General features: G+C 30.2%; 5 protein-coding genes across 5 annotated transcripts; 4 read left to right on the top strand and 1 right to left on the bottom strand.

Annotated features, from left to right (window-relative positions):
* The first annotated feature begins 3,974 nt into the window (after positions 1-3,974).
* Positions 3,975-4,708, top strand: LOC115707340 (cysteine proteinase inhibitor 1). The gene has a single exon (XM_030635270.2). The coding sequence runs from the start codon at positions 4,235-4,237 to the stop codon at positions 4,580-4,582; it is 348 nt and encodes a 115-aa protein (XP_030491130.2). The 5' UTR covers positions 3,975-4,234; the 3' UTR covers positions 4,583-4,708.
* A 34,810-nt stretch (positions 4,709-39,518) lies between these two features.
* On the top strand, positions 39,519-44,106 carry LOC115707335 (putative MO25-like protein At5g47540). The gene is made up of 11 exons (XM_030635262.2): positions 39,519-40,078; positions 40,508-40,669; positions 40,875-40,993; positions 41,504-41,578; positions 41,776-41,869; positions 42,195-42,254; positions 42,550-42,618; positions 42,755-42,853; positions 43,341-43,385; positions 43,483-43,585; positions 43,715-44,106. Exons 1-11 carry the CDS (start codon positions 39,959-39,961, stop codon positions 43,780-43,782), a joined length of 1,014 nt encoding a protein of 337 aa, XP_030491122.1. The 5' UTR covers positions 39,519-39,958; the 3' UTR covers positions 43,783-44,106.
* A 793-nt stretch (positions 44,107-44,899) lies between these two features.
* On the top strand, positions 44,900-48,744 carry LOC115707333 (inositol-phosphate phosphatase). Its single transcript, XM_030635261.2, has 12 exons — positions 44,900-45,271; positions 45,393-45,448; positions 45,527-45,577; positions 46,672-46,752; positions 46,879-46,982; positions 47,075-47,159; positions 47,360-47,414; positions 47,504-47,547; positions 47,678-47,746; positions 47,837-47,937; positions 48,077-48,133; positions 48,421-48,744. Exons 1-12 carry the CDS (start codon positions 45,259-45,261, stop codon positions 48,509-48,511), a joined length of 807 nt encoding a protein of 268 aa, XP_030491121.1. The 5' UTR covers positions 44,900-45,258; the 3' UTR covers positions 48,512-48,744.
* A 281-nt stretch (positions 48,745-49,025) lies between these two features.
* LOC115707332 (cytochrome b561 and DOMON domain-containing protein At5g47530) lies at positions 49,026-51,585 on the bottom strand. Its single transcript, XM_030635260.2, has 3 exons — positions 50,424-51,585; positions 49,803-50,057; positions 49,026-49,708 (listed from the first exon to the last, which is right to left on the bottom strand). The coding sequence occupies exons 1-3, from the start codon at positions 51,045-51,047 to the stop codon at positions 49,400-49,402; spliced, it is 1,188 nt and encodes a 395-aa protein (XP_030491120.2). The 5' UTR covers positions 51,048-51,585; the 3' UTR covers positions 49,026-49,399.
* A 17,379-nt stretch (positions 51,586-68,964) lies between these two features.
* On the top strand, positions 68,965-71,284 carry LOC115707329 (U-box domain-containing protein 4). The gene is made up of 2 exons (XM_030635259.2): positions 68,965-70,500; positions 70,734-71,284. Exons 1-2 carry the CDS (start codon positions 69,205-69,207, stop codon positions 70,800-70,802), a joined length of 1,365 nt encoding a protein of 454 aa, XP_030491119.1. The 5' UTR covers positions 68,965-69,204; the 3' UTR covers positions 70,803-71,284.
* Positions 71,285-72,089: the final 805 nt, after the last annotated feature.

Below are 72,089 nucleotides of genomic sequence, written 5' to 3'. Positions count from 1 at the left end.
TATATTGTTAAACTCTTTAAAAAGAATTAAGTTCATAATCCACTCTTATGATTCAGTGCTAGTAACTAGGATTACTATAATCCCCCTCACGAATTTTTTCTCTTAATTCAAAGTAAATGTATATATGTAGGATAGGCTAGTTTTAGGTGCAATTTATAAAATATTTTAGAGGTGTGTTTTAATTGTTTATATTTATTTTGTACGGAATTACACTTGTGTTTTAATTTATTTTAGGTTTAAATGGTAAAATTCATAATATAAATTGAAAATGAAAAAAAAAAAATGTTAAATGAGATGAATATGATGAATTATCATGAATTTGGAGTTCCAAGATATAAGTGGTGAAAAATTATAAGTTTTGGATGCTCAACACGATTTGTTTGTGGTCGAAAATCAAGCCTGAGGCTTCAAGTGAATTTTTTACTATGATATGCTTTCACTTTCAGGAAAAATTTTGTGAATAAAAGTTTTAGATCTCTCTTTCAGATTTTCAAAATATTTAGAATCGTCTAATTCTTAAAAATATTAAAAGAATTATGGCCAAAATATTATCACTCGTTGCACTAGGAAGCTCACTACCAAAAATCGAGCTACAAGAGCCATGACCCGCTTCTTTTAATTGCGAAAAAATTAGGATTTTATCTTTTTTAGCTATATAAAAGCTATTTTTCAACACTTTTTCAAAAAACAATTAAGGAAGGACGAAATCTGAAATAGAAAGTGACTCACTAATTAATATATGAAAACCAATAATTTTGAAAAATATTGTGCCAATAATTTTGAAAAATATTGTGTATATATATTCCAAGCAAAATTATATAAATATATGGACGTATATAGACGTCCTTCCACCTTGCCAAAAAAAAAAAAATCATTCCAAAAAATATAGGGTAAATACTATTTTGAACTTTATATTTTGTAAAAATTATTAGTTAGACTCTCTATTTTATTAAATGATAAAATAGATGTTATTTTGTAAAATAGTAAAATAAGACTCTGAGCTCAATTTTTAACAATTTTATTTTTTTAAAATAACTAATTTTAAGACAATTTCTAATACGAATAAATACAGAAAATGTAACCAATTTTATCATAATATTTCTAGTCCGATTATTATTAAATTTTATTTTGACAAAAAATCCGCTCGGAGTCCTATTTATATAATTTTAGAAAATACAAGATCCATTTTGTCATTTAACAAAATAGAAGGTCCAATTTATAACTTTTACAAAATACAGAATCTAAAATAGTATTTACCCAAAAATTTATATATATATATATATGATCACATTTAAACATTTAAAGATGTTATATAATTTATACCTTTAACTAATATGGTATGTTTTAATTATTATTATTATTATTATTATTATTTCAATAAAATTATGGTATTTGCTAGCTAATATAAAAAAAAAAAAAAATCACTAAACATTGCAAGAAAAGAATAAAATTCATTAAATATTCCCTTGCAAAATTTAATATGGTAGATAATAATCAAATGTTAAAAATCCATTATTCAAACATTCCCTCTCCAAAAAGAAAAAAATCCACTAAACATCTCCTTCCCGAAAAGAATAAAATCCATAAGAATTTTATTTTATTATTTCTTTTGTTTTTTGGAAAAAATATCTTTGTCTTGAATACTAATAAATACAATATTAGGAATGTGTTTTACCTGCACTATTTTATTTATAGTGCATCTGATTTGTACTAATAGCACATTTACTACACAGTATTCAGAATTAGAATAAAATAATAGAAAATATAACAAAATAAATAAAAATAATCTGAATCAATATTTGTAATATGTTATTTACTAAAACTGCTTAGAAATAGAATAATAGTGATTTATCTTTTTTACTTAATCAAAAAACGTAATTGAAATGCTTAAATTAAGTAAATTATTTTTTTGAGTTGAACTATAGTATATGACAGCTATTTTGTAAGACATATTTTAAAGGATAAAATTGTTATTATAAATTTAATATTAAAAAAATAAATAAAATTTATTACTCTTACTACATAACATTGTAAAAAAATTACATTTTTATGTGTAAGGAATTTTTTTTTTTTTACATTTTTACGATTTTTCATAGAAATAACATGAAAATAACAATAAAACTACATAAAAGTAACATGAAAATAACATCAAAATAATAACAAAAAATAACATACATATAACAAAAAATCAACAACAAATTAACAAGATAACAACATAAAAGACCGTATTTTCTGTAAATAAAAAAAAACCGTAAAGATGTTTAAAATTCGCGAAACCGTATTTTTGTAATTTTTTTGTTATTTTTGTGTATTTGTGAAACTATCCCAAATTAATATATCTAATATTAATTTTTATAAAAGTATATTTAATGGAGAATATTTTTGAGGAAATAATAATAATAAAAGAGAATATCTCACAGTAAAAGTAGTTTGACTAAAATCTAAATCTTGTATATTTTATAAAAAAATTAATCATACAATATTATTGTTATAAGTTATTAATGATTAAATAATCATAATATTACCACTACTAATGAAATACGAACTTAAATAATGAAGGCACATATCATATTAGAAAGTTCAGAGAAAACAATGAACACGCATCAGTCATAAAATAAAATGAAAATCATGATATCTTTTTGTTACTTAAATTTGTATTTGATATGTTTCTATGATTTTTACCCATTTACAAAATTCTGTATAGTTTTGAGAAAATTAATATTTTAATTTGTAAAAAATATGAATTTTCAAAAATTTATTTTTACAAAACAAGTATATTGCTAAAATATTTTATATATTTTCGTGTATATAAGATAAGAATAATTTATTATTTTAAAATATTGTTATTTTTTTTAGTTATTAGATTTTTTTTTAGTTTTCGTTTTCTTATTACACTTTTACAATTTTTCATTTATGTCGTAAAGTTTTATCTAATTTTTTTTTTAATAAGTTATTTTATTTTTTTAACATTGCTAGTATTTTTTATTTTTTCTGTGTTATTTTGTACGGTGATATTATTATGTTATGTTAGTTTTTTATGTAAAATTTTATCTTTTGGAGTTGATAAAAATTTAACGAGTTTGAACAAGATCTCTCTTCAAGTTTTCAAGTTGGAGATAAGTTTCTATCTTTTTTTATTTTATCTATTACATTATTATTATTATTATTATTATGTTATAATTATTATTTTTTTTTTCTTTGGTTTTGTAGGGAGATTCACAGATTAGCAGAAGCTAAATTTATGTAGTTTTAGTGGTTGCACTGGATTGATCTCTTACATTGGGCTACCTAATAAATTTTTGAGTCTAGTTGATTATTTTCTGGGAGATCCTTCTTCTTTGTTTTAAAGTAGGATCTTTCCTAGATTTTTTTTGCTAGTTTGCTATCCAGTTTTCCTGAGGCATCTCTGATTCATGTTTATTGTACACATGAATTAGCAGTTCGTGCACTCAGGGTGTATGATAAACTAGTTTGGATAGATGATTTTTCATCTTTTCTCTATGTATAAACTTTTGAGTATTTTCAATGAAAGTTCATTGTAAAAAAAAATAAGAATAATTTATATATATATATTAAATATATTTTTTTAAAACAATGAATATATCATTGAACAAAAAAGAAAAAATCTAAGAATCCCAGAGCCAATATATATTAAATATTAAGATACATATTTTTAAAAAGTTCTCATGAATAAGTAGATATCATGTAAACCAAGTGCTCCAGTAGCCCATCTAGGCCCACAGCCCATAGTTACATATCGTGTGACAAAAGGTACACGTTTACAAGTCCACCAGACCAAGAAAACTGGGCTCCACTCCACATTAAAACACGTAGTCACGTACACGGTACACTTCTACTGCTACACCTCTCAACTACAAATACCATGGGTAAAAGGGTAAACCACAAACACTTTCCTTTTGTTGTTTTTTAACAATTTTACTTAAAAGGAAGTCACCGAATTTATCTACTAGACTATTCGTGGATTCTAGGTTCAAATGTAATATCCAAAAATTTCAAGGGTAAAATAATTACAAGACCTACCCCAGTGATCTGTCCTATCCTATCCTCTTTTCTTCCACAACCCGTTACCCACGTCCCACCACCCGCTATAAATACCCACTTCTATCCCATTACCCTTCAAAAACCTCAAACACACACTCACAAAACAAAACAAACAACAACAATCCCCCAATTCTTTCATTTCATTCATTTTTTCTTACCCTAAAAAATCACCATGCGTTCTTACACTATCTTCTTCCTCTTGGGTCTCCTCGTCCCTCTCGTGGTCTCAACCGGAAGGCATACCACCGGTGCCCTCACCGGCGCCTGGAGCCCTATAGAGGACCTTAAAGACCCTCACGTGAAAGAGATTGCAGAGTACGCTGTGTCGGAGTACAACAAGCAATCGAAGTCAGATCTGAAATTGAGCAGCGTGGTCAAAGGCGAGTCTCAGGTCGTCGCTGGCACCAATTACAAGCTTGTTCTTGCGGTCAAGAATGGACCTGCGAAAAAGTACGAAGCCATCGTTTGGGAAAAACCATGGCAACATTTCAGAAATTTGACCTCGTTTAAGGCGGTTTAATTTTATAATTATCGCTAATGTGTGAAATTTTGTGTTATTTTCTCTTATACCAGCTTTATATATGTATCTATATATATGGCGTGTGTAATACCTTTTGATAATAAAAATTTAGTTTTGATTTCTTGATATTGAACCGACCATGGTCTTCTTCTTCGTTTACTTAATGTATGGTTTTGTGTAGTGAAGAAGCGTAATAGTCTTCACGTGACAACAGAGGTTGCCTATTAGTCTTCGTATACAACAAAAACTAGATTGTCAAGGAAATTTTGAATCTAAGAAAGAGTGAATCAGTCCAAATGCTGTTTTTGGTTGTACACCGAATTAATAATTGAAAACTTCCATAAAAATTCAATGTTTAATAAGGGAAATTCCTCTTTTCGGAAACCGTGTGAATGAGATAAGCAAATTATAAAATTTTAGAAATCTGACCTGGATTTTTATTTTTTTGGTAGTTGGATATCTGGACTTGGAATGGAAGAATTGAATTTGGACAATTTTATATAATTATATGAATTAATGTCACTCGTTTATTAATATTTGTTTGTTTAATATCAAAATATATTTTTGACACCAGATTCTTTCATTCTAATATAAGTTTTAACTTTATATATCCTTCATGATGGTAAATAATAATGACTATTAGTATTTGGACATATCTGAATTTTGAAATATTCTTTAAGTGCCCATTCCATTAGTATTAAATAAATATGACACATTAGATTCATATTATGAAAATTAGTTATTAATTTATATAAGCCAGTTAGTTTAGTGGTGTGGGAGGAATGTGAAAAAGGGAAAGCATAAATTCCAACCTAAAATTTTTAAATTATTAAACTATTAATTAATTATAAAATACTATTATACTAGACGCAAATAAAAATATTAAAGTTACTAGTAGAGTAGTCTCTAATCATAAAAACACCATTTGACAATGATACTAGAGGTTAGTCATAAATAGAGGTGGATATCCGATCTAATCCAATCTTTTTTTCCTCATCCGATTCAATCCAATTAGTAATTGGATTTGGAAAATCATCATCCAATCCAATTTAATTACTAATTAGATTAGATCGATTTTTTAATTGGATATCCAATTACATACCTAAATTTTAATATTAGCTTAAAAATATAAAGAAAAATACGTAAAAAACTAAGTATTACTTTTTATTTAAGTTTAATATTTCATAAATATACTATTCTTACAAGTGTATTACAGCTAGAAGTTTTAAATAATTAAAACAATAACATTTCTAAGTAATAAAATAAAACAAAATATCATGAAAATAAATATACTAAACAATCAAGTGTTATTAATTCAACATACAAAAAAATTTAATAAATATTTATTATATTTTTCAATATTTTTTATTATATAAATAATTTTTTAATATATATAAATGTAATTGGATTAGATCGGTTTTTAATTGGATTTTGAGATTGACATCCAATAACCGATCCAATCCAATTAGAATCTAACTTTTAGCATCCAATTCAATCCAATTGTAATTAGATATCTAACTTTTTGTAATTGGATTGGATTGGATCGGTTCGGTTCAATTGGATTGGATTGGATGATACCCACCCCTAGTCATAAATTTATATCATTTTGAGTATCTTTGGCAATTAGTAGAAACAGAAAATAAATAATGACTCAAGTTATAAGGCGTGACTTGTTAGTAGTCTTAGGTATCTTTAAATTAAGAATTGGGTTTAAAATAAAACATAAAAGTCGTAAATCTTTTTCTTAGCTTTTTAAAATATTCTAAATCTTCTCAATCTTTTCCTGTCCCTTCTCTCCTCACAACAAAGAGCTATTAGCTTTTTAATAGAGATCAAATGGTTGATTCTCATTTATTTTAATTCAAATTTTGGGTGGTGAATCCTTATAAGGTGTTCTACCAATCTCTCAATTCCTATTTGGCAATTGTTCTCTCTAAGGTGCTCTTATAATATCCCACTTGGTGAGACCCAAATTTTTTCTTTGTGTATCCATCTTTTGAGATAATGATGATGATGATTTTATTGGTGATCCAAGATTGTTTAATCTTGATGTTGTTGTGAGCCTCTAGTTTTATTAAAGAAGAACTTTGTAATCCCATCATTAAACTTTAGTGATAGTTGATGATTTGAGCAAACTACGGTGCCGTGATTTTTTCTCGTATTGAGTTTCTACCTAAAATTTTAGTGTGCCACTTTTATGCTTGATTTGTGTACTTTATATTGCTTGTGGTGCTTTAGTTAATATTTAATATTACTTATTTTTGGTATTTGATAAGTATCTTATTTTTAAATATAAAGAGAAAAAATATTGTGATTAATTACAAATAATTTCCTCAACATGAAAAAATTACATTCTTAAAACTTTATTTTTTTTTTTGGTAGTTTTATGATCAGTTATTATAAACTGAAGGGAGTTTGCCCTTCCGTATTTTTTTCATTTTTATTTTATGTTCTTAATAACTTATTCCACTTGTCTATTAGTAGTAATTAGTAATTTTTAGTTTTATAGCTTAATTTCATTTAATTATTTATGTAGTTTTGTTTATCAGTTATCCTTATACTTTATATTATGGTAACTACAAATGTTAGTGTGTTTTTTTTCTCTTTTCTTCTTAAAGGTTTCTTTCTGGTGGTGGTTAAGAAGAGTGTGTAGTTGGCATTTAGATGTTATAGACTCAAATGTAATTCATGCATACACTATAACTCATATAGCATTAAGAATTTTAAATTAAGATGTGTAACAACTTTTTACACACTTAATATTAATTGGTGAAAATTGTGGAGGTTACTCATAGTAACAAGTAACTCCCCTAAATATTATAAAATAATAACAATTAATATTATCATATGTTACATATTATTAATTAGCTTATTACACATATTTAATCTTATATATTATATTATTATAAATAATATAACACCAAGATTATTGAGAAAAAAAAATTGTCTATTATTCAAAGCAGAAATAGCTGTTAGGCAATTTATTTCAGCTATATGAGCATTAAATCCTAAGGAATCTATGAGTTGTGAATTTAAATTTCAAATGGTGATATCTTAAACACTATATAAAGAGGTCTAAGTGCTCATATTGAGATGAGAAGTTTTCTATCAAAAAAGTAATTTGCAAGAAACCCTAAAAGGCTTGATAATTCCTAAAATTATTTCCTAGAGAGTTTACTAAGTGCTTAGAGATAGGGGAAATAAGTTTTTGGACAAAGGTATATATATAATATACCTTGTTCAAGTCATATGGTAATTCCCACTAATCTACCCTCAAGATTGTAAGTGAGTATTTATATATATATATATTCTTCTTTTGTTATATATAATATGGATGATTTCTTAATGGGTAATACCCATTAATGGGTATCAAAAAAATTGATGAGGTGGCAATTTAGTGACTTGCTAGAGTAGGTTACCAACAAGTTTTTTTTTTATTTTTTATAAAAAAAAGTATATTTCCTTTTTAATTATAGAGAATGATGATTTTGAGAAATTATTTTTAGAAATTAACTTATGTTACTTAATAAAAAATAAAAATATTTAATCACAAATTATAAAATTATAAAATTATTATTACAACAAAAAATCATACTTTTAGTCACAACAAAACTTGTGACTAAAAGTAAAAAAGTTGTAACTAATTATAAATTGTCATTTCTACGTTGTGACTAAAAAGTTCATGGCTAAAAGTATTAGTAACAAAAATAACAATTTGTTGTGACTAAATGTATTTTTAGTCACAATACTTGTTGTGACTAAAACTAAATTAGTGACAACTTATAATTAAATACTATGTTTAGTCACAAGTAACTTTTTTGTTGCGACTAAAAGTCACATTTAGTTACAATTTTTTTTTATTGTGACTAAAAAGTTGTCACTAAAGATGGTCTTTTTTGTAGTGATATTGTATTTGTGATTTCGTTGTTGGCTAAAAATTGAGTCAGCAAACATCATATTTTATGAGAGAGAAAAAAGTTAGCTACTAATGTCAAACTCTATGAAACCAAATAAGAAAAGTTAAATAAAAAAGTAAAAGACATGTGTTGCTATTACAAATATCCAATGTACGATGATCCAAATTTTATAGCACTACCACTTTATTTTATTCCTCTCTTTTGTACTTTTTAATATATAGATAAATTCTCTTTTTTATAGTTTACCTAATGCAATAATTAATATAGATTAACAAATAATGATGTAAGACTAACCACTCCAAAAATTACAAACTCTTAAAATTTTCATTTAATACAAGAATTACTTAATTATAAAAATAAGTAAGAAAAAAAAATTGTTTTCCTATCTTATAAAACAAAATTAATTATAATATTATTATAGAAACTTAAATTTCTAAAATTTAAACTAAAAAATTATAAGAAAAATATGTTATTACAATATAGGCTAAATAATTAATTATAATTAATATTTTTTTATATTGATAAATTATTATGTATTTTATAATATATGTTATGCCTTTTCAAAAAAAAAAAATATATTTTAGAATGGAAATATTTGTTGTAGTGAAGTTTAAAGGTGTAATTAAGTTTTTAAATTACCATAATTAAATTGTAAAGTATTAATGTATTAATGTATATATGGAATGAGCACAAAAATAGAAAGAATAGATATAAAAAATGACTTCCATGTCATTAGGTAATAGGTTAAAATAAAAAATATTTAATTTAAAATTTTAATTAATAGCTATAAATATCAACCATTAGATTTGATCCAATGGCTAATAATAAAATATCCATTCATGGGTAATACCCATTAAGAGCATGCCCATATATATATATGTATTATATTATATGTGTTGTATTCTTCTTTTTCTACTTATATATTTGCAATATATAATAATGTATATATGCGTTGTAACATATACATATAATCAATTTTTTATTTTAGTCTTTATATTATTTTACAATAGATTTGTAATATTAATATATCTTAATTATCTTCTATAAAATCTCTAACATTATGTTTACTAATAGGTAATGGGAATCAATAGTAAGGTAATCATTCCCTTACATTTGTTTACTTGCATTATTAAAATTAGGAAATGGAGAAGTTGATTAAATAAGGGAGAAAAGAAAGGGAGAACTTCTCCCACCAATTTTGTAAGGAATGTCATTAAGGGTAATGGATTTTTATTATTTTTATTTTATTATTTAATATTAAATATATAATGACAATTTTGTCCTTTAAAATATGTCTTGCAAAATAACTACCATATAATATAGTTTAACTCAAAAGGACAATTTAGTCAATTTAAGCATTCCGATTACGTTTCCTAATAAAGTAAACAAGATAAATCATAACTATTCCATTTCTAAAAAAATTTAGTAAACAACATATTACAAATATTGATTCCGATTATTTTTCATTTATTCCATTATATTTCTCCATTAATTTATTCCGATTCGGATTACTGTATAGTAAACGAAATGATTTAGCAAGTTTGTTGTCCAAAATTCTAAGGATATGTCTAATTCATGTGTGCTAGACGGTTAATATGACTTCACATAGATTAAGAGTGTATGCTTTTCATATAAATGAACAATTTATTTAGTTATATAATTTTTCTTATTGTCTTTGAGATATTTAATTTATTGGTTCATTAAGTTGTCAAATACATTATGATTTTATTCAATGATATATTCATTGTTTTTTTTTAAAAAAAAAAATAATAAATAACCATACAACAAACATCCAATTATTACTAATTCACTACGAGAAGAATAAGACTAGTGACGTTTTGCAAATCTCGTAGCCACCACAAAATTATATTGTATTCCTGCTTAAGAAGTGAGATATGGACTTATGATTTACATGATAAATAATGTTAAAAATCTATATTTAGTATATTAACATGTTTGGATTCAAACAAAAAATTGTGTTACTTTTCAACGGCCAGCGCGGTTATATATAACACGTATACGTCGTACGTGTTCACTAGATATTACACTAGTGAATATTCATGAAGAAATGTTGATGTAATGCAGCATATCAAAAGAAGCAATAATGTTGATCATGAAACTAATTAATGGGCTTCTCTATATATAGATAGAGATATGTATTGTTGCATATTATTCACGACCACTACCCTACTTTATTACGAGTCACAAGCAACACTTAACTAAACACCATACTATTATATATGGATAAACATATATAGTGCGAAGCGAAAGATGATGATTTGAACATTTTTGTCGGGGAAGACTGAATTAACAATGCATGCCATCGACACAATTCCACTAAAAGTTATTACGTATGGAAAGACAATATCAATCCCACATGTCAATTTTCAAATACTCTTGTTATTTTTTGGTTATCCAGCTATGCATCCATAACAAACATCTCAATATCTAGCTTATCTTAGAAACTTTATAGTGGAAACATTCATTCACAAAATTAATATAGAGAAGTTTCTAGAAGATATTGTCGTTTTTAGAAATATATATATACATACCTAATAAAATTAGGTACATGTGTGTGGGCACTACTACAAAATAGGCTATTCCCAACGGTTTAGAAGAGGGTTAATTATGGGAACCGTTGGAAAAGGTAAGTGTAAGTTTTTCCCATCGGTTTAGCACTGTAGCAAAAAAACTGTTGGGATAGTTATTGCCAACATTGAATAACCGTTGGCAATACTAAATAGATTTTTTTTTAAAAAAAAAATAGTTTATTCCGACGGTTTTTAACTGTTGCGAATAGTAAGTATTCCCAACGGTTTATAACTGTGGAGAATAGTTAGTATACCCAACTGTTGGGAAAAGATTTATTTTATATCTAATTAATAATTTATTCAAAAAAAGAAAAAAAATTGGGTTGAAACTATTGGGACAGGTGGTTCGAATATTGGACCAAGCTGAAAATTCAGACTAATACCCAAAATCTCATCTCTCTCTCTCTCTCTCGACAATAACCCTAAGTTTCAGACCTCACCACAACGATTTTGTCCGACGATTCACGATCTTGGGAGACGATTCACAAATCTCATCTCCTTTCTTCTCAGATTCTGACGGCAGCTCCTCACCACGAGCTTGAGAGACGATTGACAAGTCTCTCCGCTTCTCCCGCGTGTCTTCCTCCACCAGCGGCCTCCCTTCTCTTTTTCGTTGTCGATGTCAACAACGGAAAAAAAACCAGCAGCAAATAGGCGACGCGGTACCTCTCTCTCTCTCTCTCTCTCTCTCTCTCTCTCTCTCTCTCTCTCCCTGTCGGATTCAATGGCACCTCGTCGTTGAGCTTCAATTTCGGTGATATCCCTCTCTCTATTTATGGGTTTCATGAATGCTTTGCACACATATATATATAATTGTTCATTACTGTATAATTACACGCCAGACTTGGGTTTAGAACATATTCCTATGGAATTTTAGTTCAGAACATACACTCATAATGTGTTTCTTATCTTGTCAATAGCTGTGAGTGAAGGTACTATGGTTCAATTTGTTATGTTTCTTCTTTGTTTATTAGACTTTGAAAAATAAATAAATGTATGACACATAATCAAATAAATTTCTTAAATAATTATAAGAGAGATGTTATACCATACTCATACAAATCTCTTCTCCCTTCCACGCTCAACAGCTCTTCCCACCCTCTGAGCTCTGTTATTTCTCCTTTCGCTTGAGACAAAAATGCAGGTTTCAAACTCATACTCATGGTTTCTCTTTGTTATTTCTTTACTTTTTCTAATTGCAAGGTCACATCCATGGTTTCTCTATGATTCTTTTTCTTATTCAACCATTTGTCTACAACATTTCAGATTTGAGGTAATCTAACCTCTTCTTTATTTGTGAAAATTTTCGGTAACATTTGAATCTTTTGTTTAATTCAGATTTTTGTATATTCATGTGATTGTATATATGTGTTCAGTTCAATAATGGCGTAAATTTTATTTTATATTGTGTTTGTCTCATCTGTTTGTTTTAAAAATTGATGTTGAAATTAATATCAATATGTATGCCTATATCTATCTTTCTTTTATAATATTTATAATTTAGATTAGTTATTTGCGTTTAACATCATAAGTTTATATTAGAAGTTGGGTTTAGTTACAGTGCAAACTTTGTTATAAATCTTTTGAGAAAATAGATTAAGTCTGAGAATATCTGTGTTGTTGGGAGTATAGCTTATTATATTAGTGCACCTTCAAGGTAACTAATTTTAGATTTTCTCTCTTAATTGTTTTAAATAATTGATTGATTTGGAATTAATTTAATAAACGTACATTACTGCATTGAAGATTTTGATTCATTTACTGTGCAACTTGGAAGATATGGCTGCTAATCCTTTCCATTCATTGTACAGAAGTGTAGTTGTTGTGGTACTGCAGCAAGATTAGGAAGATATGTTGCATGTTCGGAGGTGTTGCCGTGTGTCCCCTCCAAGTGCTTGGTTTTGATTCAAGAAAAGTGTGTCGTCTGCTCAAGCAATTATCAAGTTGATCAAATGGATTCAGCGAAGAAGAGGATTAGAAAGTGAAGAAGCAGGTGTATATATTGGTAACTACTGCTCTTATATATAGAATCTGGTATACTAGGAATGATAAGTATTGGATATTAGAATATTTTATTTATGGAAATTATTTTCTAATTAAGGAAATGATTTTCTATGTAAGGAAATAAATAAATAATTGATTTTCTGTTAAATGAATGTTTTATATTCATTGAATCTGGACAAAATCAATTATGTAATATTCTATATATGGTCAGATTTCTATATTCATTACCTGATTTGATTTCCTGAATTAATTGTCAAAATATTCTGACAATTAATGTGGCGCAGATACTGATGGAGTATCTCACCTATAAATATAGGGTCTCGGTCCCCGAGCTCCTCACTCATTCTGTTCATAACAGCAAATTCCATCTAAAGAGAGTTGAGAGAGCGAGGAAGCCCGATTACCCATGGTAGTCAATTTCCTTTGCAGATCAAAGCTTATGTGGGTTTGAAGCTCAAGATTCAATGGCTGGAGGTATTTCGATCCTTATTCATAGTGTATATATGTTTGATTAATTCCGCACTTAATACTTAAACATATACATTTCAGTTTATATATATAAATGTCTAACAGTTGGTATCAGAGCGGTTTTTATCTCTGCCTTGATTTTAGTTTGAGTTTCATATATATATATATACTCGTATATACAGTGTTTATATATATATATATTTAATTCAGTGTTGATATATATATTTATTTTCGTTTGTGTATATATTTATATATTCATATTCATTCAATCCCAATTATATATATACATATATATTTTCATACATATATACTTGTTTATTCATTCAGTTCATATATATATTCATATACATATATATATATATATATTTTTTTTTCTTCATTTCATTACGTATATATGTTGTATATATATATTATTTATATATCTAAATGCTATATACAAATATATACATATATATACATTTCATCTTTATATATATACATACAGTATTTTTATTTTTCTGTATATATATGTATATATATTTATATATATATTGTATATGTATTAATACATTCATATATTAATATAGATTGTTCTAAGCATGAAAATCCACTTTGAAAAAACAAAGAAATCTCAAAATTATTTTTCAGAAAATTTTGGTGATTTTTAAAGTCTTTGTTTTATGTATTTTCGATGCATAAAATCTATATGAATGTCTTAATTTTTGCATTTAGATTCATTTGGAATTGATTTCATGATTTTTGGAAGTTTAAGGAAATTTTATCATGTTGTTTATGGCAGTGTATTTTTCAAAAAAAAAAAAAAAAGGGAAAAAAAATTTCGATTTTTTTTATTTATATATTTTTTATTTATTTGGAAATATAAATTATTCTCCTATTGTTAATTTAGTCAATAAATTACATTCATTAATTTCCATTTTTAATTTAATACATATATTTAGAATTAATATGTTATTTAGTATAAACTGAAAATGGAAATTTGTTTTAATATGGTAATTAATTACATGATTTATTTAGGCATGTAATAATTGTGCAATTTGTATAATTGTGCATTTAATTATTTATTACCAAATTTATGTAATTTATTGTTTAAATTAATAAAATTTGAAAAATCTGCCATTAAGTATAGTCTTTAATTTTGCATTTAATTCATTCCATATAATTAATTGTACTAATTTGTATAATTACCTTATTTATACAAATTAATTATTAGTATAAATATTTAAGATATTATATGGTCATAAATGCATAATTAATTATATATTATGAAATTAAGCATTTAATTTATTATCATACAATAATTGTATTAATTTGTATTTATTTGGCAAATTTATGTTTAATGCAATTAATTTAGATTTGTATGATTTAAATGCTATACATAAATTCCTTTTATAGTGCTAGATATATTTAGAAATATTCAAACATTAAGATAGGTTGAATATTTTATATAGCACATTAAGTTTCATAAAACTTCATAAAATATTCATAAAACTTCCTAAAATGAATAAAATATGAATAAAATGTAAGTAATTTTGTGGTTTGACATAAGAAAACATGAATTTGGGACAAATGCTCATATCTAGAACGGTTTTTAATGATCTTCGGACGACCACACTAGGAGCATTAATCTCAGTGATTGTCTACTATGTTAATAACGAAATTACTTTTAGGTAGAGCCCAATACCTAATGTCAAAGTGAAAATATAATTTTATATAATTAGGGAGTAGCCACAGCATCCTTATTAATATAAAATTATATATTAATTAAAATTCACCTTAATGGACATAACTTGTAATTAATTATATAGGTATAATAATTTTACCCCACAGGGATTTTATTATATTTGTATAATTAATTAGGATAATATGTTAAATTAAATTCTCTTAATTTACCCCACAGGGAGTTATGGGGATTTAATTTAATAGTGTTATCACAAATTTAATTAAAGATAGATAATAAACCTTCATTTTCCAAAACTAATTGTTTAATTAAATCTATCATAAAGTTCATCTAATTTTATTAAATTTAAAATTTAGCCCACAGCAATTTTGGATTTAGTAAAATTTTAATCTTCAGGTTATACTTTGGTGTCTAGTGAACCACATAATTTTAAATAATTAGGGAGTAGCCACAGCATCCTTAATTATATAAAATTATATATATTAAGTGGATTAAGATCACATAATGGACATGAATTATGTGAACATAATAATCTTACCCTACAGGGATTTTATTATATTCACATGATTAATATGTTAAATTAAATTCTCTTAATTTATCCCACAGGAAATTATGTAGATTTAATTTAATAATTTTATCATAAAGTATAAAATTTTGAAACATTTATAAATAATTAAGTGTTTCATACCTTTCATTAAGATAGAAATATTAAACTTTAAGTTTTTCATAAATTGTGTAAATCTATCATAATCTACATCTAAATCTAATCTTATTAAATTAAAAATTTAGCCCACAGGCAATTTTTGTTTAATAAGATTTCATATTTAAGCATGTTTATTCATTGGTAAAAACATGATTCATTTAAACCTCAAAACTATATATGTAATTTTATTACATCACTATTCATAAATTTCTTCCATACTAGTAGAAAATTTCTTCCATAACAGTAGAAATTTTCAAAATTTATTCTGATAATTTCATCTAGCATATACAGTTTTTACTGTATAATTAAGAAAAATAAATCACACTTTATTATCACCAATAAATTTTAATTTATTGTGTATGAATTCATTCTAATATAGTTAATGTGATTATTAACACATAGTGGATTATTTTAAATTGTTATTCCACATTCATAATTTCTTGCAAGGTTTACAAATAAACCTAAGAAAGTCAGTAACTGTGAGCAAATCTTATCCACAGACAAGATAACTTCTCACATTTAGAAGTTTAAGGAACAAGCAATATAGTAGTGGCTTTGTTTTAAAATTGGCAAAGATCTTTATGTTCCAAGATTCTTTTGAAACTTGATTTAAACACATTTAGAGGTCTTTACTACAAATGATGTCACTCATAAAGATATGCAAGTTCAATCTGACAATAAGAAATGTGTTATTAATAAGAATTCTTCTACATTATAGCACCAAAAATTATGGAACATATCTCCATAAATAGAATAAATGTTAGTAAATGGTGGGGATCTTCATTACACTTGATTTTACTAACTTTATTTAGAACTTGTGTGAATTTCATTAAGAATATGTATTCCAACAAGTCAAAATCGGTGCATACTAGAATTCTATCATATTAGAAATCATACAAGTCAATTAATTTTGAAGACATGGACTCAAATTTTGCATCTCTTTTTAACGATTACTCACATAAATAATTTTTCTACAAAAGTATGGATTTATATGTTTCAAAGACATTTAAATCTTAAGTAGAGAAATGGTGCATTTTGCATATTAAGATAGTGAGATCAAATATAAAATGGAGAATACTACATTAAAATTCGTGAGTATGGATAAACTTCCAATCTATTTGTAAAGTTTCTTTAAAAGCATGGGTTCATTGCCCGATACATATGCTTGGTACACCCAAATTATAGTGTGTAACAGATTTAAGAAACTAAGCATTTTTTGGACATGGGGTGGAGCCTACATAGCAAACTCCAATCTTTCCTAAATCTTTGTCTATTGATACTCTTCAATGGGGTGTACATATCGAATCGTGTTCTAACCAAAGTTGTTTCTCAAACATATTTTGAGTTGTGATAAGGTTGAAAACCGACTTGATGACATGTACACATTTTATAAATACCCATATATAGTTAGAGTACAATTGTCAAAGAAAAGATCTGGGCCCTAAACCATAAATGAGCATATTTCATTTGAAAAGCTATAAGGTTTAAGGGTTACATATTTTATTATCCATCTCACAACACTAGAATTGTGGAATTAAGAATTGACTTGATCAGTGGGAGTGATCAATCTAGGAACCTAGTTTCCGAGAAAGATCATTCATATTTTCTCAAACTTCCACCTCAAGTGTTAGATTAATTATGATTCACAACATCCCTTAAGATTAATGGTTATTGAGAATTCATAACTAATCATTAATAATATACAAGTCATTGGTAAAATTCTAATAAGTTATGTTATTTAGTAATTGCTTACAATTTCTAAAATAACATGTTATTGAACCATTTGCTCTTTTAAGAGTTTGTTGGTCCATCCTTAAGATGACTTATTAGAACAATAAGATCAATGTTTTCTAGTGATTACATTTTGTACAATAAGAGTTCAACTACAATATTAATTTGAGACACAAATTAAATTATAGAATGATAAAGAATTGAAGTTGTAGTACAACATGCCATGAGTGAAGAAATAAATATCTTAAAGAGCGATTAATAAAGTTTATCTTTAGTAAAGTTGCCTAATGGGGTGGAGAACATTAATTAAGCATAAGTTTTTTCACCAATAATATTCATTAGGCAACATTGAGAAACATAAAGATATAAAAGAATATTCATTGCTAAGAAGTTCATTTTGAACTAAGAATCAATAACAAATGAGATTTACATTCTCACTTGTTTTTATAAATGATTCTATTATAGACCTTGGCATTTGTTGCTCGTTTCAATTCATTAATCAATTCCAAACAGTGAACTAGAGGAGAATGTATACAGACTGCCATAAATTTTTCCTCTAATAGTGGTGAACATATGCAAGCTTAAGGTGTCTACCTGTAGATTAAAACAAACATCTCACAAATTGGTATTATATCATCTTTTCCTTTAGGTTTGAAAAGAGAATTATTGAAATAATTATATACCAGAAGGTTAGTGGGAGTAATATTTGTTTTATACGTAGACAATATGTTACTTGCAAATGATGATAAAAGTTTTCTATATAAGTTAAAATAATTCATATCTCAAATTATTATTTTGAGATAAGGAATATAAATAATATATATAATTTTAATTAATTAGAGAGTAGCCACAGCATCTCTGATTAAATAAAATTATGTATTATTCATCTGATATAACTTTTATCTTTAAGTGTGATAAATTCAACTCGAACCAGCATCTGAAAAATGATCTGGAGTGAGAATAAATTAAGAACATTCATTCGCTTCTATTTTAGAAGCCTAATGTATGCCTAAGAGTCTGAATAAGACTTTGCATTACATTTGTTTCAGGATCGTTAAGCAGTATCAGAATAACTAAAGTTAAGACCACTTTATTCTTCATACAAAGTGATGAGGTGTCTTTAAGATACTAAAAAAAAAAAAAATTATATTCATACATATTTTGTTAAGATGAATTGACCATCTGGAAATATAGTTAACCAATTAGATTCTAATGTACTTCATTGGTTGTATTGATTCACGTAAATCAATATTTTATTACGTCCTTAAGATTACCAGTAAGTTATATTGTAGAGAATCTTAGTTGTTATTTCCACTATAGAAGTCACATTCATTTATTGTTTTGAGGATACATCTCGTATGATGTATTATAGAGTTTCATAGTAGGCCTAGAGTTCAGAATTACAGTTTCATTAGGCCATTAAGAAAATTTTGCGATAAATTCAGCTACAATATTTATGGCTAATAACTCTAAGAGTACTGGTCGAAGCTAGCATATCGACATTAAGTATTTAGCCATAAAAAGGCGTGATAAGTGGTCATTAATCACGCAAACTGAATTGGGTGATCGCATAGATCCTTTACTAAAGGCATGCCGCAACACAAATTTAAGGATCATAAAGTAAATATGGGATTCAGTTAACCCATATGCAGTTTTTTTTTTATTTGTATAACCAAAAATTATTTAATGAAACTCTAATTTCGATATTTTCTCATATTTATGTGCACCTTAATTTCATCTGAGAAAATTATCGTAAGAGGACCTGAATAAACATAAGGGTTAGGGTTTATTCGCTTAAGTACATTGCCACATAAAGTACATTGTTATATAGTAAATGTATTGTAATACATGGAAGATAATACTCGATTCATAATGAGGACATGTCGCTATGATTCGTATGTTTATTATATAATGAGGAACGTTGGGTTTGAATATTTTAGTTTAAATGCTGACCAAGTGGGAGAATATTAGAATATTTTATTTATGGAAATTATTTTCTAATTAAGGAAATGATTTTCTATGTAAGGAAATAAATAAATAATTGATTTTCTGTTAAATGAATGTTTTATATTCATTGAATCTGGACAAAATCAATTATGTAATATTCTATATATGGTCAGATTTCTATATTCATTACCTGATTTGATTTCCTGAATTAATTGTCAAAATATTCTGACAATTAATGTGGCGTAGATACTGATGGAGTATCTCACCTATAAATATAGGGTCTCGGTCCCCGAGCTCCTCACTCATTCTGTTCATAACAGCAAATTCCATCTAAAGAGAGTTGAGAGAGCGAGGAAGCCCGATTACCCATGGTAGTCAATTTCCTTTGCAGATCAAAGCTTATGTGGGTTTGAAGCTCAAGATTCAATGGCTGGAGGTATTTCGATCCTTATTCATAGTGTATATATGTTTGATTAATTCCGCACTTAATACTTAAACATATACATTTCAGTTTATATATATAAATGTCTAACATTGGAATCATTCAAATAATTTTGTTGATTCAATTTTTCATCATACAAAGTGTCAAAGATAAATATGAAAGGGAGGCTTGCAGGAATTAGCTTCAATAAAGTTAGTCAAATAGATAGAGAGTGAATGGAAATGTTGCAAATGTTACAAATCTATTATCAGGCCTTTAAGGTACTGTTGAACAATTGTAAAGTTTCAAGTTGTGGAATATATATTTAAATGATGATTCATAAAAAAATATATTAGTCCAGTGAAATAATAATTTGAATTTATATTTCATGATTTTTATTTCATTAATTTTTATTTATATTATTATTTTTGTTAATTTTTATTTATATTATTATTTTTGTTAAAATTCATTTATATTATTATTGTAATTAGATAATAATTTATATATAATAAATTAGTTTAAATGATTTTTTTTTTTAATTTACATAATACTTTTGCCAACAGTTATAAACAGTCATTTAAAAAGATTTTTCCCAACAGTTGTAAACTGTCATTTAAAATAACTTTTCCCAACAGTTATAAACTGTCTTTTAAAGTTCCGTATTTTTATGACACCCACATAGCCAACGGTTTTAGGAACCGTTGGGAAATAGTATAAAAGACAGTTATAAACCGTTGGGAAAAACTAATTTTGTAGTAGTGGGGAGCATGAAGATGCATCAAACCGTGGGGGATTTTACTGGGGTAGATCATAACTCATAAGGCATATTTTTGAGTTGTGAAGACATGTGATCACGAATAAGAATAGGTGAAAATATAGAGGCACGCATGCATGAGTCTCTCAATGCAAAGCCAACTTTTCACCATTGTTCTTAAACACTCATCACATCACAATCAATATTTTTGTTTTGGTGATGATTAATTTGTTCAATCATAACGGACACTATTTAACTCAAATGTATATATTAGTAAATTAATAAATAATCTCTTCGCCTATAATATTATTCATATTTTCTTTTGAAAATAAATATTATTTTTGTAATTAATGGGCATGTTTTAAATATATATTAAAAAAATTGTTAAAAATGTTTCATTAACACATAATGTTTTTCTACATATATAAATAAATTAAACTCAATAATTAATATTAAATATACGTAATTGACATCATCAATTTGGTTTGATTAATTAAGTAGGCTTTAAGGTATATATATATACTAGTTAGGACACTCGTGCTACGCACTTAATTATTTTGATGGAAAGTATATTATTAATATTATTAATAGAATATTTTATTAAATCAAAATAATGAAAATTAAAAATACAATGCTATCTAATTCAAAAAAGCAACAAAGAGTGTGACTTTCCTAAAAGAAAAACATATTACTTGTTATAAAAACAAAAAAAAAAATATTAGAAAAAAATTAACTTGACATATTTTTACATTTAGTTACATACACATTTAATAACTAAGATTCTCTAGTCTCTATAGGGCCCGTTTGGTACGCAGGATTGAACTGGATTGGACTGAAAAGGATTGGACTGGACTGGACAAGATTGGATTATGCTAAAAGTAATCCTGTGTTTGGTTTAAGAATGGACTGGACTATTTTATTTATTTCCTTTTAGAAAAAAAAAAAAACTTAAATTAAATAAAATTATATAATAATAAAGTAAAACTAAAATATATAATAATAAATAAATATAAATAAATAATTCGTAGCAAAAAAAAAATAATATATCATATATAATTAAAAATATATCATAAATATATAATAAAATATTTCGTCATATTTTTATTTAATAAATAATTAAAATAGTAAAATAAAAATACTTGAATAATATAAAATTGTTTATCTTAAACACTAATTTAATATAAATATTAAATTTTTAAAATATTTATATAAATTTTTTAGTAATTTAAAAATAATATATAATTTTATTGTTATATTTTTTTTTCTTAGAATCAATTTAAGTAACTATTATTTAATTAATAATATTCTAAATTTTAAAAACTTATGTATAATAATTCAAAATTATACATTTTCACTAATTTTAATGAATAAGTTTTTGATAAAAAAAATGTATAAATAAATGTGTGATAATTATTTCCTTTAAATTCTTATTAAATTTAAAATATATTAATAAAATTTAAATTAAAAAAACGATAAAAAAAATCTCACCTGCATGGGATTATTTATCCCACCCTGCTGGATGGGATAAATAATCCCAGACAGATGAGGTTAATTGGATTAGTTATCCAGACTTCTAACATGCCCAAACACTGGATTGGACAAATTAGCCTGTCTAATCCAATCCAATCATGCGTACCAAACGGGCCCATATTGTCTTTATATATGTGTAATTATGTTTTTTTGCTAAAGGTATATAATTGTTGAGTTAAAGAATTATTAAAGTAATTCCTTCAAAAAAAAAATACAAGATTAAATATTTAATGATACAAAATTTAATTAAGTGTTGATGTTTTGCTCTTTTAAATTTTATATTATATATAGAAAGGAAAAAATGAGTTATCTCTTAAAATAAAAATACTTACCACAAAATAGTATATTTGAGTTTTTTTTTTTGAAAGCAATGAAGAAGTAGTATATATTTAATTTTCTTATATATAGTCTAAAAAAATAAAAAAAAGTATACTTAACATTGTTAAATAGTAGAATTAAATTAATAAACTTGAATGTAAAAATACCAAATTAAGCAAAGTATTCTAAATTCTATATAAAATTTCAAATAAATATTCATAGAAAAAGTTATTATTAAAATAAAACTAAGGATAGTTTAATTTAATTTTTACATATTAAAGTTTAAACTATACGTACAAATTATGCAAGAAAAATGCATAATTTAGTTTATTTAATCATTAGTTTTTATAAAATAAAAAGAATCAACATTACAAAATAATAATTTTAAAATATCACTACACTCATCACTAATTTTTAATTATTGAAGTTTAAACTATATATACAAATTATACAAGAAAAATGTATAAATTAATTTATTTATTTTTTGAAAAAAACATATATAGTGAAAGAGCTTTCAAATATATATTGAACTCCACCAACATTTCACCTAACTAAAAAAATAATTTAATTTTATATGTTAAAGTTTAAACTATATGTATATATTGTTGTAAGAAAAAAGCATAAATTACTTTATATAACTATTAAGTTTAGAAAATAAAAAGAATCAAAATTAGAAAATAATAATTTAAAGATGCCAAAATTATATATCACTAATAAATGACTTTTTTTTTATCCAAAAAGAAAAAAGTTTGGAGACCTAAACATACAAGGTATTTTTTTTTTTTTGAATAACTAAACATACAAGGTATTGAATATATATTTGCTTCTAAATGGGAGATATTTCTTTTTGTAATCTCATAATTAATTAAAGGTTATTTTGGTAATTCAATAGTAAAAGCCCATAAACATTCTCATTTTTATTATGGTTATAGATATATGTATATCCACCAAAAATAAATAAATAAATAAACCAAGTTATTAATTTATATTGGTACGAATAAATGAGTAATAATTAAGGACTTTGTAATTGAGTAATTAAAGACTTTGTAAGTTATGATATATGGCTTATTAAGGGGCTTTTGGGCAAGGCATGGGTACTGTTGATGTATAAAAATTGCGGTTTTGTCTTAAGCCTGACTAAAGTTAGGGGGATTTATACTTAAATGATCAGACAGAGAATTAGTGAGGATGAAAATAAAGTTATGAGTTAGGTTGATCATCTGGATTGATAATGTCAGTTGATGAAACCTATTTTTTGTTCATGCGGATCAATGACGTCAGTCTTCTAGTAGTTATGTACTGTGTTGGGTTATTTTGTTAATGTGCCTTTATAGTGGCTTTGTCTTCTTATTTTTGTTGATTTTGTTTTATGAGCAATTACTATGTTATTTTTTTTTTGAAATAAAGCGTATATATATTAGAAGGAAACAAATAGTCAGACCTCACGGTCATTACAGAAAATATTACTCGGAATAGTAGAGACTTCTACCATACCAGAAATATTGTTGGCAAACACCCACTTGGCCACATTATGGGCCGCAAAATTACAGTTTCTAGAAATATAAGAAAAATTACAGCAAGTGAAAGAATTAGAGAGATGTTTGCATTGTCTTGCGTAGTTCTCAAGCTGCCAAAAGGATTCGTCACCCTTTAGGTTCTTGATCACCATCTTAGAATCACTCTCCACCATAACAAAAGGGTGATGCATAGTGGCCGCCGTCTCCAAAGCTAACATACAAGCCGCCGCTTCCCCAATAAGAGAATCACTGAAGTGAAGCTTGTTAGTCGCCACCCACAAAATCGATTCCGTATGATCTCTGGCAATTGCCACCACACACATGGATTCCGCCCCGACTCTGACATCGCAGTTGATCTTGACCCAATCCTCAGGCGGGGGGGACCAATCCCGAGTATCAGCAACCTGTCGAGACTTGAGCAAACTGGATCCATAATCAGCGTAACAATAATTTATAGAATCAATGTAATGTTTCAAGCTACCCATATTGTTATTATGAACCTTCTCGTTTCGAGCCCTCCAAATCGTATCAACCACGATAGAAGCATAAAGGAATAAATCATCTGTATCCACTCCTCTGGTCCTAAGGTTCCACAGAAAACTAACCCAGTCCCACATACGGGCCCCAGATTCCACAACAGGCATAACTCCCCAAGGGGAAGATCTCCAAAGGTGAGACGCCAAATCGCAATAGAGAAATAAATGCTCCATAGTTTCGTCACCATTACCACAAAAGGGGCAGGTGGTTTCATTAATACCCATTCTCTTAGAAAGGATAGCCCTAACGGGTAGCGCATTGGAGAGGATACTCCACCAAAGGACTTTGTGACGCTCCAGAACTTTTGAACTCCACAGCTTGTTCCAAAGGTTCGGAGCAACATTACACAACGGAGCCCGTCTCATAGCTTGGATCAGATAGGCCGATTTGGTAGAGAATCGACCATTAGAGTTCTTTGACCAGATCCATCTATCTCTACCCTGACCACTCGGTTTACCGCCCCTCAAGATACTATTAACTGTTTCCCTGTGAAAGAGATCATTGAGCTTCCGGATGTCCCAATTCCCGTCAGGTAAAAGCAGATCCGACACAAATTCAGATGTTCCCTGGTAGTTGTGCTTGGGCTTAGGGTAAAAATCCCTGCCATGTATGACCCATGGGTCATTCCAAATGCTTGTATCGCTCCCATTAGCTATCAGTTTGCAAGCCCCTTCCTTTAGAATCTCTTTTGTACGCACCACATTCCTCCAAAACCAGGAGTCAGAACTCTTAACATCACAATCAAAGAATTGTCTACCCCGCAGGTATTTTGCTCTAAGCACCTTACAACATAAAGACTGGTTCTCATTGAGAAGATCCCAACCCCACTTGGCTAAAAGGGCTTGGTTCATTTCCAAAGATTTGCGAAATCCAAGCCCGCCCTGAGACTTGGGTAGACACAGGTGGTCCCAAGCCTTAAGACAGATCCCTCTGTTACCTTGTTCACAACCCCACCAAAAGTCTCTAACCATCCCGTCAATTCTTGAAGCCAGTTTTTTTGAGAGTTTCGTCGTTTGCATGGTATAAACAGGCAATGCCAGGCCAACAGATTTGATCAACGTGGCACGACCTGCCTTAGAAAGTGATTTTAATTTCCACCCATGCAACTTCTTAACCAAATTATCCAGGATGAAGTTGAAATCAGCATCCTTCTGACGGGATCTAAACAAGGGGAGTCCCAGATAATTTATGTTTCCCATCCCACAATTGAGCCCCAGAGCCTGTTTAATACTCCTCTTCATCCCGATACTTGTATTACCAGAGAAGAAAATGGATGTTTTGAGCTTGTTAATACTTTGGCCCGACCAATTACAGAATTTCTCTAAGCACTGCCACATCCCCTTGGCTTCAATCAAATTAGCCCTGCCCACCAGAATAAGATCATCGGCAAAGAAAAGGTGGGACAAAGATGGGCCATTTCTGCTCAATTTAATACCTTTTTATAGTTCCACAGTTTAGAGCATTCTCAAGGATGCGTGAAAGAATTTCCGCCGCCCAGATAAAAATGTAAGGGGAGAGGGGATCCCCTTGTCGAATGCCACATTCTGGGTTAAACCCACTAATCTTCCTACCATTGAGCAGGAGGTTGAAAGATGTCGTTGTAAGGCATTGTCGGACCCAATGGCGAAACTTCTCAGGAGCCCTGAAGCTGCATAGGACATGATCAATAAAAGACCAGCTTAACTTATCATACGCTTTAACTAAGTCAATTTTGATAGCAAAAAAACCCTCCTTCCCTTTCTTTTTCTTGAAAGAATGGATAATCTCTTGGATTAAGACATTATTATCCTGGATGCTCCTGCCCGGGACAAAAGCAGCTTGGGTAGGACAGATCAGTCTCGGGAGGATCACTCTAACTCTGTTAGCAATAACTTTGGAGATCACCTTATATATGACATTACAAAGGGCAATCGGTCTAAACTGAGACACTTTCTTTGGGTTAGGGACTTTAGGAATGAGTGTCACATTAGTAGTGTTGAAGCCTCTATGTAAATTTCCAGTGAGGAAGAAATCTGTCACAGCATCACAGAAATCTTTTCCTACCGAATTCCAATAATGTTTGAAGAAGAGAACAGACATTCCATCCGACCCAGGAGCCTTCATACTACCCATCGAGAACAGTGTTTGTCTTATTTCTTCATAACAAGGGATAGCCTCCAGCCCTGCTTGTTCCGAGGGGGAGAGGTGGTCCGAAATCAGGTGATCTAATCTTTCCAACGGCCCTTGGGGCGGGTTTTTAAAAATATTCCCCAGAAAATCAGTGAATTCTTTTCCAATTGCATCTCGATCAGTTAACCAAACCCCATCCGAACTCAGGATGCTCTCCACTGAGTTCCTTCTATTCCGAATTGTAGCCGAGAGGAAGAAGAACTTAGAACATTTATCACCATCCTTTATCCACGAAACCCGGGATCTTTGCTGCCAGTAAATTGACTTCCGTCTTAGGGCCTCATTAAGATTATTCCTTATCTCCATCTCCTGAGCCCAGGCTCTAGTACCCGTAGGCATACTTTGGATAGCTTGTAACTGGTCTTGTAGCTTGGAAATGCATGTATCTAGCTTGTCGTATTGCTCCCGATTCCAATTGAGCAGAGCAAGGCGCGATGCACCCACTCTCTTATAAACTCTGGCCGGGGCCCAATCATGAGAAACAGATCCCCACGCATGTTCCACAATTAAGGAGCTACGGGGGTCCCTAGTCCACCAGGCCTCAAAGCGAAAAGGACGCCTGCTTCTGGAATCTTGGACAACAGACTTAATAAAGAGAGGCCTATGATCAGAATTGCAGGTGGCAAGAGATTGAACTACCACCCTAGGAAAGAGTCTTAGCCAATCATCATTGCCAAGAGCTTTATCCAGGGCTGACTTGATGTGCCTGCTACCATCTCTATGGTTGTCCCAGGTCATGCAATCCCCTTTAATTGGTAAGTCAACCAGAGCATGATCATTGATGAGGTTTGAGATAAAGGGGGTAAATTGGTCCTTTCCCCGGGATCCTACTCTCTCTGAGTCACTCAGCACAAAATTCACATCCCCAAGGATTAGCCAAGGTCCTCCGAATTTACGACCAAGCTCCATCAAGTTAGACCAAAAGAGCCTTTTTTCATGATAATAAGGGGGCCCATACACACAAGAAAGTAACCAAGGATTCCTAGGGGGGTCCGAGTAAACAATACCGAAATCGATTTCGAGATCATAATAGTTTCAAACATAAACCCCTCTTTCCAAGCCAAAATAATACCCCCCGCAAGCCCCACAGCCGGAAAAATAATATTATGATAAAAATGGAGATATTTAAGAGTACGTACCAAACTTGTAGCTTCCACTTTTAATTCGGAAATGAAAATGAAATCAGGATCGCACGACCGAATCAGGGCTTTTAATTCCAGAACTGTAGAGGTCTGCCCAAACCCTCTACAGTTCCAAGCCACACCTCTCATGGCTCCCGTGGAGGAGGAACATCGTCCTCCTCCACAGGGGTCAAATTCACCTCATTAGCACCGACCGCCGAGCCCACAATATCAATTTGAACCAAATTTGTTGGCAGAATTGAGATATCCGCCAAACGGGCCTTGGCCTTCCAAACCGTCAGTCTAGAGGATTGTCCCAGAGACACTGGCATGTCAACTTGCAGGGATACATTTGCGGAGATCATAGAACTCCCCTGCTTGGTCACTTCATCACTATCCAGAGGCTCATCTTGTTGAAAATTAATCTCTTGGCCACCTCCCAAGGTTCTAATCTCATACAAGTCCAACTTTCCAAAATGATTAAGCTCTAGTAGCAATAAAAAAGAATAAGGAAGAATTAAAAGAAAAAAGTTAAACAAGGCCTTATCTTCATTGGTAGAGTAAACAGCCTTCTGCCCAATATTTAGGAAATCATATTGGCCCAATTCAATAAGAGGAGTGCACGGCCCACCATCCGCCTGAGCACTAACAACCAAAGGCCCACCAATAATACGCCTTTTACCAACCCGATCCGTAGCCAACCCACCTTTCACAAAGCAATTCTCCACAAGAGGCAAATTCCCAAGTCCATTTGGACCATTTCCAACAACATTCGGCCCATTAGTAATATTGACCGGCCCAAAGACTCCTTTACCACATCCACCATTCAAAACTGTTTGTGCACACGAGGAACGGTCACCTGGGCTTTCCTCTAAAATAGGAAAAATTTCAAGAAGCTTTCCCTCCTCCTTAACGTCAAAAGGGAACTTATTACCCAACAGAGCAATAGTCATTTCACAGTTTGCAGGTTTGTACTTGGACTGCCAGGCAGCACGCAGGGAAAAGCCTAGACCAGCTGGCTTTCGAGAAGTCACTATCTTCGCCCTTCTCGATTTGCGGCCAGGCCCAATCCTCACCGCCGGAAGCGATCGGAGCATAGCCACAGAAGGAGAAATGGTCGAGAAATTCAGTCGAAGAGCAATGAGAGCTCCATAAAAAATATCTTGGGAGGATGATGCAGATGGTATCCACGGTCCGTAAAGAGGAAACGGGGTGTCAACACTAATCACCAGCGTGGCCGGAGAACAACCATTTTCGATGCACGACACACCAGGAATCGCACTGCAGTTTGCACTTCGACTAAAGCTGCAGGGATGAAGCAAAGGGACGATGTGAAGAAAAAAACAGGGACTGAACTCAAGCCAAAATCTAGAACACAACAGTCTCCACAAGCCCCGGTCATAGCAAGACCATGGAAAATCCTATTGGGTGAGCAATTACTATGTTATGGATTCTGTCAATCTACATATTAATGGAATTTAGGATTGTTTGGGGATATTTTATGATAAATAACTCCCTAAATTTTTAGAGAAACTTTTTTGGCTAGGTTTTAGTCGTGGTTATGCTTATGTTTACGGGTGTTTATTGGAGCACATTTAGTATTTTTTAAGCCTATTCATATTCGATCCAATTATTTATTGAATGTTAAATTTTACCATCCGATTCGATCCAATCATTTAATCGTGGATTGGATCGGTTATTCATTGGATGTATTATATATATATTTATTAGTTTAATTTGAATTTATTCAATATTTTAGATCTAGTATTTTTTAAGATCGAATCCACCCAATACTTTAGGTCCATTATATATTGAATTAGATAGGATCTATCCAATCTAAAAAAAAATGTTAATTTTTATATATACATATATGGGTATGCTCTTAATGGGTATTACCCATGAATAGGTATTTTAATATTGGCCATTAGATTAAATCTAAAGGCTCACGTATATACTTATTAGTTAATTTTTAAAAAGTAATATTTATCATTTTTAACATATTACCTGATGATATGGCATTGAATTTTTTTGTACTTTCCTAAATGAATAGAACTATAAAAGGAAAAAAACATTATGAAACCGTTAACAAAGGAAAAAAACACATGAAAAAAATTATACTTCTTGAAAAATAAGATTTACTCTTTTAACAATATAAAGTGTTTCAACAAAAAAAAAAAAAAAAAGATTATAAGTTGTTGAAGAACCCCGACAGTGGTGTGAAGCACTTGAAATAGGGATCTTTTCTTTTTATAAAAAAATTTGTCCCAGTGTCACAAATCTAACTCATAAATTACATATGGTAAAGGCAGATTATGTTTGATTTGGAGACCCATTTGAATCATCGATTTTCTTGTATTTACTATTTTGAGACCCATAAATTACATAGGGCGACTATATTAATTTTATTTCATAATTTTAGTTTTGGACAAGCTCTATACTTTAGTTAATTTGAATTTGAGGAAACTCATGATTCAGTGAGTACAAAGTGCGACAACTAGACTAAAGTGACATTATTTAAATTTGGCTAAATTTAACTTGACTTAATTGAAATATTTGGAAGATGATGTGGTTCCACGGATGAAAAAGAGTCTTTGATATTGTTGTCTGCATTAAGAATTTTTTAGTGGAGCTTAATAATTTATATTGGTCTCTGTATGCGGTCTGTTCTTAAATTAGATGCTACTATTTTGAGGGATTTTTTTTTTTTTTTTTTTTTCACAAACGCTAGTATTTTTTTTACTCATGGGATTTCTTTTTTGCTTATATATTCTGGACTATTTTTTTTTTTCTTTTTGCAGGATCATAGAGAAAATGAATGATATGTGAGAGGTTTGTGTGAGCTTTAGTGATGGGCAAGTTTAACACATCTATAAATTAGGGATATATATATATATATTTTTTTTTTTTTAAAAAAAAATAAATTAGGGCTATTAGTTTTAACCAATATACGTGTAAATGAGCTTGATAATCTAATATAGATGTAGATTGTTGATATAAGGATAAATCGGTAATTTTAACCAAAATGATTTAGTTTCTAAAAATACCTTCTAATTCTTTAAACTACTATTGGTTGTAATCATTAGTTTTGTTATTTTAAAAAAATAAATTTAAATTTAATAAAAAAAATTAACTTGTTGGTAACCTGCTATACTAAGTCATTAAATTGCCAATGATGATAAAAAGTCTTGTCTATTGACATGGTTTTGTAGTTTTCTCTCTACAGTGGTTTTCTTGTTTTTGTCTGTTTTCTAATCTTATGGCTTCATCGAGTACGTTATACAAGGATATCGAAGATCAATATGCTAGTATCACACTTGAAGGAGAGGATGATAGTGATTTTGCTTTTGATTTTGTTGAAGAGGGTGAACAACCGATTGATGAGAAGTGGTGTATTGTGGGTAGATTTTTGACTGAACGGGCTATTGATTTTGATGTCATGAGGCATATGATGGCATCATTATTTCAGCCAGGGAAGGGTATGTATGTCAAAGAACTCGAGCCTAATCGTTACCTCTTTCAATTTTATCATGAAATTGATCTTGAGAGAGTAATAGAGGGTAGTCCGTGGACATTCAATCGTATACAGTTTGTTTTTGAGCGGCTGCATTATGGTCAAGATCCGAGGTCCCTTACTATCAATCATCTTGATATATGGGTGCAAGTGCATGGCTTAATGCCAGGCTTTAAATCTGATCATGTACTGAGAGAGTTAGGCAATTACATTGGCACGTTTGTAAAGACGGATCCGAAGAACTTTCAGGGTATTTGGCGCGATTATCTTCGGGTTAGAGTGACACTGGATATATCTGTCCCATTGAAGAGACGTAAGAAACTTCGTAGAACTAGTGCAGATGAAGGATTCTGGGCAGTATTTAAATACGAATATCTCCCTACATTCTGTTTCATCTGTGGAATATTGGGACACTCTGATAGATTTTGTCCACAGTTGTTTGTACTGCCGGCGGACAAGATAGTGAAGCCTTACGGAGCCAATATGCGAGCACAGCCAAGGCGGAGGAACCATCTGATCGGAGCCAAGTGGCTACGAACTGGGGTCGACGATGATCTGCAATCAAGGGATATGGCCGGAGTTGATGCTGTCAATTTGCCCATTAATCAGGCTGCCAACCAACATGAGATAAATTTGGCAAGAAATCAGGGACAAGGATTCAATTTGTCAACTGATATTTTAGGCAATAAGTTTGGTGGAGCAAATCGTGGAAAGAATATCTCCAAAGATATTTCATTGCCAAATAGAGAGATTAATATGGAAAATAATGAAAGTGTTATTGGTGAGAATTCTGAACTTACCATATTAGAAATTAAAAGAAGGAGGACTGAGGAGTTGTTGTTGGGTGATCCACGTGTGGTAAGTTCTTCTCCAAATGGGCCGAATGTGTTATCAGCCCAAAGCAAAATGGATGTCCAGGATGTCAATGGTAATGCGAATGGGGCTTCAAAAAACGAGTTGTTGGTGGGTGCTGGTTTCCAGGCCCACCGTTCATCATGAGTATTTTGAGCTGGAATTGCCGGGGGCTTGGGAACCCGCGGGCTTTTCAATTCTTAACGGATCTTATTATCCAAAAGCGTCCCAATTTTGTTTTTCTTTGTGAAACTTTGTGTCGACAACATGTTATTGAAAGGCTGAAAGTGGCTGTGGGTTTCGAAGGAATGTTATCAGTTGACGTGAGAGGCCACAGTGGTGGAATTGCTTTGTTATGGAGATTCAATGATGAGGTAAAATTAATAGGTACTGCTGTCAATTATATTGATATTGAAGTCACTTTGGCAAGAGAGGAACCGTGGAGACTTACAGGATTATATGGCGAACCCAATCGAAGTCAGCGACATAAAACATGGAATCAAATTCGAACCTTACATGCTGCATCGACTTTACCGTGGTGCATTATTGGGGACTTGAATAATGTCTTGTCTAATGCTGATAAAAAAGGTGGTAACTGCTATCCTCAATGGCTTATTCGTGGTTTCCAGCAGGTGGTGAATGATTGTAATCTTCATGATTTAGCTCTTACGGGGTATCCTTTTACTTGGGAACGAGGCCGCGGTACAAGGGAATGGATTGAAATCCGTCTTGACAGAGCGTTAGTAAATCAAGCTTGGATTCAGAGGTTTGCCTCTGCTAATCTTATTAATATTGAAGTGTCTATGTCTGATCACTGCCCTATTCTTCTTCAACTTTACTGTCAGTTTTTTTCGAGCAACAATTCTTGTTTCAAGTTCGAAAATGCCTGGCTCCGTGAGCCCCTTTGTCGTCAAGTAGTTGTTGATTGCTGGGAGTTGAGTATGGGGCGGCCAATACATGAGAAAATTAAAGCTTGTGGGGAGAAATTACTGGTGTGGGGCCGCGATTACACTGGAAACTTCAAGGATCGGATTGCAAAGTGTAAGAAAAAGATTCAATTGCTTAAGAGTAGCCGTGACCAAGAATCAATTGAGCAGTACAAAATTGCTAAGGCGAACCTTGATGAGATTTACAATCAAAGAGAAGTTTTTTGGCGTCAACGTTCGAAACAGCTTTGGTTGCGAGAGGGTGATCAAAACAGTAAGTATTTCCATGCTAAGGCCACCTCTAGAAAGAAAAATAACACCATTCGTTCATTGAAAAATAACTTTGGTGTTTGGGTAGATTGGGAAGGCGGCTTAGATACTGTTATTGTGGATTATTTCAAGGAGCTTTTTGAGGCCTCAAGTGCTGATTTCGAACAAGTTACTAATGGCATTTCTCCTATTGTCACTAGTATACAAAATGCTGAGTTACTTCAAATCATCACTCCCGAGGAAGTAAAGAAGGCCTTATTTCAAATGCATCCCGATAAGTCGCCGGGGCCGGATGGAATGACCCCGGGCTTCTACCAGAAATATTGGGATATTGTTGGTAGCGATGTCATTTGTCAGGTAAACGATTTTTTCAACTCTTGTAGTCTCCCTGATGGTATGAATCAAACTAACATAGTGCTCATTCCTAAAAAGAAAAATGTGAGTACTATGGGTGATCTTCGGCCTATATCTCTTTGCAATGTGTTATACAAAATCATCTCTAAAGTGCTTGCCAACCGATTGAAAGTGGTGCTCCCTAGTGTCATATCTGAAAATCAATCTGCGTTCATCCCTGGGCGCCTTATTTCTGATAATATCATGGTTGCTTTTGAGGTGATGCACTATTTGAAAAGAAAGAATAAAGGTAAAATTGGCTTTATGGCTCTGAAATTGGACCTCAGCAAGGCCTATGATCGTATTGAATGGGGTTTCCTCAAGGCTATGATGCTTCGTATGGGTTTCCATCCTCGTTGGGTGGAGATTATGCTAGCTACGGTCATGAATGTTGAGTACAATGTGGTGCATGGAGGTAAATCGATGGGTCCGATCAAGCCAAGCAGAGGCATTCGCCAGGGCGATCCTTTATCTCCCTACTTATTTTTACTTTGTGCTGAGGGGTTATCATCTCTTTTACATCAGTTTGAAAGGAATGGCGATCTGAGGGGCTGTAAGGTGGCAAATGGGGCGCCTACTATTTCCCACATGTTGTTTGCTGACGATAGTTATGTCTATTGTCGGGCCACTGAACAGGAAGCTGATAATGTTATTCGCCTATTGTATATGTTTGAGAGAGCTTCTGGCCAAAAGGTGAATTTCGACAAGTCCTCTGTCTTTTTTAGTGCAAATGTTCCAAGTGATTTGCGTGTAAGACTTTGTCATAGATTGGGAATGAGGGCTGCTACTGAGGACAGTCTGTACCTGGGTCTTCCGTGCATTATTGGGCGGAAAAAGAAGGCAATCCTTGGTTTTTTGAAAGGAAAAATGGAGAAAAGAATCTTGAGTTGGGAAGGCAAATTCCTTTCTAAAGCTGGTAGAGAAATATTGCTTAAAACTGTGGCTCAAGCTCTTCCGAGTTATGCAATGTCAGTTTTCCTTTTACCTCTTGATACTTGTAGCGAACTTGAAAAGCTAATGGCAAAATATTGGTGGGGTAATTCTAAGAAGTCAAGAGGGATAAGCTGGATGAGCTGGCAACGGCTGTGCAAGCATAAAAGCTCCGGTGGCATTGGATTTCGCAATCTACATGACTATAATCTGTCACTTTTGGGGAAGCAGGCTTGGCGACTTCTTCTTAATGAGAACTCGCTTGTTAGTCGGGTTTATAAAAGTCGGTACTATCCAAATGGGACGTTTCTCTCAGCAAAGATTGGCAATAACCCCAGCTTTATATGGAGAAGTATTCATGAGACTCAAGGCTTAATTTCTGCTGGCGCACGGTTGAGAATTGGAAGTGGACATTCTGCCTCTGTTCTTCAATCTCCTTGGCTCCCTGATATCACCAATCCATACATCATTAGTTCCCATCCTTCACTTGAGGGGGCTACTGTTAACCAACTGATGATTTGTGAAGAGATCAAATGGGATGTGGATGTGGTAAATGACTTGTTTGAGGACAGAGATAAAGATCTCATTCTAAGCATTCCATTAAGTACAACCCGAATAGAAGACCAATGGTATTGGATTCATGAGAATAATGGTTGTTATTCGGTCAAGTCTAGCTACAAATGGATTCAAGAAAATAAAGGGCAGTGGTCTACTGCTATGGAATCAAGCTTCTGGCGGGTGTTTTGGAAAACTAAAGTCCCTCCGAAGGTGTTGCACTTTGCTTGGAAAGCTGTTTGTGGTTGTCTCCCTACACGGGTTCAACTCCAAACAAAACATGTCCCTGTCCAGCTGCAATGTGTTTTCTGCAACAGAGAAGAGGAATCGATTATGCATGTTCTGGTGCATTGCCAGTTCGCTCGGTCGTGCTGGTCTCGTTCTGCTGTTTCTCTCGGACAAGTTGCAGCTGCAACTTTTGGTGATTGGCTCCAGGAGGTGTTGAGCCGTGGTCATGTAGGCTTGTTTGAGGAAGCGCTCATGACTTCTTGGTCCATTTGGAAAGCGCGAAACGACCTGCTATGGAATAAAAAGGCTCAAGTTGCTGCTGATGTTGTTTTTTCTGCAAGAACAGTCCTTAACCATTGGAATTATGCTCGCTCAAACCGTTTTGAGCCGCTGCCTGCTTTAGTTACTACACTTTGCACCAGCGAGCATTGGATTGCACCAGAGATGAATTGGGTTAAGGTAAATGTGGATGGGGCAACATTTGCATCTACACAGTCCTATGGCGTTGGTGGTATAGCCCGTGGGAGTGATGGCAGGCTTATTGAAGCTTTTTGTCTTCACAAGGCTGGCTGTGTGCAACCTTCCTTAGTGGAAGCAATTGGTGTGAAAGAGGCGTTGAGCTGGATAAAGGAAAAAGGATGGCAACGTATAATACTAGAGACAGATTCACTAGTGGTGGTTCAAGCCCTTGAAAGCAATGTCGAAATGCAATCTGTTTTTGGTTCTGTGATTATTGACTGTATTAATCTTCTTAATTCTTTGGTCAATGTTTATGTCCGTTTTGTTAAGCGATCTGCTAACAATACCGCCCATTGTCTGGCTCGCGGTGCTTGTTATTGGTCAGATTGTATTTTTGTTAGTAGCAATGTTCCTAGTGCTATTAACACTGCTGTAAGTGCCGATTTGGCATTCCAATTTTAATGAAGTTTTCTACTTTCATTCAAAAAAAAAAAAAAGTCATTAAATTGCCATTTCTTTAATTTTTTCAGTACCCATTTACGGGTATTACCCATTAAGAAGTGTTCCATACATATATATATTTTACGTATAGCAATATAAAATCTAATGACTCATCCAACCTAAATAAAAATACTAATTAGTTCGATTAGATGTTTAATGTATTAAATTTTTGGACACTATATCTAACATCTGATCCATTAATTTAATTGGATATTTAAAAATAACATTCAATTCGATCTGATCACAATAAAATATTTAATATTTAACGGTCACTTATAATTGAATCCATCGGTCGTTAGATTGAATAATTTATTAAGACTCCTTATGCCAATGAGAACAAGATAGCATTAGAGTGGTCATTTATTGGTGCATTAATAAATAATAATTATTGGATACTATTTGCCACGTGAAGCAACGTCAACTTGCACGCCAAAAGTCGCCTTCAATTCCTTTGATAGTTTTTTTTTTTACTAAAATAAAAAAAAATGATTTTTTTCTTTTTTTTCTTTCCAAAATTTATAAAAATAAAATACTCTAGTATTTTCTTTTACTTCTTTTGGATATATTAAAAATTTAAATTAAAAAATGCATATAATACTCATTTACCAAAATTAAGTTTTATTGTTTTATCCATTTTTTATGTTTTATTTAGTTTTAAGCATAATTTTAATCTCTAATTAATATTAATTAAATGTTTAATTAATATTTCAAAACTTTTATTTTCAAGTTATAGAAGTAGTATTTTATTCATGAAAAATTTAAATAATATACATTTGAAAAAAATTATAAAAATATATCAACATAGAAAAAAATTTATTTTCACGTTTTAAAGTTTTTTATATATAAAAATATATCTTTAGTAAAAACAATAAGCTGTTTTTTAGTTGTTTTATAGTTTAGTTATAATTGTATTATAATTATCATAAGGTTGTTTTTCTAATTATTATATAATTTATTTATAGTTGTTGTGAGTTTGAATTCTTATTATTTTTTAGTTGTTTTCTTACTTTTGTTGAACAAAATGTATTTTTATCTTTTAAAACTTTACAAAAGTTTTTTTATAAATAAAAATATTTAGATTGTAAAATTGTAAATAAAACATAAAAAAAAGTATTTTTAATTATAACGAAAAATTTAAATGTTAATTACAATATTTCACATCATTATTAAAGTATTTATTTTGTCAATTCAAAATATGTTAAAATTTGTTCTCAAATAAATAAATAAATAAGTTCAAATTTAGAAAGACCTATAATAATCCAATAACAAAAACAAAATAGAAAGTGTTATTTCTTTAAATATATATTATTACTAGTATTACATATTTAAGAAATGTAAATTGTTACGTAGTGGTTGTTTTTAATCACTATCTATCATTTATAGGTATTTTTAATATTTTTGGTACATAAATAATAAATTATGTTTTCTTTTATTTTTTTTATTTTGACAATGTATAATATAATTATAAGGGATATTTTACAAATTTTGAGTACATTGGGATTGGATGTCTAAATTAACATTCAAACCACTAATTATATGCACATTTTTTTTATATATATTTATACAGTAATAAATTATTTGAATCATAATTTTAACATTTTATATTATTGTAAATTTCCTTAAAAATTTGTAAAAAGTCCCGTATAATTACGTTGTGTAATTAAAAAAAAATAGTTACAACTTATTCATTTGTACTGAAAAATTAAAACAATAAAATGATTAAAAACCGTCATTACTATACTTTTTTTTTGAAAATGCCGTCATTACTATACTTAGAAAAGAATATTTATGGATGCCATGAGCCACTCCAAATATTTTTAAAATTTTTGTTTTGTTATGTTATGTTATGTAATTTTTTTAAAAATTTTATTTAATACTCCTCAAATTTTGTTTATATTTTTGGAGCCCTCATAATTATTATCTCTCTCTGTCTTAGAAATACTTTATACATTAGGAAATAAAATGCTAAATAAATACTTTTCAAAACTTAATGTGTATGCTACAATATATATGTTTGTTTTATCACGATTAAAAAACGCTTAATGTCTCCCGAAATAGCTTTTTCTTACTACCATTCAGGTGAAATGTCTCCCAAAATGGCAAAAGCTATGGGTGTAATGGAAATCTTGAGCTGGATTAAAAAGAAATCTTAGAAGGAGGTCGTGGTTGAAACCGACAGTCTTAGTCGTACAATCATTACGAAACTATCTCTCTATGATATCTTATTTTGGGAGTATTATTTCAAATTATAAGATATTAATAGCAGAATTGTGTTGTGATGTTTCTGTCATTTTTATTAGATAGTCTATAACTAGTGTTGCTTATTTATTGTCTCGAGCATTATATTTTGTCGCTAATCGTGTTATTAGAAGTAATGATATTTCTTTGATTTTTTTTTTCATATAATCTCGAATGATTGCCTTTAATAAAAGTCGATTTATTTTCAAAAAAGAAAAAAAAACGCTTACAATTAATTCCCGCATTTTAGTAAATGAAAAAAATCTCACACTTGTTGCTAGATGATTGCCAAAGTAATGCCTAAATCTTTAAGTAAGTTCCTTGTGTGATGTGGTCCTTTTTTTTATTGTTGGCATTGTTATTTATATTGGGTTAAGTTGCCAACTTCAATTTATTTTCTTAGTTTCCAATGGCTGAAAGCTAAAAAAAAAAGAAAATCTCAAACAACCACTAATGTTCATTGTAGAAGCGCTAACGAATTAAAGAACACAAAAAGAACAGAGAAGATAAAATCTTTTAATATTTTTAGATTTAGATGTTAATATGTGACCACAGTAATTTAGTTCCATTCTACTCCAATAGTCCAAGTGCATATCCAATATTCAAGAGAGTAAAAGTCAACGAAGTACAAGTCAAGCTCCTCCACCGTCATTAAAAAGTAGAAACTTTTTTTTTTCTTAAATAATAATAATGTCAATAACTATTTGCATCCTATGCCAATCCGTGGATTAATCTACGCTGTCAAATTTAACGACTAACCGTTGGCCGTTGGTGAAAAGCTCCAAGCAGAGCCGTCCGATCACGCCAAAATACGATCCCAATCAAAAATTAGCAATATTAATTTTTTATTTATTTTTAGGGGAAAAGGAAAACAAAATCCTCCTGTATCTGAATCTTTATCATCTTCTCTGTAACTCCGACTCTAAATTGGGTTTGATAGAAGACGAGAGAACAGAACCAAAGAAGCGCTGAAACCCTAGCCAAGAGAGAAAGGGGTAACAATCAATTGCAATCTGTGGCTCTAATCTAAGGGCCTTGCCGGCGACGAAGGAGTTCGAAACAGAGCGTTTTTTTTTTTTTTTTTGAAGTGAATATTCAAAGAAGAAGATGAAGGGTTTATTCAAGTCGAAGCCTCGTACGCCCGTCGACATCGTTCGCCAGACCCGCGATCTTCTTATGTACTGCGAACGCAGCCCGGATACCCGCGAGAGCAAGCGGGAAGAAAAGGTCACCGATGATTCTACTCTCTAAACTTTCTCGTACAGTTTCTTGTTTAATCGCAATACAGAACTTTTCTAAAAATGATTTGGAACGGTAGTCTAGCAATTAGTGTGGATTTTTCTCAAAATTTTAATCTACTAGTAATGGGCACAGGCTTTAGTTATGTTGATTTTAGTAGACTAGCTATGAGGTGGATTTATTTTGGGGTTCTTCAATATTGTAGAGCTAGAGGGTTCGTGGTCCAATTTTGATGTATATGTATAATCGTATTGTTCAGTGATATTGTTGATTTGCTTTAATTGTTCCACTCCATTCGATTTTGTGAATCTTAGAATTTGATTTGTTACATCAAAGTTCATAATGAATCAATCATAGTTTCTTTATTTGCTGATTTTAAATCTCTTCAATTGATTTTTGATGTTGCATTTGGAGCAGATGGCAGACTTGTTTAAAAATATAAGGGAGATGAAGTCAATACTTTACGGCAATAGTGAATCTGAACCAGTCTCCGAATCTTGTGCACAATTGACTCAGGAGTTTTTCAGAGATAATACTCTGAGACTTCTTATTAGGTGTCTTCCAAAATTGAACTTGGAGGTAAGCTTGTATAGCTGTTTTTGGATAAATTTGGATTGTCTTTACTACGTCATTTCTAAATGTTACTATTCCTGTGGAAGACTGTATGTAAACTATAGCAATTCAAATGTATCGGATTCAAAAGAGAAATTCAACTTGATGGTTTACAAAGCTTATTGCAAGTTTTGGTCATCATAGCTATGTTGACACCATTGCCCTGTTACAGGCCCGAAAGGATGCCACACAAGTAGTTGCAAATTTGCAAAGGCAGCAAGTTCAATCAAAATTGATTGCCTCTGACTATTTGGAAGCGAACATAGATTTAATGGATATTCTGATATCTGGGTAAGTTTCTGAGTAATTGAGTGTGTTGGATTCTTTTGTAACAATTTAACATATACATACCAAAGGCTACACAATGCTTTTTTCTTAACATTCTTTCTGAAATTAACTCTTTCTCCTTTACATTTTTTCTTTGCTCTTATTTTTTTTCCTGACCTAGAATGAGATGAGATCTTGTTTTAATGATGGAAGTGACCATTTAACTCCAAATTAATTACCCCCTGGACATTACTTTTTGTCATTATATGCTAAGAAATTTTGTTTGAAATTAAGATTGGAGCATTAAGTGATAGTGCCAATAGTGTAAAGGTTTGTCAGTGTATTGAGCTTGCTTGTATTTTTAGCTTTAAACTAATAATACTTTTCATTATATACTACAATTGTCTTGTCTTTTGGGTAACGAATATTTATGGGCGATCACTTTAAACTGAGTTGCTACGACTTATATTCAATATGGCATCTGCATACATTGATGAGTACGGTTCTTTCATAGTGTTGTCACTTTCTATGTAGGTATGAAAACACAGATATGGCTTTACACTATGGTGCAATGTTGAGGGAGTGCATACGTCACCAAAGTGTTGCAAGGTAAACAAAAGAAGCTGCTAATTTTAATAATAATGCTACTTTATGATAAATTAGTTTGAAATAACTTTATGAATTGCAAGCATTTTTCTTTTTTACAAAATTGTACTAATTATTATTGGTCTTTTTAATTATAGTTTCCACTGATTGCTTGATGGCATAATTTCTCAACTTTTAATGAACTTTTTTGGTTTATGCAGATATGTCTTGGAGTCTGCTCACATGAAGAAATTCTTTGATTACATACAGCTTCCTAATTTTGATATTGCTGCAGATGCTGCTGCAACATTTAAGGTTGAGTTAACCTAATAACTTTATTAGTAATTATCTTTTGCTTAAATGTTGGGATAGTATGGCATGCCAATGTTTTCTTTTTTCCCTCTTCCTGCTGTAGACTGTAGTGCTGGTGTTTCATGTAAGGTTATGTGGTGATTTTTAAGGATCGTAATCCTTAATGCTCTAGTTTAAGTAATACAAAAATTTTTCTAGAAAAATGAATAACAATGAATAGATTGTGGTATGCTTATAACATACTTCTGTTTCTTGTTTTGGTACAAACTTTTCCTGTCAACTTTGTTTGATTCATGATCTTGCAGCTTAATTTCTATGAATTTTGCAGGAACTCATGACGAGGCATAAATCAACTGTAGCGGAATTTCTCACCAAAAATTATGACTGGGTAATCGATGTTTTCTCTTGTTTTTTTTTAAGATTGTATCCATATAGAATGTGTCAGTATCTACACATGGATTCTCAGTACATGAAACACAGGTGCCAATGAGCATGTATGATGCATGTCATAGTGAACATACTTAAAAGTAGAACATTCAGTAAAACTCTTTGAAGGTGTAATGTTATTAATAATTTAATATTAGAATATCTATTACGATACTTAGTATGGGGCATCTGCATCTCTCCTCTACATTTTTGATTGACCAAATTTTTACTTTCTTCAACTTTCCCTCTGGGTTCAGTTCTTTGCAGACTACAATTCCAAGCTACTTGAATCTTCCAATTACATCACCAGAAGACAAGCTGTCAAGGTATAACATTATTACTTTAAGTGTTATTATGTTCTTGAAACACTTTAGTGGTTTAAGTTCTTGAAACGGGTTATCTTTTATCAGTCCTCTTAATGGTGATTGTTTTCGTGTCTAATGATATGACTCCTAATTGCAGCTGTTAGGAGATATCCTTCTTGATCGTTCAAACTCTGCTGTAATGACTCGATACGTGAGCTCAAGGGATAACTTGAGGATTCTTATGAATCTCCTCAGAGTATGATCTAATTTTAAAGATTTCTTGATACTCTTTGTCATTGCATTCCTTTTCCTCTCTTAACATATATGTGCACCTACACATGATATTTTCTCAAAGCATCATGATGCCATTTCAGACTTTTCCTTGGACCATGCATCCTCCAGGCACAAACACATTTTGCGAATTGACATGAAAAGAAAGAGTTATCACAGCTTAAAGCATCCATATCTAGCTACTCTTTCTTTTTATGTTAATTAAGTTAATATTGCATTGTTTATTCCATCTCATTTATTTGTTTATTTAGTTTTGGTTGTTTCATTCCTTTGATCTCTAAAAATACTTGAATAGACCTCTCACCGTGTAACTGTGTTGCATGCCCAAGCTCTAGAAATGTTTCTTTCCAATTGGCGCCCTGTATAATTGTCATGATGAAATATTTGATAGCTACACAAGAAAAGTGTGGGTATAATTATCTAAAAAAAGATGATTTTTTTTCCCTTTGCAGGAGTCTAGCAAGAGCATTCAGATAGAAGCATTTCACGTTTTCAAGGTAGGAAATCTTATTTTGGTGAACTCAGTGCAATATATATTTAAAGATTTATGGGCTTCTCCAGTTCTTCTTTTAATAAGACGGTTCTATTTTACAGCTCTTTGCAGCTAATCAGCAGAAACCGGCTGACATCGTGAGCATACTAATTGCAAATAAAAGCAAGCTTCTACGGCTCTTTGCTGATTTCAAAACCGACAAAGGTATCATTATTTAATGCATATGTCTACAATGTAAATTGATATAGAAACACTAGTATTTGTATCCAACAATCTATAAGGAGCTGGCTTAGCACTGTGTTCACGGTCTTCCCATGGTTTATGTATTTGCAGAGGACGAGCAGTTTGAGACAGACAAAGCTCTAGTGGTGAAAGAAATCGAGTCTCTTCCCGGAAACTAAAACAGCCTCATGTTTCGGTGTATCTTTTTCTGTAAAAGCGTTGATATCTGCTCGATTCAATTGTGAATTTCATAGTTTTTATACAGTTCATGTTCATGTGACACTACCACTACTTGAAAATCCCTCATCTTTATTTACTCATCTTCCTCCTATTTAGCTAAATCTCTGTTAAGTTAAAACACTCGTGTAAAACGTAGATAAATAAATTGACAATGAATTTATTAAAGAACCTAATACTTGAGCTTCATACCTTGTATCAAAAAACGTTCCTGCCTGTTTTTTAAATTGTTGGCTATATCAAGTTAAGGAATTTTTTTGTGCGAACTTATCTTTGTTGATTCGCAGAACTTTTGTTGCTATTCAATGTTTATTATGCCTCTCAACAAGTTCAACACTTGTGTCCTAGTCCTGAAAATTTTGAGGAACTATGATAAGTGAATATGTTTCTGAATAGAATTCCTCTGTTTCACACGAAGCAGGTCAAGAAAACAGGACATATTCTTGCTGTGGTGGGATAGGGGCATATTTCTTGTTCTGTGCTTGTATAATAAATTCGTGTGGGAGTGGGACTGGTTAGTCAAGTTATTGATTACTTGACTAAGGAGTGAGCATGATTGGAGCCTAAAGTAGAGCATAAACTTTGGCATATTCTTTTATGGATCTCTTTCCACTGCGACCTGCTGTTTAATAATGTTGGTGCACTAGAGATTCCATTTCACTTTTTCATAATGTTATGTTACCATATTTGTTTTCTAGTTGCTAAACGAAGCTTCATCGATGGTGACAGAAAATGGATTGGTTGGCAAAGAGTCACAGACATCTGAATTTTATTAACTACTTTTGTTCTTTTTCCTTTTTTATCATTATAAAAATATGGCTAAAAGTTGTGGCTTTGTGGCTATTCATAAAGCTCTAAAATGCTATTAGTTGAGTACATTTTTATATTATTAATTTATTTTCAATCTTGCTGATAAAACCTAATCTTTTTTTTTTTGGACAAAAAGCCTAATCAATTAAAATGTGTAACATGACTAGAATATTCTCTAATAGATTTTTATTTTTTTTTTGATAATTATTCTCTAATAGAATTTGTTTCCAAACTTTAACCCTTCACTCCTCAGGCATATCAAGAATATTTTATATTCAGTTCCGAAATCCTCCTCACAAGTCACAACACCTTAAATTTTAATACATAAAATATTAAATGTGGAAAATAATAATATTAGTCAAAGAACTTATAGGCTTTGATTATTTATTTTTTTTTTGAAAATGGATTAATTTTAATTAAATACTTTAATCATTTTTTTTCTAACCAATCAGTAGATTCGGTAGCTAAATAAATTTGAGTATAAAATAATGAGGGGAGGCAAGAGGAGCTTGCTTTCATGTGGTACGTGAAAACTGAAAAGTGTGGAAGCTCACAAAACTGAAACACAAACCCAAATTTTTATCAAAACCTCTCTCATTCTAACAGAAATGGCTGATAATGGTACAAACCCTTCACTTTCTTCACTCTCTCTTTCTCTTTTCTTGATTAAATAATTGATAGATTGATGTGCTTTGACTTTAATCTGCGGATTATCGATGACTTTTCCATTGTGTGATCTTAGGCTCGCTTGATGAGTTCCTCGCTTCAGCTGTTGATGCAGCCAAGAAAGCCGGCGAGGTCTGTCTCTAACACCAACTTCGTTATTGCGATGCTTGGAGTTCGTAACGAATTCGCTTAATTTTTAATTAATTGCAGATAATTCGTAAAGGATTCTATCTAACTAAACATGTGGAGCATAAGGGCCAGGTATAGAATCTCTCGCTTCTACATTTTCTTAATGGGTATAGCAGTGCCAGCTGCAAAATTTTGATTATTATGTGAATCAATGATGTATCAATTGGGTATCGTTCACAGTTAAGGCCACTGAAAAAGGTGGATTTCAATAGGGATCTAAGAGATTTTTGGAAAAAGTTATTTTATGGAGGAACGTGATGCTGTTTCTGTTTAAAGTGATCACTGGAAGTCTGTTAGTTAAGTTGGAGTAATAGATGGTATAATAAGAGTACAGAGTGATATTGATATAACGCTGAAAGTATTCTTTGAGAATGGGGAGTGTGTTTTTTTCCTTTTTTTATAAGAAGCTTCCTTCTTGAGGACAATAAACTGTAACAATTGTTATCAAGGTGCCCTTAGGATTCAAACCACAGACCATGCTGGAGAAAACTGCAGCCAAAAAATATGTCTTTTTTCTCTTGAAATTGAACTATTAATGCTTTCTGGCTTGTGCTATGCTCTTTAAAATTGATTTGTTACGGCAACAAATGAATAGTTGACTGGGTTAGTGAAGAGGCAAAATATACAGTAAAATCGGGTGAGTTATTAAATGAGAATAATTAATTGAATTTTTTCTTATGTAGTTCAAATCCTTAAGATGGAGACCTACATGTGACTGTAATATGGAATGCCAGTAAGCTGAAACAAATTGTCAATGTATGACATGTAGTTATGCAGCTAAATTGCCACTGAACAGCTTAGAATGCCAAGTTCTAGTTGATCTTCTTGTGATTGAAATGCCATGAGAAACTTTAACAAAATAGGATATTGGCTAAGAACCTTTTTTGTTGCAACATGAAAAACATGCCTTGGATTATGGGGCTGTTTAAGGTTTTTTTAAGTAAAGACGAGTTATTGAGGGAAAATACAAGTAGAAGGAAAACTGACAATATTTGGTTTCGAGAATGGTTGGTTTTTATGACTTTCGTAATCTAATTTTCAGTTTATCTAAAATAATAAAACAAATTAGAGCTGGAAAACTATTAAAATGTGAAAGAAGCAAGGGATGCCTCTAGACTCTCTACTAATTGAATCTTATATGTTTCCCTTTTGGCTGTGGAATGCAGGTGGACTTGGTCACAGAAACTGACAAGGCATGTGAAGATCTCATTTTCAATCATCTTAAGCAACTCCACCCCACACATAAGGTTTACTCTTTCTCAACCAAATTGAAAACTTGTGCCCTGATTATAGCAATTTATGTTGTTTGAGTAATTCTTTGTTTGTTTTGGTTTTTTTTTCCAAAACAAATTTTAATTGGTACATCTTTTCAGTTCATTGGGGAGGAAACTACTGCTGCATGCGGTGTTACAGAGCTGACTGATGAGCCTACATGGATAGTTGATCCCCTTGATGGAACCACAAATTTTGTTCACGGGTACCTATTACTAGTTACTGTTGTATGTGATGCTTATTACTGTCCAAGTCCATAAATATGCTAATTTATTACCGCATTATTAATCTATATAGGTTTCCCTTTGTTTGTGTCTCCATTGGTCTCACAATTGGAAAGGTTCCCACAGTTGGTGTTGTTTACAATCCAATCATTGATGAGGTGAGTACCGTCAACTCATATACTATCAGCAAGCCACAAGTTCAATTTCATTTAGGTCTAGATTTATATATAGTAGATATGTATGCATCATTCAGTTGTTGATAGATGCCTATGCCTGGATAGGCTCCAAGGTTAGGTTTCTAATTGTTTTCAATTACAATTTGACTGCATAGTATAATTGGGAATTTTTAATACTGTAGCTTTTCACTGGTGTTCTTGGAAAAGGTGCTTTTCTGAATGGAAATCCTATTAAAGGTGATTTTCTTTTATTTGTACATATTAAAATTTGTTTTTCTCCTATGATTATTAAACAAGCTGCATGATCATGTTCTTAAATTTGGCAGTGTCTTCTCAGTCCGAACTTATGACATCTCTCCTTGCAACTGAGGTATGTACACATTTGATTATTCTGGTTAATAAATTATGATGGAATTTATGTTAGTCGTTTTCCCCTTCCAGCTCAATTAGAAGTTTAGAATACAACAAAATAATCAGATCTTTTGTCTTACTGAATGCAGGTTGGAACTAAACGTGATGAGGTGACTGTAGATGCTACCACAAACAGAATCAATAGCTTACTTTTCAAGGTAAAATCAATTTGCCATTAATTGAGGTCAATAGGAAGAAATGAAGAAGTGAATAGTTAATAACTTAATATTAGTATCTATTTTGATCAGGTGAGATCTCTTCGGATGAGTGGCTCCTGTGCATTGAACCTCTGTGGAATTGCTTGTGGAAGACTTGATCTATTTTATGAACTCGGCTTTGGGGGTCCTTGGTATGATCTTATACTTATTTAAGCAAAATATAATATATTGTTACAGGGACTTAACATTGTTTCTAAACCCCACCATTTTAAATATTATTTGTATAAATTAAATTAATTAAAAGTGAAATTATTTGCTTCTTTTGCTCAGGGATGTGGCAGGAGGTGCAGTTATTGTGAAAGAAGCCGGAGGGCTTATATATGATCCGTAAGTGAAAAAACTTCTATTTAATCATTTAATTTCCACACTGAATTTTATTTATTTTCTTTCAAATATTCAATTATGCAATTAATATTGCTCAAAAAAATAAAAAATCAGCATCAGAACAGGTTTAACTATAATGTCAACTTAATCTTCAAACTTATGACATTCACGGTTGTTAAGTTTGACACGGAAGCTATATGTATATATGTTTACATTGGTTAGCATGCATTAAATTTTGTGTGAAAAGTTTAACCTGAAGTTAAGAAATTATGGTGGTTATTTTGTATCAGATCTGGTAAGGACTTTGACATCACATCTCAACGAGTAGCTGCTTCAAACCCCCTGCTTAAGGATGCATTCATTGAAGTCTTAAAGGCTTAAAGCAACCCAATTGAGACACCTTTTTATTAGATGAAAGCTGCATATTTCTCCTCTATTTGAAATTTATCTCTTGTAGCAGTGAGCAGTTATGTCATTTGGTTGTAAGAACAGATAATATTTGTATGTAATTTTTCAAATATCTTATCTGTCTGCCAAATTATTTTAGAACACATTCAAAACAGTACATCATTGGTAATAAATATTGCATTGCAGTTGCAGTTTCAGCATCTATAGCCAGCTTTACTCGATATAACTGAACAATTTTCAGTTCCAGTACGTTATATCAGTTTATTCTTTACGTTAACCCTTTACCTAAAAATCAACTATTTTCGTTTTAGACAAAATTGCCAAGTAATATTGCTTTTCTGACTAGATTTTTACTAATAGCTTTAGCAATAACCAATGTAGTAAGTCAAATTACCCAAGTGTCTTCTAACAAATTGAACAAATTTAAACAAAAGAATCCATGGAAGCTTTATCTATAAGTGGAGAACACACTAAATAGAAGAAAGAGTAGACAATAAAGATGAAAAGTATATATTAAAGCAAGTATAAATATATAGTGACATATATGTACCCTCTGAAATAACAAGACAAATGTGGATAAAAAATACTCTCTCAAAAGCACATAATGAAAGTCCTAAAAAACTACTCTACCAAAACAATAACCTTCAAAACTGAACCCCCAGTTCAGACCTCCCTCAAGTACATAAATCATTCACTAAATATACAAAAGGGTGTAAAAAATAAAATAAAAATTGCAATTTAAAAAATATATATATTATATATTTATATAAGAAAAAGATGAGAGAAGAGAGGAAGATTTAGAAAGCAGCAAAGGACCCATATCCTCCTCCATTAAGGCAACTAAACCCAACTAACTACTCTCTATACATGTGAACCGTAGCCATTAGCCCCATTTCCATTAGCACCATAAGGGACCTTGTTCTCTGTTTTCTTCTTCTTCAGTACGTAAAACCATGTATAAGCTTCCAAGCTTACGGCAACAGCGCCCAAACCAATGATAATCCCTGTGTAAGCTCTCTTCCACACTTCTTCAGGCTGCAAGATATCGAAACCTTCGTAAATGTTAATGATGCTGAGGATGATGACTGCGTACCCAATGGTGTGGTGATAGATATTCCAGTAGAGTCTGTACTTGTGGTCCTTCTTGGGCCTCAAGAGCAAAGCGAAAACCTGCATTAGAAACCCAATTAACATTATCATTTGGTTAACACAAAAGTGCCCATAAAGTGTTTGAAGAAATGTTTAAAAGAAAAATTTTAAGTACCTGAAGGGTTCCCAGGCAGAAAAGGGCGATTCCAATGTTCCTGTGAGGGTTTTGTGTGATGCCAACTGAGTCACTTCCGAGTTTCAGACCAGTTCCCCAACCGGCGACTCCGACTATGTATGCAGAGGTTTGGCAAGTGACGTGGAGGTAAAACCATGCTGGGTCTGCTGATTTGAATACCTTCAAGTACCTTGCTATTACAGCTCCCATGGGCATCAATATACCCCAACTCACAGCGTTCAGTACTCCGTGGGTCTGGAATTCATTAAATATTTTATTAATATCACAACTTAACAACAACAACATTATTTAAATACATATTTGTTTTCATTACTTGGACTTGGACAATGATATTGACTCAATAAATAAAAAAATTATAAAAACAGGAACAATTTAAAGAAAAAAACAGAGACACTAATCAAACTATGAATAGATTCTCAATGATTAATTTCTAACAATTTTGTTTTACAGAAAACTAATTTAGTAATATTATTATCATGAAATCAATCTAAAGATCAAGAAAGAACCAAAAAACAAAAACAGAGCAAAACAACATATAACAGAACAAAATTCAGAATAGAAACCAAAAACTAAGAAAAAGAGAAGTAATTTTTAACTTACGTTTCTTTTCCTGAGTGTAGAGCTGCCCCCTCCGGATTGAGACTGACCGGAAAGAAGATTCAAAGAGGATTTTGACCTAGTATTATCTCCTGATGTTTGATGTGGTCCAATTGTGGTACCTGAAAGAGGACCCGATTGCCAAACCTGGGTGATGGTACTCGTTGTTGTTGGAAGAGTCCAAGTTGCAAAGATAATCATTTCGTTGTTCTGGTAAGTAGCTGATAAATCCGTAACTGGGTAAGTGAGATTCCCCTCAGCCAACGATGTCTGATAAGTTTGGCCGATTGGAGATGTGTACACTCTCGGGCCACCACTCGATCGTGGGTAAGCCACAAGAGATTGAGCCCCGGGCATGGCTGATGCCAAGTTGTTGCTGGGGTTGATAGCCCATGCCACCCACGTGGAACTTGTTACCCCGGTATGACGGTAAGCCATGTTGAGTTTCCCTGTTGTTGAGTCAAACGTCCAATGGAGGAACGAGTTCAGAACGGCAAGGTCATTGCACTCCTGGAACTGTTGGTTTCTTGCGAAGTTGTAGCTCTTACATGTTTGAGCAGAGGATGATAAAAACAGAGTCGAAAAAACAGAGAGAAGAACTACTAGACTTGTGAGTTTCCCGGCCATGGTGGTCGGTTTTAGTCCCTAAAGAAAATGGCTAGGGACTTAAAAATTGTTGATCTGAGATGGGTTTGTGTCAAAATGAATCAAAAACCAAACCTTTAATCCAAGTCTGGCCAGGGAATTGTGTTGTTGTTGTAATATATCTCCACAAAGGCCTTGCGAGAGAATGAACTCTAGGTTGATGATGAGGGGGAGAAGAAGAAGATGGGTTATTATAGGAGTTGGTGGTGGGGTTGGGTTGTTGAGAAGTCCGGTTTGGGAAGGTTCCAATATTTTACAAGGTAGTTCCTTTTTTATTTGGGAATTATTATTCATTGTTTTATTTTTGAAAAATAAAATAAAATAAAACGAGTCATGGGTGATGGAGGAGTTGGGAGAACTACTTTTGGATTTTCACACATTGCTTTTGCAAAAATATGTAACACCACCGAACTACTTCATTTGTTCAACGTTTCAACTACAAAAGTACGAAATATGAGGGCATGTAAGTGACTTTGATGTGTTATTAAGGAACCAGGAACATAGTCTCTCCTATTTACATGACACATGTCTTTTATATTTGTATTTTAATTTTGTTCTCATTTTTTTATTATTTTACTTATATTTTGGTGTGTGATTTTGTCTTTGGTTTCAATCAATAGTGTGATGAAGAAATCCATCAATATCAAATAATCTAGAAGAAACATCTAACATCTTTCTTCTTTACTTTTTCTCAAGGATCTCTTATCTTATGCCTTACACAATTTGAAAATTATGTAATTTGCCTATTGTGAGTTTTACTTATGTGTTTAGCATTTACTTTATTATCAATAATAATAATAATAACAATAGCCCATTCAAGTAGGTCGCTAGCTGTGACTTTGAGGACCCAAATTATGTCATTGCATGAAATTTCAACAATACTCCAAATTTTATTGTGCCTAAATTAGTTTGAGGTTGGATGAGGATATACTATTAGTATATCAATACAATACAACAATATTATTCTCGTGTTTGTCATTAGATTATTGTTGTTTGTTTCTTTTATTGGGTGAGTTGTGGCCAATATTGTTATTATAAAATGGTTGTTTTATGTGTCGAGCTTAAACTATTATGTTCCCAGCTTTGAATTTAATTACATAATGATTTTTCAAATATTCATGTGTTTATTTTTAAAGATAAATATAAAATTTTCAATTGCTACAAATTTTAAATAAAAAAAATGTCTTCAACTGAACATATTTTGGTTAAAATAACAAACGTAGAAGTAATACTAATGCAAATTAGTCTTATTTCTCTCTTTATCTTTCTCTTTTTTCGGGTAGGGATCTCTCTCGTTTTTTATTTCTTTTTTTGATCGATAGAAAAGTAGGAAAGATAAAGAAAGGAAATCTCATCATAAATTTATTAATATTTGGCAATAATTAATATTGAGAAAAATCATATACTCTAAAACTAAAAGCCACAACAAAACTATTATATTAATTTAACTTTCTTTTTTTTTTAGCACACTTGTGACTCGTCAGCTTGCATCAAGAAAAGTATTAAGCCGAAATCCTAGCTCAAAGAGAAAATGAAAAGCGTGTTTATTGATAAATAGCATATTATTAATACATGTTTTCTAATAATATAACACCTGCATAATATTAATATACCAATTTTGCGGCCGTTTCTTTTATTTTTATTTTTTTAAAATTGATTTAGTGTTCACATGGGCCATTATGTATTTACCAATTACCAACTGAAAATAGTACTGTTAGTTAGTCTTTGTAGTTTGATCTTAAAAAAATGGAAAAAATGAAAAGATCAAATCTTTGATATTTGATAAATTTTAGCCAATACATAGAGTTGACCCACTTTCAAGCTTTCCACTATAATACTATATATATATATTATTGAGATTTCTCTAAAGACTGAAACATTTTGAGGTAATAAGTTCTTTTTTAGGTATAATATAATTAATTAATATGGTCTCATTGTCAATGTCAACGTATACGTAACGTCCATGCTCAAATGTAAAAAAGTTCTTGTGACTTCTATGAAAAAATTACTGTTTTTCGAAAAAAAGAAAAGAAAAGAAAGAAGGTAAAATAAAAAAAGAGAAAAGGGTAGAAAAAAAATTAAGAAAAAGACAAAAACATGATAAAGTCAAAATACCAAGTCGGTCAAAGAAGCGTTCCCATATTGCAGGCTGTAGGCGGCAGCCATTCGTGAATTGAGATTGGTTGTTGCTATTAAATTTAATTTTATTAAAAGAAAATTCAGCAAAAAAAAAAAACAATTTAAATATAATTAAAGAAAAAGAAAAATCAGAATATGAAAATGCGTCAAGCTCGACGTACTTTTTGGCTACGTAGAAAAAGTCGAAAAACTATATGTGGAAGATGGTCTAGTTCAGACTTGGAACTTTGTCCGTACAAAACGAGTCGTTTTGATCATTTACAAATATGAAGAATTGATGAGATTTGGATAGTTGGGTTGGGTTGGGTTGGGTTGGTTTGGGTTGGATTGGGCATGACCTGCATGAACCTCTCCTCCTCAGTCAAACCGAACACGTCATAGGCAAACATGTGGGACCCACTGCCACGCGTACAAACGATAGCAGGTCAAACCTACTTAGTTTACTAACATTGGACCCTAATCGGGTGGGGCCCATTAAGTTGATGACCCGAGATACCAACTCCATCTTCTCGGGTATGAGTATCTACCCACCTTCTTGTAATATCTCCTTTGTCCTATTCGGTTTTTCTTTTTTAATTAAAAATAATAATAATTATGATTAATTATTCGTATTATATTAATTGGAAACTTTATGCATAATAATCGACATTAATTGGCCCTACGATACACAAGCTCAGAATATTAGTAGGCATGAGTTGTTTCATGTTTGTGGAAGAATCTTGTAATAAACGGATTATTAATATGATTTATAATTTATTTTTATTATTATTTTTTATCTTTAGGTAAGCTAATTAATTTTTGTAATGAATTGCCAATTATTATATTATATAAATATTGATTTATTATATATGGATACACCCATTTATGTAATTATTATAGTATGAAGGCTATATATATAATTAATAATTTATATTATTTAAATCGATATTGAATATTTGTGTAATGAATTTAAATACTATATATTAGTTGTTTATTAGTAAGGCAGCAATAATGTGTAAAACCCTGCTTTCAATTTTTACATACATTTTGGTAACATTTGACGTACGGATAATTTTCATTAAAAGTAGTTATATACATCTAAATATTATACATTTATTATACAAAGATATTTAATAAATATTAGTTATTTATATTTTTTAAAGGAGATTATATTATTTTTAATTACATAGTTAAAATTAATTATTTATTATTATATATAAAAAATACTAGTAATAACTCCACGTGTAAAATATATATTATATAATTAAAAAAAAAATTCACTAATTCCTAATATCTTATTTGGCAAAATAATTAGTAATTATATTTTTTAATAGTTAATGTTTAATATGAAATTTTTTTAGTAATTACACAGTGCAATTATATTCAATTCTCATGGGAGGTCATGAGAATTGAAAAGTGTAATTGGAACCATTTAATTACTTCCAATTATACAATTACAGTGTAATTACATCGTCAGACAAACATGCCAAATTGTATAATTATCTCAAATTACACACAAATTCAATTACATTTTGACTTTCTAAACGTACCCTAAATTAGTTTGGCAATAAGTAAAACTAAATTTGGGAAAGAAAAAAACAAAAAAGTAAAACTCAAATATACTACGTACGTACTTATAAATCCAACAAAAGATTAGTTCCACCATTTTAGTTCTTATAATTGGTGTAGTGTAAAATAAATTATATATAAGTTGGAAGTATAAGGTTCGTTTGGTATGCCGTTTTACACTATATTGTATAACTCAAATATACTATGTTCGTACTTATAAATCCAACAAAAATTAGTTTCACCATTTTAGTTCTTATAATTGGTGTGTAAAATAAATTACATATTAGTTGAAAGTATACGGTTCGTCTGGTACACTGTATTGTATTATGTAATATTATATTAAAATATATTTTATACATAATAAAAAAGTCATACATATCTACAATCATCGCAATAGATTAGATTCGATGAGTTCGATGACTATAATTAATTAAACGAACTAAGAAATATATTTTTGGTGAATAAATAATTCAAATTACTCAATGTAGTCGACGTACATGCCATGCCCTGCCTCAATCGTAATTTACGTGTACATACACTAATCTCTATGTTTAAAATGTTGGCATTATTCGTAAATCAAAATATTCTCTTAAAAATTGTATGTCATGTTGTGTTAAATTAATTTAAATTTTACACGTCAATTAATTTTCTATTTATTAAAAATTTAACTATTTATACAGTTTTTTTCTTTAAAATACTTAAATTAATTGATGTGTCACAATGAGATTAGTTTAATACACTATGAATTATGAAACACAATATTTTAACAGAAAATTCATCAATAAGGAATCTATTTTTTTAACGTTCAGAAGCGGATTTTTCTTAAAAATAATAAACTAATAAAAATTATACACGGGTAGGGAAAAAAAGTTGGAATATATATCAAAAATTAAAAGTTCCTGTATAAATTTTGTATATATAAAAAAATATATTAAATATATGTTATGTACCAACACTGTTTTTACACACTGATGCTGGATATATATTATGCACGCTGAAAATAAAACACTATAAAGCCATCAATTTTGGTGACTATATATATACTGAATTATTAAATTATTAATTGATAATTTTTTTTTCCAGAGTTACAAAAACTAAAACTTAAAAAATAAATATGTAATAAAACTTTTTTTTTTTGGACAATCTTGAAAGAGAGTATTGGCAAAAAAAAATATTATTTTGATATAATTAATTTGAAATTATAAATTAATTGATGGTTAACGTTTTATAAAGATGAAAATTAATTAAATTAATTTCACGTTAAATACGTGCAAGTTTTAAATATAGTTATTTTGAGTGAAAATAATCTGAAACAGTCAATTTTTGGGGCATTTTTTTTTTCTTGATTAGATATAACACATTATTTACTCTCTTTGAGCAAAATGCTATATATTTTTCTGTAAATAGATACTGTAATTAGTTAAAAATATTCACATTAATCGCAAGCACTTATAGTCGACGTGTCACGTATCAAGACACGTAGCGATGATGTTAAATTTGCATCATTAATTTTCTTATTATTGCAAGAAAATAAATAGATTAATCCCTTGCAAAATAAAAAATAAATAAATAAATAAATCAAAAGAAAGTCACTACGATTAATTTGAAAGTGACTTCGTAATTATAGACCTACTTTTATTTTGAGGTGCTTAACTCAAGTTAATTAAAGATATGATACGTGTTTAATTAATCAAATCTACGAATTATAAGATATAAATTAGGAGAGGGGAAGAAAAACCCTGCTTCTAAGGGAAGAGTAATTTATTTAGTCCCACCACCGTCTCATTTTTCATATCTAACCACTCCATATTTATATATATATATATATATATATATATATATTTTTGTATGTATATATATTATAGGTTAAAATATATTGACTTTATTGTCTCTCAAAACTTGGAAGTTAGAATGAGTTTGTTTAACCATCCGCTTAACGTGTCAAAACATAACTATCCAAGTCACTATCAGCCTTTATGATCACACTCATACAAATGTATTTATATATTTATATATATATATATAAATATCTTTAACCATCATTTCTCTAATGATCTCTTTATATAATTCGGCACTCTTCTTTATATTATTTATTATATATTTGTATATATATGAAGCAGTCGTGTAATAATAAGAACTGGATTAAGACTAATATTAACACAACTATATTAGCTTATTATTAATACATTAACACATGATTAATAATGTCCCCACTTGGCTTATTATGATCTTAATAAAATATTAGTCCTTTTTTCTTTTATTAATTGTGATTCAGTTCTTTTTGTATTTTGCATTGACTGTTAATAGAGACGTAATTGCAATAGGAACTATTCAAAGGGAAAATCAACTAGGACTTAATTATAAACTCCAAAAACGAATAATAATTCTAAAAAAAAATAAAAATATATAAATGGCCACGTACGAACAATTCTAATAGTTAAACTTTCAAATTTTGCGTTCTAACAAATGGAGACATGCATGGACCACATTAATCAAAACACGCGCAATCCTTAACTCATTCATAGTCGTATTACAGAGGTTAAATTAAATAAAATAAGCAGTAAAAAAAAAAAGGACAAAACAGATAGATCTAATTTTCTAGATTTTTTTGGTAAACAAAATATGTTCTTCCCAAAATTATTATTATTATAGTTTTTATACATAAAAATTAATATTATTATTTGTGATGAAGTGTTGGTGTGGTGTATGTATATAGCCATGTGCAATGGTAGTTTAATAATTTCTATTACATATCTTATCGTCTCTTTCACTTTGCTTTTCCTCTAACTTATTAAGAGGACTAAATTTTATTAGTGGCTCCCCACTTTTTTTTTGGTGTTCTCTCTCAGCTAAATTATTTCCAATTCCTAATCCATTTTGATCTATCACCAATAACCACCATGATTAGGTAATTAAAAAGTTTAGCATGTGGAAATGTGCATCTTTTATTACTTTTATAGTAGAAAATAAAAAATATGCATGCGTGTTTGTTGGATTGGATATGGCATAGAAATTACTCAACACACTCTGTTAATTTATTTTCCTATACTTATTTAATCCTCTTAACTTGGAGACTATTTAAACAATTACATTTTTTTCTTAAAAAAAAAATAAAAATAAAACTAAATAATTAATCTAGACGCTTATTTTTTTTTTTAATTATATCCAATCCAATTGTAATATAATATTAATTACTGATCATCCAATCCAATATTTAAAATTGATTTCTCGTCCCAATTATTTGTGTATTTCTTCTCTTTCATGAAAATAGTACTAAAAACTACATATATTTGTACGGGAATTTTTTTATCATTTTCTTATAAAAAAAAAAAAAAAGGAAAAAAGATATGGTGGACAGGCCAACATTTTCTTCTCGTTTCAAACTCTGACTTGGTCCCTGATCGAGTCCACACATTTATAGTCATTATAATTATCTCTCCTTTTCTTAGGTACTTTCCATGGCTAGCTATATTATTATATACTCGATCTCCATGACCATGCATGTATATACTTTTTTTTTTTATATATATTTATAGAATGCTAATCAGAAAATTATAGAAGAAAAAATATGATGTTGACTTTATTTGACTACAAATTAGTAACGATTTCGATATCTTTCATGGAGTTTGGTTAGGACCAATTATAACCATGTTCAATTTAAGGCGATTCTTAATAATTATATAATTTCTATAATATAAATATGAAGGGAAAAAAATAAATTGTTCTAAAAATCAAGGGATTGTTTTTCTAATTCTTCTTATAAAATTCTTAGGAAGATTGTTTAAGAGTGTGTGACTAGGTTGAATGTGGAGGGCGGTCTTCAATTGACCAAACGAAATTGTGATTTGCCTATAATTAATTTGATAGGTTAATTTTGGTAGGAAAGGAAGAATATATAATACTTGCACAAACGTACTTAACAAGGCATTTTACTATACTTAATCCAAACGAAGACTTCAACCCACAATATAAATGACCATATATTTCTGCTCTAATCCCTGAATGATAATTTGTTTCTTATTTTATTTTATTATTATTTATTTATTTAACTTTTTTTATTAGCTTTGTAATTGTTTGTGTCCAACTTTTCCTTAGGAATAACTATGCATGCATGTGGACACGATTTTGTCATGGGTATGCCAATATTATATATGGCATAAAATTATTACTACTAATTATTAGGGATTTTTTTATTTTTACACTTCAAAATAATTATTACTTCTATTGCAACAAAAAATCGTACAGAAAATCCTATTGCAACTAGCGCTGCAATCACTTTACAAACTCAAACCGTAAATTTAAAAAAAAAAAAAAGTTTAAAAAAATAATATATGAAATAATTCCCCCTTATCATTATTACGTTTAGTTTTATAAATTAAAGTCCGTGATACTATTAATTACAAACGCCTTGTAATACTTTTTTCATAATGACAGAATATTGGAAGCATCAATACCCTTAATTTCAAATTGATCATCATCACCAACATTTTCAATGTTCAATATGCTTAGATTCCAATGTACACTTTCATACATACCAAAAAGGAGCAAAAGCAAAAGGTGACATAATAACTAGGAGATTATCACCACCATATAAAAATAATAATAAATAATAATTGCAACAAACCGATATTTCCTCACTATATCAAAGTTTAGTATGTTTACCACATAAATATTTGGGTCTAAATATTTTATATTTTCAATTTCATACACTTATATATTTTATATATCGCATATTATTTTAATATTTTATGTTATATTTTTATTAATTTTGAGATAAATACTATTTTGGATCTTGTATTTTGCAAAAATTATTAATTAGACCATTTGTTTTGTAAAATAACAAAACAGACCCTATATTTTCCAAAACAGTAAAAATAGGACCATGAGCTTAAATTTTAACAATTTTATTTTCTAATATAACTTAATTAAGATAGTTTCTAACACTAATAGATACAGAAAATGTAACCAGTTTTGTCACAACATCTCTAGAGCAGATTATACTATTAAGTTTTATTTTGACAAAAAATCAGGTCTTATTTGTACAATTTTAGAAAATATAATTTATATTATCATTTAACAAATAGAGGGTCCAATTAGTAACTCTTACGAAACATAAAGTCTAAAATGGTATTTACCCTTAATTTTTGTTATTACGAGTCTATTCCTATTCAAACAAAGAAGTATTTGCAGCATAAATTATATTTAATATATTTAATTTTATACACTTGTCTTTTTTTTAGCAATTAGCAAATTAAATATCTAAATATCATAAAAAAAATAGTATATAAGTGTAATTTATTTCAAAATAGCATATACTGTTTGTCTCAAAATAGTATATAGTATATTAGTGTAAATTTAGGTACTTAAATCTTAAAAAAAAAAAAAAAACAAATAGCATGCATTAAATCGAAAATTTTAAGTAATTATGTTGAAAATACCTTTTTTTTTTAATAAAATCTAACAAATTAATAGTGACAGAAATAATTAAAATGTAACTCACTTTAATTTGTTGAAAAAAAACATGTAGCATATAAGTATATCAAATAAAAAATATAAAATATTTATGCCGCAAAATTGTAAAAATGTTAAGATCTAATATATATTTAAATAATAACAATCAATAATATATATTTATATATAGTCTACAATCAAATTAAGGTAGAAAATAAAAGATATAATTATAGTAATTAAAAATTATAGATTTGTTTAAATAATTTGCATAAAGAACTAATTTTTATAATGTAGTATCTTATATGTTTACTTTTTTTATTATAATATTCATATTATTTTGAAAGTTCTTATATGTTTACTATAATTATTTCAACTATAAGTTTTTCAAATAAACATAAAATTGCGAATCAGAAAAGAATTATTATAAAATATTTTTGAAATATTAATTAAAAAGATTAATTTTTTCTATGGGATTATTTCACAAATATACAAAAACAACAAAAAAAAAATTATAAAAATACGATTGTATAAAATTTTAAATATTTTTACGATTTGTATGATTTTATTTACAGAAAATTCGGTCTTTTTATGTTGTACTCTTATTAATTTTTTGTTATCTGTGTATTATATTTTGTTTGTGTTTGGATATTATTTTCTTTTTCTTGTTACCTTTATGTAGTTTTTTTGTTGTTTTTATAAAACCGTACAAATGTAAAAAAAAAAAAAAAATTAAACGTAAAAATATAATTTATTTTACAAAAATAATATTTTATGTAATTATTTTTTGAGAAAATTATATTGTATACCCACTTTATTTTATATGTTTTAATTTTTACTTTTAATTTCATATTTTTTAAGATATACCCACTTTATAGATGATATTCCTATTATATCCTTTAAATTAATAAAAATTATGTGTTAGACTTAAGTAGATAGTGATGATATTGGGCAACCTACTCAAAGTGGATACATTTAAATGAAATATAATAAAAAAAAAGCATTTTTAATTGGTGGATACAAAATAACTTTAAAAGAATATACCGAGCAATGTTGTTATTTCCATACAGAAAAAAAATGTTGTTTTTTAATTTTACCCCAGTAAAAGATATTGTTTCATACATGGGAACAATTAAACTATAACTATCACTTTGCAACACCCGCCCACACAAATTTAAATCTCTGGCGAAGGGCCACAAGACCAACTACCACTATTTTATTATTATTATTATTATTATTATTATTATTATTATTATTATTATTATTATTACTAAGTGGTGAATCTCACCATTCAAATAGCATTGAAATCAGTTTCAAAAAAAAAAAAAAAAAAAGCATTTAAAGATTTTATGACTTTTTTATATGGTTTACTGAACAAATAGTATAAATCAAATAAAAACATAATAACTGGTAGGGAAGTAATAAACGGTATCGAAGAGGTGGTAGATGAAAGCAATTTAGACTCAAAAGCCCAATAAGTAAGTCTGGACCAAAGCCACAGCAACATTTACAAAAATACGACTTTCGGGATTTCATGTTTAAAAGAATACGCATATGCAATCCAATAATTTCTCAAAAACAATAGGGAGAGAAAAATCTTCTTCTTCTTTTCCTTTGAAGTTCAAAGAACTAATTTTATATTTTTAAAAAGGTGGTTAAATTATTGTACTTTGTAAATTAAGCACATTATTATATATATATATTTTAAAGTAAATCAAATTATTAAAATTTCATGTTTTTGTGTTTTATGGTATGTGTGTGGACATTAATAACTATTTTTTTTTAATTTTATTTTGCGAAAACATTAATAACTATTATTATTTTGAGAATTGTGTGGATATTATTGTTTTTATTATATTAATATCTTCCAAACAAGTGTTATTGATCAAAAAGAAGTGTTATTAATAGTTATTTAATTGTTTAGTTCAGAATAATTTTGGTCTTTAATTATAAGTTGTTAATATAAGATAAATTAATCTATTTAGATAACATTTATCTTTTAGTAGAAATAATATATTTTTGTGAGTATAAATTGATACATATGGCTGATGGCTGTAGTTATAGGATGTGTTTTTGAGTAACTAAATTCAGGATTTCTTTAAAAAAAACAAAAATCAGGATATTGTATGATACATATGATTGTTTGTTTCGATATATAAATTTTTAAGAGGATTTTCAATTTGTGTTCAATATTTTTTACAAATGAGGCTTTACGATTAGTTAGTAATTTTTTTAAAAAATTATTTTTTTAAGTTATATAATAATCGATTCTTAATTACATATGATAATTAAGAAAAAAATAAGACAACAATAATATATGTTAACAATTCTTTATTTTTGATATATATATATATATATTTGAAATTGATGCGCAGTACCATTCACATTTATACCTTAATGAAAACTTAAAGTTACTTTAACTTGTAAGTAAATACTCTACCTAAATAATGAAACAAATGTAAACTAATAGTGATAATGTAAATTAATGAGCAATTAATACTCCAGTTCGTTAATTAGAGTGTATTATTGTAATTGTTATCATAACTAGAAGGCCACCCTCGCTAATATTTATTGTCCTCAATTTTTTGATAGTAAAACAAAATATTAAATAGATTAAACTATGACATATAAATTTGGAGAAATTAAAAAAAAAAAAATTGTATATAATCTTGCCTTAATTCTATTAATTTATGTGATTGTTGTTGTGTGTACATATAAACTAATTATAGTAGCTGTTGTTGTGTGTACATGTGTTGTTCAGCAATTTTTTGACAATTTCTAGAGAGTGCAGATTAGTTTTGACTGTTTATTTTTTGTTAATTTTCTATAGATTTTAATTAATTGCTACTTTTTCCTTTCCTAAAATCGAAAACTTGATATTTTCTCATATGGCACTAATAAATTTACAAATAGCAAAAATGATGGTAAAATTAGTCTATTTTGAATTGTATGTATTCTTAAAATGTGAATTAGAAAATAAGAACAATCTTATCTTGATAAAGTTAGGAGAGGAGAGAGCCAGAGAGGTCGTGTAGATTGTAGAGTGTAGACACCCTTGAGTCAGTGTGGTATGTCCAGGTGTTTACGCATCCTAAAAATTTAGAATCACAAATCAAAATTAGCTTTCAAAGCCAACTGTCCTTCCATTAATCATTTCTTTTATATTTGAGTGATACTAATTAGGACAGGAGTAAAACATATAATATCACATCAACAATTATAAATTAATTTCCTTTCAATATGGTATGTGTGGATGTATCTGAATGACTAATTGTGTTTGGATACACAGAACACTATTATTCTTTACACTTGTTTCCATTCAAAAATTATCATATCAGGAAAATAAAAAGAAAATAGTACTGATAGAAAATTACTAAAAGACATTATTATTGATATGGAGAGCTAAAATGTTTGATCCCAATGAGGGTTGAGGGTTATGATATGAATAGGGAATGAAAAGAAAGAAAATCAAATCAAATCAAATAAAATAAAATTTGAAATGCGTTGTTGAGGTTCAACACCACCAAAATTTGAAGGTATTACACAGAGTCACACCGCATGCCCCCACTCACTAGTCACTTCTTCATCTGATCCCCTCTTCTTTTGTGGCCCTTCTCTTCCTATATATTTATTTATATATAAACTCACTCATTTCTTTCATTCAAAAAATTTAAACTTTTCTGAAAAGTTGTCGGTAACTCACTCATGTAACTCCATATTCTAATTAATAAAGTTTGTATATGTTCTATCTATATATAAACTGAATTTTTTTGACTCAATATTCACTCTACTTCTAATTATTACTACTAATAATAAATAAAGTGTGTGCATCGTACCTTGTTTTTTTGCCATTATTCAATTAAAAATTTGAAGCTACATCTCTAGTTATTGTAAATTTGAATTTAATATGTATTTTTTTTTAAAAAAAATAATTTAAATTAGTTTCAGATTTACTTACTTGTATTATTTTGTCTTCAAAATAGCTCATTAAAAATTTAATTTATTTTATCTCAAATTTTTATATTACACCATATATAAATTTTTTATATTTTATCTTTATATCATTTTTTTTGAAACAAAATCTTTATATCATTTAAATGTTAATTATATTTTAAATATTATTTATTTTATTAAATGACATAATATAAGAGAGAAAGATAAAAAACCACTAAAATGAAAGTACACAAACAAATAATAATAAAATATCTATTCTATAGCTTTAACATAATTTTTGTGTTTCTATCGTGTTAACTTTAACAGAATATTTTTTATCAATTTTATAATATTATTATATATATTCAAAAATAAAAACTTATATATAAAATATTTAAAATATTATTAATATTTTTAATTATATTTTTAAATTTATTGATTTAATTTAAAATTAAAATAAAAAAAAATTATCTTCTATACAATAAAAGTACCTGCTAGAAAATGTAATTTTCTATCTTCTATACAATAGGATATTTGTCTTGTGGTCACCATATGACAAACTTTTTTTATGCCCTACCTAGGTTGACATTGTTAAAACGTGCCTTACACCATATAATTGAGCATGTATGTAATTACATTCAAATGACACACTAATATAGCAATAGTTAAAAAAAAATTCTTAAGAATTAAAATCTCAAACTCTATTTCAAAAATTAAGAAAAAAATACATTACCTAGTTAAAAAAAATTACTATTACACTTAACATCACTTAATTGAACCTAGTTAAAAAAAATTAATTATATATGTATTGCACGTAACATCAACCTAATATATAAAGAAATACAAAGAAAATAAAGATATGCAATATAAAGCACTGATGTAAACCAACATTTAGCTATATTTCTTTAAAAATTCTTTATTTTCAACAAACTGATAGGGGTGCCCTTATGTAAAATAATTCATTTAAATTAAAAAAACATTATACAATTTTAAGTTATATTATATTTGTATGTGCTTAATAATAATTATCTACAAAATATTATTTTCACCAAATACACATTAATTCTAATAATAAAATATTATATTATATATTACAGTGGCCTTTTCATTTTAATAAAGTTGTATAGAGATTAACTTTTTTTTTTCTTAAAAAAGAGTAACTTTAGATTGTGGATAATGGTATATATAATTTTGTAAGTATAATTTATTATTTTTTTTAGTAAGGTTGTAAGTATAAACATTACAAAAATAAAAGTTATCATTAATGATAATTTTTTAGTCATAATATAAAGTTTTTGTGATTAGATGTGATTTTTAATTATAACAAAAAGTTACTTAAAATATATTATTTAGCTAGATACAAGTTGTCATTAAATTAATTTTAAAATAAATTAGACACAACAAATTATAATTTTTTTTAACTAATACTTTTAGCTATAAATTTTTTAGTCACAATATAGCAATAATAATTTATAATTAATTATAATTTTTTTATTTTTAGCTACAAATTTTATTTTTAGTAAAAAAATAATAAGATAAAATAAAAGAATTGTAGTGAGAAAAGAGATGAGGAAAGAGCAGCAAGATCCTAACTAAATGCCAAAAATATCAATTAAGAATTTAATTGTCAGCGTAGCTGCGTAAGTACTCTTCGGAGGTATTCTGTTAAATATATATTTTCCATCCTATTTTAACTGCCACACATTTTTGTGATATTGAAGGTCAACCATGGACTATTAATTTCTCATTAAATAACCACCAAATAGTAGCTACATCCAATCTACTTCATTAATTTAAAGTTTTCTTAAACTTTGGAAGCTCTTTTAGTAACCTAAAGTATCAATAAAATAACATAAAGTTCTTTTTTTTTTAAACAAAAAAAATAAAAGATTTTTTCCAAGCACTCTCTCTCATGTGTCCAAACTTATAATATAACTAAGATTGTTTACTTGTGAAATTAATTCTCATCTACGGTAATTTGTCCAATCATATATTAATACGGCGTCGTTGTCCTTCAATTGATTTTTTCTTTTATATGACGAACTTTTATCTTTAAAGTCTTAACTTTTTCTTCTTAAGTTTCAAATTTGGCGTGCCAAGTTGATGCGCCGACTATTTAATTTATCTATATTAATGAAAAAGGGTTTTCCGATCGATTTCTACTCTTTTTTTTTTTTTGTTAAATAACCCAATTTCCTAAACATATATTACTTACTTTATCCAAATTGAGTCAATGTAAATTCGCTATCTGTAACATTCAATCAATACTCTTCTGGAAACAATTGATTAATTATATGTAGCATTAAAAAAAGGCATTCAATTATCACTGTCACTTTTTTTTTTTCTTATATATATAAAATTCAAAAAACAAGAGAGTGAAAAAATGAACTGACCTCATGTGTGGCTCATATCGTGGCGGAGTCCACATAATAAACAGTTTGAACTTTGAACTTTGATGAGCCTAACTGGGTAATGTGATCCACAATTCACAAATAATCATTAATTATTGTAGGCCATCGTGATGATTGATGAGGCTCTTAACAGAGATATTCAATACAAATAATCTTAGTTTGAGTATTACAAGTCCTAAGTTGGATGAAGCCTAACCCCACTCTTATTACCAAATTAATAATCTTTTTCTTAAAAATGAAATTATAAAGTGAGTTATTTATATAAAAGATCATAAGACGAACACAAAAGCCACATGATTCTTTGCATGCGTGTGTGAAAACTGAAAAGAGCTAATAATGAAAATTGTGTAACTCTTTTTTTTTTTAAGTGAAGTGGGTTTATATTATTATTATTAGTGTGCTAATTAAACATTCTATAGTCTTACGCGTTGAATCATGATCAACACTACTTAAAACTTCAACCAAACAATCATTAGAACTGCTTACAAATTACATTGGTTACTGTTCCTAATCAAATGTTGAAGAAATTAAAGGCTATAGACAAAGCAAGGAAACAAAAATTAAAAATTAAATAAATATATTCTTAAACCTTTTTAGTTTTTTTTCCCCACTGTATGAAAATTCAAAGATCTTACATCATCCGAAGTTGAACATTTAATTTATAAATAAATAAATATTTATTTGTTTTATTGCAGAGGTAACTATCAATAATAATCAATATTATTAATTGGCTTCTATTGCTAGCCTAACTATTAAATATTATAATCTCGTCACTTAAAATAAAACATATAAATATAAATTTCGTACTGCGCCAAGATATCAATCATCTATATTTATTATATATGACTTTTTTGATATGTATTTGTGTTGCTAATAATCTTACACAGAACTATTCGACAAAGACAAACTCAATCTTTTCTTGATTATATATATAATTCCTATTATAAAAATCGAAGCTAAGGTGCTAAACAGCTAAGAGTGTTGGATAATGAAAAAAAAAAAAGCAATTTAAAAAATGATATGAAATATATATTTGTTTAAAAATGCATGTCCACAAAAGGTTCGTTTAATTAATATGTATGAACATACACTATATATGATTGATCATATCCTTAATATATATTGTCATATTGAGATAGTATTTAATATACAATTTTTGGATCTAATATATCATATATGGCCATGTACATTGTTTGTACGTGAATCTTTAGATAATTAAAGGCGTATGCATTTAAGTAGATATTATTTTCGGAATAATTAATTTTTATATATCTCATTTGCCAACCCAAAATATTAATTTATAGATGACATTATGGCAAATAAATTATAATGAGTTGTTTGTTATATAGACAAGTTGAACAAGTAAGTGGCTACTTCACCCAAAAATTAAATTAGACTATTGATTAGAAAGAAAAATATTATAAGAGCAAACCAAAGGCGGACATAATTACAATTTAAATAAAATATTAAGCATATTATTTAGGTATTAATTAGGTGAGCTTTTATTATGTGTAGGTTAATTTTGGTATATATACGGTTCTGTTATTGTACTTGGAAAATCCACTCCTATTTGTATATGTCGTATATGCTTTTTTTTTTCATATATATTTATTGAAATGATGTCGTATATGGTTAGATTGGTCATTTGGTTGGTACAACTTTTTTATTATTTCTTTTGGTTTTATTGTTAATGCATTAATTCCTCGATAAAATCAGTAACGCGTTCTTTATGTACTCAGTACTCGTACTAGTGTAACTAGTACAACCATATAGGTGGCTTTGCCTTTGGGCTATCCAAGCACGTGCGGTAGATTTTCTCGTGAAGCCACGTGTGGTTGACGTGTGAGTACAAATGATTCTAGACGCAAACCACACACGGATAAAATTTAAGAATTATTAAAAGTAAAAGGTTTGACTCGGGCTCACTTCTCAAACACCTTAATCACCGTAGGATGTGGATAATCGACGATCAGAAAACCATCACGGCGGTAAAATAAAAACTACGGGAGTTAAATACCACGTGGCAAAGATACAGAAATTAACAGTTGTAACTGACTCTTGTCGTAACCCCCAACGCAGAATCTTACCACCTCATTCTCCCACTCATTTTCACTTAGAAAAAAAAAATAAAAGGGGTCTTTCGCTAAGGACTTAACTGTAATTTGATCTAAAGACATAAATAAACGACGTCGTATGGGTTTTCGGCCGACGGTCCCACCGAATAGCCACTAGAAAATGAAACAGGACTGTGATCACAGTCAAATCAGTCGACGTTTCTGACCGTCGATATCTGAATAATCATCGTGTCTTCTGAGCATCAGATCTTTGATCTAACTCGAGTAGCCCCCACCTGACAAGACCTAAGCAGACCATGTGTATTATTTATGTGGTCTGTGATGGACAAGAATCAAAACCGCCTCGTTATTTTATCACGAACCCAAGAGCCGCATTAACACTTAAAAAATAATAATAAACTGCAACTTTAAATCCACTGCCTCATCATCTTCTTCAACCTCTAGCTTCGCTTTACTCTCAAACCTGAGATTTCATTTGAGAAAATTTTAATGTTTAAATAACAAAAAATCTCATATCCAAAATAAACTGGTAAATATCTGAAACCTTAAACTCTCGAAGCTCTGAAACTTGGCTAGTTAACCCCAATGGTGTCTCTTCAAGATTCGCATTCCGGGTCGACCCGGTTCCACCTGACCCGAAACTATTACATGGCGTCGCCAAGCTCGTCTACCAGAATTAACAGAAATACTGGCCGTTCGATGCGAACCATACGCTCCACCATCTTCCAAGAAGACCATAGCTGCTCCGAAGTCTCTCGCTGTGTTTCCGAGAATTTAACTGAATCCGTTATCGACATGAGGCTCGGCGAACTCGCTTCCCGGACTAACAAACCGGCCAAGTCTACATCGACTGAGGAGGAATTTCTCGAGCTTTCTCAGGCTTTCAGTGATTTTTCTGCCTGTAGCAGTGATATATCGGGCGAGTTGCAGAGACTCGCGTGCTTGCCGTCACCGGAAAACGTGCCAAAGAGTGAAACTGAGGATTCCCGAGCCGAGCCTGAACCATGCCAAGGGTTTCTACAGAGAGATACTTTCTCAACCGAGATAATTGAGAGCATATCTCCTGAAGATCTACAACCGACAGTCAAGATCTGCGTCGACGGTCTCCAATCAACTTCGATCGCCGTGAAACGCTCAGCTGCCGCAAAGCTCCGTCTATTAGCGAAGAATCGCTCCGACAACAGAGCCTTAATTGGTGAGTCCGGTGCGGTCCCTGCTCTGATTCCTCTCCTCCGGTGCAGCGACCCGTGGACTCAAGAACATGCTGTGACGGCCTTGCTGAACCTCTCTCTCCACGAAGAAAACAAAGCCCTAATCACCAATGCCGGAGCGATAAAATCTTTAGTCTACGTTCTCAAGACAGGTACAGAGACCTCGAAACAGAACGCGGCGTGTGCTCTGCTCAGTCTTGCCCTGGTAGAGGAGAACAAGACTTCAATCGGAGCTTGTGGCGCGATTCCTCCTCTGGTTTCGCTCTTGCTTAACGGTTCCACGAGAGGGAAGAAGGATGCACTAACAACACTATACAAGCTCTGCTCAGTGAAACAGAACAAGGAGAGAGCCGTAAGCGCCGGAGTGGTGAAGCCGTTAGTTGAGCTGGTAGCGGAGCAGGGAACGGGGTTAGCTGAGAAAGCGATGGTAGTTTTGAGTAGTTTGGCGGCGGTGGAAGAGGGAAAGGAGGCTATTGTGGAAGAGGGTGGGATTGCGGCTCTGGTTGAAGCGATCGAGGATGGTTCTGTTAAAGGGAAGGAATTTGCGGTGTTGACTTTGCTTCAACTTTGCGTTGACAGTGTTAGAAATAGAGGGCTTCTTGTCAGGGAATGTGGGATTCCTCCACTGGTGGCTCTTTCTCAGTCCGGTAGTGTTCGAGCTAAGCATAAGGTCAGTTAGCTATACTCAATTTTTCCCAGCTTTTAAATTCTATAATATTATTCTATTAGTGTGCCGTTTTATAGGCATTGTAATTGTTATGATACATTTGAGACTTGGAGTTAAATTTGTTAATGTTGTCAAATATTTGAACATTGCCATTTATATATTACATGATGTCATTTAATGTGATTTGGGTTTTGATTTTTAGTTTCAATTTTAATGGTGTTTATAACTTATTGTAGGCTGAAACTCTACTTGGGTATTTGAGAGAACCAAGGCAACAAGAAGCTGCCTCTTCTTCAAGTCCTTGAAAGAGGACGAAGGAGAATTAAACTTCATAATTTAGAGAGGAGATTATATACAGTGTGGTTGGTTGTTCATGTATATAGGGAAGTTGGCTTGTTCTCCCTTTTTTTTTTCTTTTTTCTTTCTTGGGTATTGATTTCCATAATTAATTGCATGTACAGTGTGTTTGAGAAACTAGGGAGAAGGATTGTAGGGGGGGAGAAGAATATAGGGGAAGTAAAATGACATTTTAGATGTATGATTAACTAAGTTTTGGTTCCTTTCCCCAACTTTTTTAATTTTTTTTTTTCTAGAGGTGGAATACATGTTTGGCTTGTGGGTTCTGGGTTGATGATATTTGGGTTATTGTCCTTGTGTTTTGTTTGGGCAAAACCCAATGTTGTTAAAAAAAGTAAAAAAAGTTCACTAATCATTTTGTTTTACTTAGTGAAATTAAAGATAGAAAATATTATGAAATGCTTGGTCTTGGAGCTTGTTCTTTCTTTCATCCCGTGCTTTAACTTTGCAGCCTTTGCAGCTTTTGAGGGTTTGTGTTCTGTCATATTGATATGGTATACTACACAATCTTACAAAAAAAGGGAAAGAAAATACTCGAACTTTATATTCCATTAGACCATTCTTTTCCAATTTCTTTAATTATTAGTGTTTTTTCCCAAGGTTCCTTCCTAGTTGGTCCTGGTGGTACTAAAAGTGTCTTTGTTTAGACAACTTGTAGTTGTAATAAGGTGGGTGGTGATACAGACTCGTGGTCTGTCCTCCAACTGATTCCCATGCCATCTTTACGCTTCTCTTAACAACGTGAAAGAAAATGAACTTTATACTTTGCTTAATGAAGCAGGGATAGATAGAAAGTATAGGAATTGAACCTAACTGAGTAGTGTTACTTTGACTATTTTTCACTGTCATTTATTTTGTGTTCAGTTCAGTTCTGACCCAAAAATAATAATAATATAAGATAGTTAAATATGGCATGACATAATAATAGTTGGATTGGATAGGAAGGCACAGGTACATATATAAAAATCCAAATATAATTAATTGAGATAGTCTAAAACGAAAGGAGTAGTAATGTTAATATAAGGAGGATCCAAATACTGGTATGGTAGTAGACCCTCCTCTAAATTAACATGCTTGTCTTGGGTGTAAAGTCGCCTCGGCCGGTGTGTTGTTCACTTGTTCTAGCCATTTCCACCACCTGTCGTACATGCATATATCTGGCAAAATCCACCAACCGATCTAACCCCACACACAAAAAAGAAAGAAATGTATATTTTTATTGATTTGTTATGAAT

This window comes from Cannabis sativa, chromosome 1 (genome assembly GCF_029168945.1).
Source record: "Cannabis sativa cultivar Pink pepper isolate KNU-18-1 chromosome 1, ASM2916894v1, whole genome shotgun sequence".
Lineage (NCBI taxonomy): Eukaryota > Viridiplantae > Streptophyta > Magnoliopsida > Rosales > Cannabaceae > Cannabis > Cannabis sativa.
The sequence above is the reverse complement of the archived record's forward strand: the minus strand, read 5'-3'. Positions and strand labels throughout refer to the sequence as shown.

Coding starts and splice junctions, on each gene's coding strand:
- LOC115707340 (XM_030635270.2), top strand. CDS start 4,235: ATGCGTTCTTACACTATCTTCTTCCTCTTGGGTCTCCTCGTCCCTCTC.
- LOC115707335 (XM_030635262.2), top strand. CDS start 39,959: ATGAAGGGTTTATTCAAGTCGAAGCCTCGTACGCCCGTCGACATCGTT. Junction 40,994..41,503: donor ATGGATATTCTGATATCTGG/GTAAGTTTCTGA, acceptor CTTTCTATGTAG/GTATGAAAACACAGATATGG. Junction 43,386..43,482: donor AAGCATTTCACGTTTTCAAG/GTAGGAAATCTT, acceptor TCTATTTTACAG/CTCTTTGCAGCTAATCAGCA.
- LOC115707333 (XM_030635261.2), top strand. Junction 47,160..47,359: donor ACAATCCAATCATTGATGAG/GTGAGTACCGTC, acceptor TTAATACTGTAG/CTTTTCACTGGTGTTCTTGG. Junction 47,747..47,836: donor TCAATAGCTTACTTTTCAAG/GTAAAATCAATT, acceptor TATTTTGATCAG/GTGAGATCTCTTCGGATGAG.
- LOC115707332 (XM_030635260.2), bottom strand. CDS start 51,047: ATGGCCGGGAAACTCACAAGTCTAGTAGTTCTTCTCTCTGTTTTTTCG. Junction 50,058..50,423: donor CTACACTCAGGAAAAGAAAC/GTAAGTTAAAAA, acceptor AATGAATTCCAG/ACCCACGGAGTACTGAACGC. Junction 49,709..49,802: donor TCTGCCTGGGAACCCTTCAG/GTACTTAAAATT, acceptor TTTCTAATGCAG/GTTTTCGCTTTGCTCTTGAG.
- LOC115707329 (XM_030635259.2), top strand. CDS start 69,205: ATGGTGTCTCTTCAAGATTCGCATTCCGGGTCGACCCGGTTCCACCTG. Junction 70,501..70,733: donor GTGTTCGAGCTAAGCATAAG/GTCAGTTAGCTA, acceptor AACTTATTGTAG/GCTGAAACTCTACTTGGGTA.